Raw genomic sequence first — 67,292 nt, 5'->3', positions numbered from 1 at the left:
TAATAAATGTAAATCATTTGATGTTTTGTTGTAAATGTAACGTTATCAATCGATAAAGAAAATAATGATACAAAATAATTTTTTAAATTAAATTTTTGATTTGCTATATTGTTATCGACTCAAACAATCAACTTTAATACAAAATAAAATTTAAAATAAATATATTGTATTATTACAATGTTATCAACTCAAAAACACAATACCTGTTACTGAATAAGAATGATAGAGAGTATTGTTCAAAGTAAATGATTACACTAACTTATTATTATTCCTACTATGTGTGTGTGTATATGATCGAGTCATATTGGATTATCAATCAAAAAAATAAAAAACATGTAATTTGACCCATATAATAACGAGTTTTGATCAAAATGAATTGGGTCTAACTTTAATACTAAAAAACTCTAATCTGAATTCATTAGATTCGTTTAGGTCAGTTCGAATTTGTGGATTATCCATTCTCACTTATACCCTTAGATATGAGAAATAAAATAATTAAGAATATTTTGGATAAAAATATTTTTTAAGAAATTATTATTAATAATAAAAATGTTATCTTACTTAAATTGAATTTTATTTTATATAAATGGTAAAAAAATATTTGTATCATTTAATGCAAAAATGGAAATGAAAATAGTTTGCGTTGTTAAATTATGAATAAAAAAATCAAATGAAAATGAAAACTTTTAAACTAATTAATGTTAGGCATGGGACGAGGTGTGACGGAGTTACAAATTAGAAATGAGACATTTTGTCATTTTCACTTCCAATAATTTATTTATTAATCTATTAAAATTTTATTTATAAAATTATAAATATTATAAATATAATAATTTTTTTATTTACAACATAATTATAAAATAATTAAATATATTTATTATTTCACATTTTAAAATTAAAAGATTTAAATTTAAGATAATTTAAATTATTTTTTAATTTAAAATTAAATCTTTATGTTGTAAAAAAAAAAGCTTACATTTTTATAAATTTGTATAAACAAAATGGGTTAGATTTTTGAACTTAATTGGCTAAGTGGAATGAAATATGACAAAACAATGAGACCATAAGGGGTAAGAAGTGACCGTTTCACATGATAGGACATATGATATCACATCTTTTAACTTTTTATTAATCTATAGGAAATAATTAAAATATTATTTATAAAATTATAAATGTAATTAAATTTTGTTTACAATATAGTCATAAAATAATTAAATATATTTATCATTTCAAATTTTAAAAACACGAAATATTTAAATTCAAGATAAGTTAATTTCTTTTTAAAATTTTAAAATAAAATTTTCATGCTGTAGAAAAACATTACATTTTTATAAATATTTTAAGTAAAATAAGAAGTATATATAAGATTATATCTGACTCGATTAATTGTATTATTCTTTCTATATTTTTTTAAATCAAATAATTAATTATATTATTTCAATATAAAAAAATTATAAACGAATATATTTTTTAAAATAAGTAAAAACTAGAATGCAAATGCGTTTTTTTTTAAAAAAAAAAAACAAGAGTCCGTATATATCTTCTACTTAAAATCTAAATCCTTAGGCAACACCAAAAAAAAAAAAAAGTCTAAATCCTTAGGCTTGGATAAGTTGAACTAATTAATAAGGACAGACAAAAACATGGAACTGAAACATCAACGTCAGTTAAAAATGTCTGAAATTAAAAGCATATATAATAGTATATGTAGTGGGCGGTCCATATTGATGATTGTTACGTAGCTAGGTTCTGTTCTCAAAGATTAAATTCCAACTGGACCAAGGAAAAAGCACTGGTTGACAAGCACTTTGCTTAGTTTGCTATGCTAGCTACTTTACTTGACCAAATAGCTAAGCTGAAAATGACGCTAACCAAGCTTTGCATTTACGTCTCATGCCTCACCCACATTATACTTTCATCTGCTTCCATTTACTTATTAATTACATGTACATTAAATCATTAATAGACTGCGCCAAAGATCACCGAACCCCATATTACTTACAATATAGCTGCAACAATATTATTATAGTAAACAACAAATTAAAGCAGAGAAGAAAAATTAATACAAGGGATAACAGGTATATTATTATATGATAGAATGAGGTTGAGAGGTTCTAGAGAAAATTTTCTGCCCTGGTGCAAGGATAGCCAGGGGATCAAAAGTGGCCTTTCGCTCCAAAAATCTGGGCCATTGATTCCCAAAGTGTTTGATCCAATCCTCCCGTGAGTGGTAGTGAGGAAAGTATAGCTTGAAATCAAGGCCTCTGCGGGTGCAGAACTCTATAATCTCATTGTTTTGCGCCACCAAGAGCTCCGCTGGTGGGCCCTTTGGGGGTGCTGGACTGAATCGGAGCAACGCTACTATGTAGAAGATATCGCTGTCCGGCACCACCACAGAGTGACGACTATCCCACCTGTTTTATTTAAAATAAATAAATACACCTTATAATTCTTCTTTTCTGTCCAAATCATTATTTAGCTACACCTACACAACACAGCAGGAATATAATAGTATCCGTTCAATTAATACATAAATTTCATGTTCATTTAATGCATCAGGTCGATTCAGGGCCAGTGGCTCTGATGGGGGACCCTCGATTCTCCCAGAACCAAATTCCACCTCCACCAAAAGCACCATCAAACTTTAAATGTCCTAAATAGAACCCATCCAAATTCCGGAATCACTGTAATAATCCTCTTTGGCGAACAAATATCCTTGTCGATTCTCAATCGGTAACACTGACCGCGATAGCTACATTGCTTGGAATGGAATCAATAGATATTTCAATTGAGAATTTCCCACATCTCTCACTTCCCATTTTACCCTTCTTTTCAATTTTATTTAACTTTCTCCACCTGCATGATTCTGCATACACAGTTGGTGCAGAAAGATTATTTAATCGGTTCATCTAATTAATAACAGAGTCAGAGACCACATTTTTCTTCTATAAAAAAACTGAAGGATTATTCACAAGCCGGCCCCACCGTATCTTTGTCCCATGCAGAAGTACATCCGTACAAGTTCCTAGCTTGCTTGCCTTGCTTATTCGCTAACCTAACAGAGCTGCATCAACCCGTAAGGGGATGCACATACGGGAAAAACGTATGCATGGAGAGAAGAAAAATGAGTGTTATAGCGTACGGACGATCACAGAGTATGAAGGTACAACCATATATATATATATATTATATATATATATATAATGAGCAGGTTACGATTTTGGATGGACGATCAAAATATGGTACAGATGATGGCATAGCTACCTCTACGGGTCCCAGTTTGATATTTGGTACTCAACCCTCAAAACAAGCTCAGTCGTCACATATGTATCGTGGGAAAGAACAAAGAAGGGGCTTGGGTTATTCATTTGCGTGGCCAACAATGACATGATGGGACCTGGTTCATATCCTTTCTCACGTGTCATGCATATTGCATAGGGACCCTTGATTTTTTCTTCCTTTTGCTTCCCTCATCAATCCATCCTACGAGAATGTTGCTCCCCTTCCCAAGTCCCCACACCCAATCCATGGTAAATATATTATATGTTTAAACATTAATTGAAATTGAAAATTTTAACAGAGAGCAATGCCTTCGTAGTAGTATAGACGATGAAGGGAAGTGATCGAGTACTGAGTACTTACTTGTTTCGCAGGAGCGGGTAGACTAAAATGGGGCCATCGACCCCGTCCTTGAGAATCTTCTTGAAGACCTCACGATCAAAATCAAGGATGTGGGAGTTGGAGACGAACAGATTGAGCCAAGGGTGAGGTGCATCCCAGGTGCCGTTTGCTTTTGCTTGCTCCTCCACACGCTTTACACGTAGCAAGAACTCCATGTACGTCACATCCACCTCGAACTTGAGACCCTCAATGAATCGTAACCGTCCAAGCATTCGACCCACATCCTGCAGCGGAGTTGGTGTTAGAAGAAGAACATTGCAATTTGCAAGACGATGGAGGGCCTTTTCGTCATGATAATAGTTTTGAGATTCCGGAAAAGGATGGGTTTACTGTGGGGACCGTAACGTCAGCGAGATCTGTACGATGAGCGGTAGTGATGTTACATTACGTTACCATTTTAGCCACAATGGGATCCCTAGCTATTAAGAAAGTGACGCATATTGGGACAATAACAATGATAAGGCAGCAACAGGTTCAATTTGATCTAGGCTAAGGCTATTGGAATTTGAAGTTGCGAGACAAATTTTTATGATATCATATACAGTATAAAGAAAAAGAGGCGGACAACACACATGCTCTCCGGATCTTCCACGTCAGTGGCTAGCTATATTGACTTTTTTACCCGGGACCCACTTAGCAACCACCTAGGTCAAAACAAAACTCATTAACTTACCGTATCAACACGGGAAGGAAGATCCGTTTTACGATAGTGAAGAGCGACCTCCAAGCAATACAAAACAGGGCCAGCACTGGAAGGAATACGAAGCGGGTCGAACAGCTGTTCCGGGCCCAACGGCACCGTGGGCCATCCATTGGCCCGGTCCTCATTGTTCACGAAAACGAAGCCTTCCACGTAATCAAAACATTTCTCTAATTGCACCAGCGACTCTGCATCCCCGGCATAGTCCTCAAATTCAGAGTAAACCACTCTTATCCACCTCACCTAATTATAAAAACATAATCAATAATTGGTTGAAAATTGGAATAAAAACTAGTACTAGTAGTAATTGTTTTGTCTCAAGTCTCAACCATATCTGGAGCTTCTTGAAGAAGGATTCTGGCCCTTGTAATAATACCGAACTGTCCCAAACCACCAAGCGCTCCGAAGAAAAGCTCAGAGTTTTGCGTTTGGGAGCAGCACAGCGTTTCGCCTTTTCCGGTTACAACCTCCAATTCCGTTACGTTGGATGTCTGAGGACCGTAACGGAATGTTTGACCGCTGACGCCAGCGTAGGAGAGCGTCCCGCCAACCGTTAAACTGAGATAATCCGTCCAGGACCTCGGGGCGAGTGCGAACTCCGAAACGCAGCGTTTAAGGAGGTCTTCCCATAATGCCCCTCCCGAAACGTCCACGCAGGGCGCGCCTTCTACCCAGAGAATCTGGAAAGGCTCCTTCTCCTTCATGGAGCGCATGTCCAGAACCAGGCCCTGCTCCGCCATGGCCTGCCCGTTCACGGAGTGGCCGTTGCCGCGCGCCGCCACCGTCAGACTAGGCGAGGCAGCTGCCAATTGGACGACTCGGGCGACGTGGGCGGCGGCGGAGGGCCTGATGAGGGCGAAGGGTTTGGCGGAGTTGATGCCGCCGAAGTCCTTGTTGGCTATTCCGGCGTCGGGGTGTTGGGTTGATTCGGCGTCGAGGTAAGCTAGCATGGTGGTTTTTGGTATGGGAAGTTCGCACTTAGCACTTAGCAGAGAGTGAGTGTCAGGTGAAGTTTCGCTCTAAATATTAATACTTAATAGCGGCAGCGCCTCATTTGGTGGACTCATTAGAATTACGACGTCATCGCCTCTTTCAATATTCCGTTGACGCTATCATCCCTTCCGCATCAATTGTCTGCCACTTGTGCAATCTTTCCATTTCCATCATTATTAGTACTACCAAAATAATTAAATAAACTCACTTCCTACCTCCTCAATATTGGGGGAACAAAACTTGTAAAATCCAACCAAACTTATAATTTATTAAACACAAATCTTTTCAACATTCTCTTACACTAAAAGGAAAATATATGTGATTATTAAAATAAATAAACATAAAAATATCTTATATATATATATATATATACAAAAATATTATATCATTTTTATATATTATTATAGGTTATATTATTCGTCCTATAATATATATATATATATATATATATATATTAAATCAAATTCTTTTCAATAAAATAAAATTATAAATACAACAACAAATTTCATTATAAATATTTTTAAAATTAATATAATTTCTAATTAAATAAAATATTAAATTATTTTTTTATTCTATTATATTAAATAATAATAGGAGAAAAGTATCTCATAATTTAATTAAGAATCATATTCCACTCAAAAATTTCTTCTTTATTATTATGAATATGATTCACTATCATTGATAATTTGATTCAATAATTATATCATCAAATTAGTGACAATAGAATCAATTAAGAGTATGCAATCACATAGGATCAAGGATTAACAAATTCATTAGAATATTGGATAAAAAATATTTAACAAGTTGTTACAAACCATAATGTAGAAGTAAATCAATATAGTTAAATATCATACCTCTCACCAAGATTCTTTCCACATATTATTTTTTGAATTTTCACTAATCTTTCGTCTCAAACCTTGCTTAAACACAACCCAAAAATTTCAAATACTACGTGAAATATAACTAGGATTATGACCAATATCAAAATCCATAAAATCCCGTTAAAAGTTTTATTTAGCTTTTGAAGGTAATTGACACCATAACATCACGACTAAATAAAACCTCCACTCTTATTTTCCAAGCTTTGCTAAATTAAAGGAATGAAAGCTCACAGTGTGTTTATCCCAAGATATCTATCTAATGCCTTTCCCCTTAGTACCCCACCAATAAGAATTGAGTATCCTTTCAATCTTTTCACAATTAGATTTTGGGATCAAATAAGCACTCATCACATAAGTGAGAATAGATTGAAGGACAAACTTGATCAATACCTCACTTCCCGCCTTGGAAAGAAATATTCCACTCATATATAGAATTTATCTTCTTCAAAATTCTTTCTTTGACAAATTTGAAAGTCTCCCTCCTGTTCCTCTCAATCATACAAGGCATACCCTAGTATTTTCCAGAACCCAACACATAATGCATACCCAATTTTGAAGAGAAAATATTTTTCTTAACATCAAGTGTGTTAGGACTAAAAAATACTTTAGATTTGTTGAAATTTATAGCTTGTCCTGATGCCTTCTCATCACTTGGAAAATTTGATGAAGAGTTTCTATTTCATTTTCATTAGCCCTGCAAAATAAAAAAAATCATCATCTGCAGACAACAAATAAAAGATCTTGGGAGCTCCTTTGCAAATGGATATTCCATAGATATGGTCGTCTCTTTCAGCTTTATGAATTAAAACACTCAGACCTTCAGAACAAAGTAGAAATAGACAAGGAGATATAGTGGATCTCCTTGTCTAAGACCTCTCCCAGGTTGAATTGGCCCCTCCAATTCAGAATTAACACTCACTGCATCACTAATAGATTCCACGCATGACATATAAGCTAATTCACCTCTTGTTCTTACCGAAAATCTGCCGTAGAGGTGATCTGCCGAGTAAGATTGGTGAGCCTCCTTCATGGGTACGCTTGTTGCTCCAAGATGGGGGTGGTACCTGCAAAAGAGACTCCGATGCTAAAGTTAGTGTTTGTGGGTGTATGAGTCTCGTATAAGTAATGCACGTACCTTTGTGTGTATTAGGGTTTTGTTGGGCCTTGGGCCCGAGATCAATTATGATCTGATTAGGATGACGAGCTAACGTCACACAGCGCGTCTGAGGTCGTCCTGCGCTGTGGTGCCGAGCTCGGAGCTCGGCTTCGCAGTACGAATAATACACTAGTCCCCCGAGCTCCGAAGACCGTAGGTCGAGGAGTTAAGACTGAGCTCATCAGGGGGCAGTGACTTTTCGCGTATGCTTTCCTGTCAAGATGCCATGTGTTGCAACTGTCGCCTCGTTCTCGAGAACGTGCAAGCGGCGTGGTAACAAGATTGTATTTTTATCTGTTTGATGACGTTGCCTCTTTGGGCCGATGTGGTATTCTGATGTCCATGTTTCATGGCCGAGCTGAGGAACTCGGCAGTGATGAGTTTACTTCTTGGTCAGGCTGGTAAACCTTTGATTGAGTCAATAGATTGGTGAGGGACAAGTCGGCAACTTGGCTGGCCAGTACACTTGCCCCCCAAGCACTGAGTGATGTAAGAGCGAAGGGGCTTCTGAGGAGCTCCTAAATTTGTTGTTTGAAGGTTCGAGCTCGACCTTGGTTAAGAAAATGTGATCTCAAGGTTTGGACTCGACCTTGGCATATCAAGGTTCGAACTCGACCTTAGTTAAGAAAATATGATCTCAAGGTTCGGACTCGACCTTGACATATCAAGGTTCGAACTCGACCTTGGTTAAGAAAATATAGTCTCAAGGTTCGGACTCGACCTTGGCATAACAAGGTTCGAATTCAACCTTGATTAAGAAAATATGATCTCAAGGTTCGGACTCGACCTTGGCATATCAAGGTTCGATCTCGACCTTGGTTAAGAAAATATGATGTCAAGGTTCGGACTCGACCTTGGAATATCAAGGTTCGAACTCGACCTTGGTTAAGAAAATATGATCTCAAGGTTCGGACTCGACCTTGGCATATCAAGGTTCAAACTCAACCTTGGTTAAGAAAATATGATCTCAAGGTTCGGACTCGACCTTGGCATATCAAGGTTCAAACTCGACCTTGGTTAAGAAAATGTAGTCTCAAGGTTCGGACTCGACCTTGGCATAACAAGGTTCGAATTCGACCTTGGTTAAGAAAATATGATCTCAAGGTTTGGACTCGACCTTGGCATATCAAGGTTCGAACTCGACCTTGGTTAAGAAAATATGATCTCAAGGTTCGGACTCGACCTTGGCATAACAAGGTTCGAATTCAACCTTGGTTAAGAAAATATGATCTCAAGGTTCGGAGTCGACCTTGGTTAAGAAAATATGATCTCAAGGTTCGGACTCGACCTTGGTTAAGAAAATATGATCTCAAGGTTTGGACTCGACCTTGGCATATTAAGGTTCGAACTCGACCTTGGTTAAGAAAATGTAATCTCAAGGTCCGGACTCGACCTTGGCAAGTCGTCATGGTTAATGTGCCAATACCGAAAATGTATGGGAAAAAAGGCTGAGGAGGAAAAAAGAGTACATCACCTGAATTTACAAGTTAAGAGAAATAAAATTTGAGGTGGGTGGAATTTCAAGTTCCAAATTTTCCTTTGGAGGGGTCTGTTCTTGCTTCTCCCCGTAATCGCCAAACACGGTCACCAACTTTAAATGTTCGTGGCCTGACCTTGGTCTTTCTTTCCTTGTGGTTTGTCGCGAATTGCCTTGCGGAACTCGGCATGCTCCTCCATCTGGATGTACCCAGCAGCACGAGCTCGGAGCTCGTCCATGTCAGGAGGAGGTCGTCGACAAAGGCTATCGACGAAAGGTCCTGGCTTCAATGCCATGAGCATGGAGTGTAGTGCGACCTCGGGATTCAAATTTTGGATCTTTACCGAGATGGCGGCGAATCGTTCCGTGAACGTCCGGAGTGGCTCGTCGTCACTCTGTCTGAGACTGGCCAGGTCAGCTGATGTTATGTGATGAGGTCGGCTCGTCGCATATTATGCTGTGAACCGTCTGACCAGGGTGCCGAAGCTGTCAATTGACTCGGCAGGTAGCTGGGTGTACCAGTTGAGCGTGACCCCTTTTGAGCGAGGTCGGAAAAACCCTACACAATATAGCATCATTGTTAGTGTAGAGGTTTACTTGTGTCGTATATAGGTCGATGTGCTCGTCAGGGTTCGTCGTGCCATCATAGCGATCAAGGTGGAGAGGCTTCCAACCCTGAGGGAGTGGTGTCTCCATGATGCCATCCACAAAGGGATGACGGCGGAAGGTTGCTTGACCCCCTGTGACATGAGTTGGGGCTTTGCTGACTTCATGGACCGACTTGTTCGTCGGAACATGAGACCGGTGCGCGGCAGGTCGTGGAGTCAGTTTCCTAGCCGTAGTTCGGGGCTGAGAGACTGAGTGCCCTTCTTCCTCGTGGAGGTTGCTCTGTAGAGGGGGTTGATCCGAGTGACGCCGAGGGAGTTGAGCGCGAATCCGCTCGTTCTTGGCGCGCAGTGCCGCTAGGTCAGCTTCATTAGCGGTACGCATTGCCGCTAGGTCAGTTTCGTGCTGGGCACGCATGTTTCGCAGATCGGCGTCGTGTTGCTGCCGCATCTGTTCGACCTGGTCAATCAGTCTCCTCGATGTGGCTTCGTTGTCCATGGTAGTTGAGTGATTTGCGTCGTCTGTTGCGCGTCTGCTATGGCTTCTGGTGAATACCATAAACGTGGCCGATAAGAGCTGTCTTGATCGGCCCCACGGTGGGCGCCAAATGTTCTTACCGAAAATCTGCCGTAGAGGTGATCCGCCGAGTAAGATTGGTGAGCCTCCTTCACGGGTACGCTTGTTGCTCCAAGATGGGGGTGGTACCTGCAAAAAAGACTCCGATGCTAAAGTTAGTGTTTGTGGGTGTATGAGTCTCGTATAAGTAATGCACGTATCTTTGTGTGTATTAGGGTTTTGTTGGGCCTTGGGCCCGAGATCAGTTATGATCTGATTAGGATGACGAGCTAACGTCACACAGCGCGTGTCCAAAGTCGTCCTGTACTGTGGTGCCGAGCTCTGAGCTCGGCTTCGCAGTACGAATATCATTAAAACCCATCTTCAACATATATAATGGCTCTCAAATATTTCTAATTCACTCGGTCATAAGATTTATTTATTTCCACTTTGAGATCCAAGTCACCAACTTTACATTCTTTTTTTTTTTTACTATTCATATAGTGGCGATAATTTTCGAGCACTAATATTTTTCTTATGCAGCAAAGCATGTGGTGCTTTCGATAGAACTAAATTTGGTTTTTATAAACAAGGCCTCGTATGCGTTGATTTTTGTGAATGAAAAAAAATTAGTGTGAAATAACACATGTGTAACCGGCTGGATTTTCAAACGGAAATTAATCACTGATAAAATCATTGATACTTTTGTATCAATTATGTAGTAAACTGAAAAAGAAAAAACAAATAGTGTGAACGCAGTCTCATACACTTGATGTGACCTTCTATCGTGCATTTAGAGAATAATTATATTTCTTTGTATTTATTGAAATAACTAACATGAAAAGTTTGAGTTAAATTTTATAACAAAATAGAGAGTTGTATTTATACGTACTGTTTTTTTTTAATAGTTCAACAAAGAGAAATATGCAAACAAACAAAAATGGGAGAAAAATGTGAGATAAATAGTAGGCGTGATGGGGAGAAATAAAAAAAAAAGTAATATTACGAAAAGTTATTAATTAAATAATATAACTAGCAAGATATTATCATCCATTATATAATGTATAAAAATTATTGGTAATGTTTTTTCACACTCCCTTTGAGAGTTAAATAGGTATAAAGAAGAAAAAGATAAAAACGAAAAACAAAAGAAAAAAAATAAATGTAAAAGAAAATAGGTAATAAAAGAATTAAAAACCTAATACTTTATTTTTTTTAAAATGAAATTAGGAGAACAAAACTACCTCTTATTTTACCCGATTTTAATAAATTTTTCTTGTAAAAAATATGCATGTTAAAAAAACTAAACTAGGAGAAAGAATATATTAACTTATTTTAAATTCAGAATGCTTAAATTAGTATCAGGTTCCTTTGTTAATTGCTAGTGAACAAGTACGAGATTTCATCCTATAACAAATAAAATAATTTAAAAAAAAGGATAAAGAGTACTTCATAAACATATTATTCCATGTCTAATTTCTTATTAACTGGCTAACTGACTATCGTTGATAAATCGACCGTGTCTATTTTTTTCTTGATCCAAAATCGACGGTGTCTATTGTAACGACCCGCCCTAGGTCGTCACATTAATAACCAACTAAAATAAAATAATATAAAATAAAGAAAATAGAGCAAAAGCCAGCTACGCTAAAGTGTAAAAAATTGTTTAATAATATCAAACATAATTATATCAGAGTCATTCTTAGTAAAATTATACAGTAATCCAATAGTAACATCATGAAATATAAGTTAGACACCCTAGGTGCTGGTCAAGCTCTACGTCTAGTCACTTCTCAAAGCAGCTACCCCAAAAGACTCCTTGCTATCCCAATGCCTCACACCTGATCTGCTCCCCCACATAGTGAGATCATCACAGTCCAAACCACATGGAAACATAAGGGTTAGCACATATAAAACCAACCATAGTATATCATAATAAAATATCATTAAACAGATATTTATCCACATTATTTATCCATGCCAAAAAGTCATTTCCATTCTAAATTTAAACCAATATATTGTATACACATCCATGTCAATGCATACATATTTTATGATAATAAGAAAATCCATAACCAACGTATACAATCCATACCATATGTATACATATTCCACATCCAAAACAAAGTCACACCACTGTATAATTCATGATGTAACCAACACATCCAAACCAAATGTTGGCCTCAACACCATCCAAACCAAGTGTCAAATACGGTGAAACAGGTGATCAACCCATGTCCCACTCCGAACCTCTCATGGAAAATATACAGTTGGATTGCGTCGTCACGTAACCCTGGTGATCATGGCCACTTCATCCATCGGTATGACTCGGCCTTGCCCCCATACCGGTAGCAAATAGAATACTTAAAGGAGTACTTCAGAATCCACCTAATATCTGAAGTGGTTTATTATACAACCTTTGAAAAAGTTCCATATTGGAATCCTCACCATGGGATTCCCAATTTTTATATTTTCCAAAGATTATATCCTGATCTCACCAAGAGATCTAATCCATACCATAACCTTACTCGTTTAAGTCCTATTTACTTTTCCAAACCACATACACATAGCATATTCCATAATTAAACATAACCATAACCATGCCAATTTGTCAATATAATAATATAAATATTTAAATATCCAAAACAACCATCAATTGATCCAAATTATACTATATGAAATGAAAATCTCCACATAAAATAGCATATTAAAATTATACTATTCCTATCATGCTCATATATACTAGATTAATTTTATAAGCACTACCCTTACTTGTATAAACCTGAACTGAAACTCGGGCAGAACCTCCTCCTCTCTCTTGCTTAAACAAGAACCGAAACTCGGGCAGAACCTCCACCTCTCTCCTTAAACAAGGACCGAAACTCGGGCAGAATCTCCTCTTCTCCCTCCTCTTTTCTCTCCCCTGGCAGAACCTCCTCTACTAGATTCCTCTTTCTCTCTCCTCTTTTCTTTTCTTTCTCTCTCTCTCTCTTCTCTTTCTCTCTCTCTAAGATTTTCACTTCCCTCAGTATATTTTTTTTTCACCCCTGGCCCCTATTTATAGGCATTCTGGGGCACCCGGAACGGCCGTACTGAATTCGGAACGGCCCGTTCCGAATCCTTTAAATGTACGCAAATTTTTGAACTGGAACGGCCGTTCTAAAATCGGAACGGTTCGTTCCCAAAAAGCAGAACGGCCTGTTCCAGAATCGGAACGGCCCGTTCCGAGACTCGGCTAGAACGGCCCGTTCTCCCTCCGGAACGGCCCGTTCTGGGCCCGTTCTCACTAAAAAAGGTTAGTATAATTTTTTAAGCTTGGAACGGCCCGTTTTGCTTTGGGAACGGCCCGTTCCAAGTTACCAAAACACCCCTTAAATTTTTTTAAAATTGCGAAAATGCCATCAGTAATAAAATTACAAGAATACCCCTATACCTTTATAAAATTTACGAAAATGCCATTGATAATTAATAATAAAAAAATGGGTATTACAATTCTCTCCAACAACAAAAATTTTCGTCCTCGAAAATTCACTTACTCTAAAAGAGATATGGGTATTGATCCTTCATCCTTTCCTCCAACTCCCAAGTAGCTTCATTAGTAATCTCATCCCAAATAACTTTCACCAAATTGATAGATTTACCTCGCAACTGTTTAACTTTCTTATCTGCCACTGAAACTGGCTGTTTCTCAAAAGTTAAATTCTCCTTAACTTGTACTGCCTCTGATTCCAATACATGACTTGGATCGTGAATATATTTCCTCAGTTGTGAAACATGGAACACATCATGCAGATTAGAAAGGAATGGAGGTAATGCAATCTGATATGCCACTGGTCCAATCCTCTTGAGAATTTGATACGGCCCCATAAACTTAAGGTTCAACTTCTTAGCTTTGATAGCTCTTCCCACACCTGTGGTAGGAGTTACCTTCAAAAATACATGTTCTCCCTCTGAAAACTCCAAAGGTTTCCTCCTCTTGTCTGCATAAGACTTTTGCCGACTCTGAGCAGCTTTCATTCTTTCCTGAATTTGTTTCACCTTTTCAGTAGTTTGTAAGATGATCTCTGGTCCCACCATCACTGATTCTCCCTCTTTAAACCAACACAAAGGTGTTCGACATTTCCTCCCATACAGAGCCTCAAATGGTGCCATTCCTATACTTGCATGAAAATTGTTATTATAAGTGAACTCGACCAAAGGCAACAGCTCTTCCCAATTCCCTAGATGATCCAAAATACAAGCCCTCAACAAGTCCTCCAAAGATTGGATAGTCCTCTCAGACTGCCCATCAGTTTGTGGGTGATAAGCAGAACTGAGCCTCAACTTAGTCCCTAACACTTGATGCAAACTTTGCCAAAATCGGGATGTAAAACGAGGATCCCTATCAGAGATGATACTGGAGGGCACACCATGTAATCTAACAATCTCCTTAATATACAATTGAGTTAACTTTTCCAAGGACCACTTTATATTCATTGGAAGGAAATGAGCACACTTAGTTAATCTATCCACGATCACCCAAATAGAATCACAATTCTTAGCAGATCTTGGTAATCCAACAACAAAATCCATGGTTATACTATCCCATTTCCATTCTGGCACTTCCATCATTTGTAACAAACCTCCTGGTTTTTTATGTTCTACTTTAGCTTTTTGACACACAATGCAAGATGCAACATACTCAGCTATCTCCCTCTTCATACCATTCCACCAAAACATTTTCTTCAAATCTTGATACATTTTTGTCATACCCGGATGTACACTCAACTTACTTTTATGACCTTCCTCAAGTATCAACTTCTTCAACTCTTTATCTTGTGGAATACAAATTCTACCCTTGTATCTTAAAACTCCATCCATATCTTGTTCAAATCCTTCAGCTTTCTTAGAACCCAACAACTCTCTAACCTTATTCAATCCCGTATCCTGAACTTGTCTTTGTTTCACCATCTCCAAGAAATCACTAGTAATGGTAGTCATACCACAACTAATAAAATCTGAGGCAATCACAACATTAAGATTCATATCCCTGAATTTCTCTACTAACTCCATCTCTTTAACCATCATGTAAGACATATGAAGAGATTTTCTACTCAAAGCATCTGCCACCACATTTGCTTTACCTGGATGGTACATTAACTGAAAGTCATAATCTTTCAAAAACTCAATCCACCTCCTTTGCCTCATATTTAACTCTTTCTGATCAAACAAATATTTCAAACTCTTATGATCACTAAACACATCAAACTTTGCTCCATAGAGATAATGTCTCCAAATCTTCAAAGTAAAAACCACCGCAGCCAACTCTAGATCATGCGTAGGATAATTTCGTTCATGAGTCTTTAACTGCCTAGATGCATAAGCCACAACCTGTCTATCTTGCATAAGAACACATCCTAAACCTTGATGAGATGCATCACAATAAACCTCAAAAGATTTATTAGGATCTGGCAGAATCAACACTGGAGACGAAGTCAACTTTTCCTTTAACTCTTGAAAACTCCTTTCACACTCCTCCGTCCATATAAAAGGATGATCCTTCCTGGTCAGCTGTGTCAAAGGCATAACCATTTTAGAAAATCCTTCTATGAATCTTCTATAATAGCCAGCCAATCCCACAAAACCTCTAATTTCAGTAACTGATTTTGGACGCTCCCACCTCAAAATCGCTTCCACCTTAGTAGGATCAACTGCAATTCCTTGTGCAGAAATCACATGACCCAAGAACTTAACTTCAAATAACCAAAACTCACATTTTGACAACTTTGCAAATAACTGTTTCTCCTTCAATACTTGCAAAACTATCCTCAGATGTTCTTTATGTTCCTCCATAGATCTAGAATAAACCAGAATATCATCAATAAACACCACCACAAACTTATCCAGAAAGGGTCTGAAAATCCTGTTCATATAATCCATGAAAATAGCTGGAGCATTCGTCACTCCAAAAGGCATGACAACATACTCATAATGGCCATACCGAGTCCTGAAAGCAGTCTTTGGTATGTCCCCTTCCTTTACCCGAATCTGGTGATATCCAGATCTCAAATCAATCTTGGAGAAAATAGTAGCTCCCCTTAACTGATCCATCAAATCATCTATTCTTGGCAATGGATATTTATTCTTGATTGTCAATTTATTTAACTGCCTGTAATCCACACATAACCTCACAGCACCATCCTTCTTCATTACCAATAACACTGGTGCTCCCCACGGAGATACACTAGGTCTGATCATCTGCTTCTCCAAAAGTTCTTCAACCTGCTTCTTCAATTCAGATAGCTCCGCTGGTGCCATTCTATAAGGAGAAATGGACACTGGTCCCGCCCCTGGTATAAGATCAATACTAAACTCTAACTCTCGCTTTGGTGGTAATCCCGGAACATCATCCGGAAAAACCTCTGGAAATTCTCTAACAACATCAATACTATTCAACAACTTTTCATTCTCTACACTAATAAAAGATAAGATCATAAACCCAAGAGCTCCATCCTTCAACAATCCATCCACCTGTCTATTAGAAATAAATCTCTCTTGTTCATCAGTAGGAAAGATTAATTTCTTCTCTGAACAATCTATCAAAATCCTATTGGCAGAAAGCCAATCCATCCCTAAAATCACATCCAAATCGGATAGAGGTAAACAAAACAAATTCACTTTATAACAACGCCCTTCCACCTCCACTGGACATCTCAAACAAACCTCAGAAGTCAAAATAGACCCTGAAGCTGGGGTAGAAACAACTAGATCCACACACAAGGAACTCACAACTAAATTTAACCTTGCCACGCATTCATAAGAAATAAAAGAATGTGAAGCACCAGAATCAAATAAAATAGAAATATCATTACCATCAGCTTTGCCCTTTCCTTTTACCAGCTCAGATGTCGTTTCAGCTTCAGCACCTGTTAAAGCAAAGACACGACCTGCTGCAGTAGGTCGATCCACTTTTTGGTTTTCTCTAGCTGGAGGATTTCTGACAATGCAATCTTTAGCCATCTGACCCACTTTGCCACATTTGAAACACGTATAGTTCTTTGTAGGACAGTCCTTCATCATATGTGGGCCTCCACAGATGTAACATCTAATACTCTGAACAGCTCCTGTAGTAGTAGTCCTCATTGATTTCTTATTAGCATTTTCAATTTGAAACTGAGATGGTCTCTTTTGAGGATGTTTCCTCCTCCCAAATTCAGATGATCCCTCTGGACCCTTTACCACTCTATTTCCTCCTTCAAATCTCTCAACTGTTTTTGCCTTTTCAACAAGAACTGGGAATTCCACAATCCCCATAGGAACAATAGTCTTTTTCAGCTCATATCTTAAACCTTCACTGAACTTCCTGCATCTCCAGGCTTCAGTGATAACTTGAGAATAGTACCTAGCCAAGTGTTCAAACTTGACCACATACTCTTGAACGGACATATTCCCTTGTTGTAGTCTCAAAAATTCAGCTTCCTTAGCATATCTGGCGCTATCTGGAAAATATTTCTCTAGGAATACCTTTTTGAAGTTTTCCCAATTTATCGCCTCCCCTCTAGCTTCCATCATAGCTTGAGCACCTTTCCACCAGAAACTAGCCTCACCCACCAACATATAAACAACATAAACTAGCTTCCTTTCCTCAGGACAATGCATCACCATAAAGATTTTCTCCATCTCCTCAATCCATTGATCAACAACTTCAGGTCCATTAACACCTGTAAATTGAGGAGGATTCCCTTTTCTGAACTCTGACAAGCCTCTATACTCATCAGGTATCTCAGTCCTAACTGCTTCAGCTGCAGCCCGGTTGGTCTCCATCTGAGTCAACAAAGTATTCTGTTGTCCAATAGCAGCAGCAATTAGCTCCATAGCCTGAGCAATCTGCCGCTCATCCACGCCTGAAGAAGGATTAGAATGGTTTCCCCTACCAACCATCCTAATAAAGATAAAAGATCAAGGAACCCATAAGTTTACACCAAAACACATAAGAAATTTCTTTTCAAAAATTCCATTTCCACACAATAGAAACATAACAAGACCATTTCCCACAAACCCTAAAGAGACTCGACCAGCTCTGATACCAAAATTGTAACGACCCACCCTAGGTCGTCACATTAATAACCAGCCAAAATAAAATAATATAAAATAAAGAAAATAGAGCAAAAGCCAGCTACGCTAGAGTGTAAAAAATGTTTCATAATATCAAACATAATTATATCAGAGTCATTCTTAGTAAAATTATACAGTAATCCAATAACATCATGAAATATAAGTTAGACACCCTAGGTGCTAGTCAAGCTCTACGTCTAGCCACTTCTCAAAGCAGCTACCCCAAAAGACTCCTTGCTATCCCAAGGCCTCACACCTGATCTGCTCCCCCACATAGTGAGATCATCACAGTCCAAACCACATGGAAACATAAGGGTTAGCACATATAAAACCATCCATAGTATATCATAATAAAATATCATTAAACAGATATTTATCCACATTATTTATCCATGCCAAAAAGTCATTTCCATTCTAAATTTAAACCAATATATTGTATACACATCCATGTCAATGCATACATATTTTATGATAATAAGAAAATCCATAACCAACGTATACAATCCATACCATATGTATACATATTCCACATCCAAAACAAAGTCACACCACTGTATAATCCATGATGTAACCAACACATCCAAACCAAATGTTGGCCTCGACACCATCCAAACCAAGTGTCAAATACGGTGAAACAGGTGATCAACCCATGTCCCACTCCGAACCTCTCATGGAAAATATACAGTTGGATTGCGTTGTCACGTAAACCTGGTGATCATGGCCACTTCATCCATCGGTATGACTCGGCCTTGCCCCCATACCGGTAGCAAATAGAATACTTAAAGGAGTACTTCAGAATCCACCTAACATCTGAAGTGGTTTATTATACAACCTTTGAAAAAGTTCCATATTGGAATCCTCACCATGGGATTCCCAATTTTTATATTTTCCAAAGATTATATCCTGATCTCACCAAGAGATCTAATCCATACCATAACCTTACTCGTTTAAGTCCTATTTACTTTTCCAAACCACATACACATAGCATATTCCATAATTAAACATAACCATAACCATGCCAATTTGTCAATATAATAATAATATAAATATTTAAATATCCAAAACAACCATCAATTGATCCAAATTATACTATATGAAATGAAAATCTCCATATAAAATAGCATATTAAAATTATACTATTCCTATCATGCTCATATATACTAGATTAATTTTATAAGCACTACCCTTACTTGTATAAACCTGAACTGAAACTCGGGCAGAACCTCCTCTCTCTCTCTTGCTTAAACAAGAACCGAAACTCAGGCAGAACCTCCACCTCTCTCCTTAAACAAGGACCGAAACTCGGGCAGAATCTCTTCTTCTCCCTCCTCTTTTCTCTCCCCTGGCAGAACCTCCTCTATTGGATTCCTCTTTCTCTCTCCTCTTTTCTTTTCTTTCTCTCTCTCTCTCCCTTCTCTTTCTCTCTCTCTCTCTCTTCTCTTTCTCTCTCTCTAAGATTTTCACTTCCCTCAGTATATTTTTTTTTCACCCCCTGGCCCCTATTTATAGGCATTCTAGGGCACCCGGAACGGCTGTACTGAATTCGGAACGGCCCGTTCCGAATCCTTTAAATGTACGCAAATTTTTGAACTGGAACGGCCGTTCTAAAATCGGAACGGCCCGTTCCCAAAAAGCAGAACGGCCCGTTCCCAAAAAGCAGAACGGCCCGTTCCAGAATCGGAACGGCCCGTTCCGAGACTCAGCCAGAACGGCCCGTTCTCCCTCCGGAACGGCCCATTCTCCCTCCGGAACGGCCCGTTCTCACTAAAAAAAGTTAGTATAATTTTTTAAGCTTGGAACGACCCGTTTTGCTTTTGGAACGGCCCGTTCCAAGTTACCAAAACACCCCTTAAATTTTTTTAAAATTACGAAAATGCCATCAGTAATAAAATTACAAGAATACCCCTATACCTTATAAAATTTACGAAAATGCCATTGATAATTAATAATAAAAAAATGGGTATTACAATTACAAAAGTTATAATAGATATTTTATGAGAATGCAAACGCCAATGATGTAAATTTATTCACTAAAGAAGCCATGTGTGTTGAGATCTTTTTTAAAAAAATATTATTTGCTTATAAAATATTAATTTTGTACCATTTAAACGACTTTTGGATTTAATAAGGTAGCTTGTATTTTTTTTTTCCCTTCTGAATTGAGAATGTGTGTGTGTGTTTTTTTGTTATATAAGCTAAGGTAGCTTATTGAAATAAAAATAAATGATATAATACAGGTCAAGGGATTTGTTGGTTTGGACGAAAAGAAACGATGTCACTCAATTATTATTAAACCGAGTACAATTTTTTTTTTCTTCTTTTCACTAGGATCCGGTATACTTCTAATACAGTTCATGAATTAAATCAAAATTATTCTCAATAAATCTATAAGAAGTGATCCCATTTTTTCTTCATCAGGTTTGGTTAGAGACCAAAAAGTCTTGATCCACGTTGATAGAAACTGTGACTTTAAATGTTGATAATTGATATAATTGTTTTTTTATATGCAAAATTGTTTATTCTTATGATTTAATTGATTAAATATTATTAAAATCATATAAATGATTGTCTAACTTTTATTTAATTGATTAAATAAAAATTTATTTCATCTATACTATTAATCTATACTAATAAAAAAAAATTATCTCATTTTGGTGTTGATTTTTATTTTTTATATTTTATCCTCAATAACATACATAACCATAACATCTAATAAGTATGCAATAATGTTAATTATTAAGATAAATTTATTATTATTTTTAATGAAGACATATTATTTTTTTACTAATCTATACTTATTATAAAAAAAATTATGATATATAATTATTTTTTGTCTTCACCTTTTAAAATCTTTCGGATGTTAAAAAAATACAACTTTTCATCCTTTCTAAATAATCACTCACAATCATTTAATATTTTATCTGTGTAATTATTATAGATACGAAATACTTCGGTTCCTCTAGTCTATATATAAATAAAATTTTCTATTTTACCTATTATAAAGGGGATAACATGGTATGTAACTATTTTTTGTCTCCATTTTTTAGTGGAACATTATATCCCTCAAATGTTAATAAAATATAACTTCTTATCTTCTATGAATAATTACTCACAACCATTTAATATCCTATTTGTGTAATTATTAGAGACACAAAATATTTCAATCCCTTTATCTATACATATTATAAAGGGAATGCTCTATTTTCATATACACAATTTTTGGACTATTTTACCCTCAAAACTTATAAATATTGAAAATTAACTAAATCCAAAATTTTGATGTTTGAGAATTAGACGCAATACTAGTTGATTCAACAAACATTAGTAATTTTAAACACCTTTAAACAAATATAAAGACATGACGTGTTTTGACCTCATTATCTATAATAAAGGGAATTGTCTCATTTGGTATACACATTTTTTTAGACTCTTTTACTCTTAAATTTTTAAATAATAAATAATAATATTAAAAATTAATCATTCTTTCAAAAATAAGACTCAAACTTAAGACTTTTAAGATTGAAAACCAAATGTAACACTAATTGATCTATCAAATATTATTAAATTTTAAATACTTATATTAAATAAAAATGTAGAAACATGAAATACTTCGACCCCATTAATATTAATAAAGAGAATGTTTTTTTTAATGTACACATTCTATTGACTATTTTGTCCATTAATTAGACTCTCTCATATAATTATTTATTTATTTATTTGTAATATTTTTTATCTACTTTTTTGTTAATTTGTTTTTTAAATATCTTACACCATTTAAATAACTAAAAACTATTTACACCTTTTAACTATTAACTATGCACACATATTTAACATTAATTATTTTGTTTTTAAATTTCTTTTTACAAAAAATACACGAAGTTACGAATTGTTTTTTTTTTATGCTAGTCAAATTGTAAAAACAATTATATATATATATTAAAAATTTTATTTTATTTATTTATCTCAAACTAAGCACCTTTATTTTTATTTTACTTTTCATCTATTTTTATTCACTTTTTTTTAAAAATATTTTTATCTACTATACTTCTCTTCTAGTTTCTTCCATTTTACCAACGGATCACAAGGATATAATTCAATAAAAAAAAATCAATGGTACTTTTAAATAAAAATAACAAAATGAATGTAATCTGTATTACTTGTTTTTAACTTTTTGATGGAATTAAGTTGTGTAAGTTAAAAAAATATTAACGTGTAATGTTGCTTTATTTATTAAATTATTTTTCTTACAAAATAAACATTTATTATGTTGTATTCTGTTGAAACATTTAACTAATGTCATCTAGATAAGAAATTAGGTCACGGTCCAATTACTAGTATCAAGCTGTAATCAATTACCGTGTCAATTATTGATATCCTGTTACACTCTGTGTAATCAATTATCAATCAAACCCATGTTGCTTGGCCGGATGCATATTTTTAAAATAATTTACTTTTTATAAATTTGTTATCATAGTGTTTAATAAACTTATTTTTAATTATTTAATTAGGCAATAAAAGATATCACACGCGCCTCGCAATAAAAAATTTTGACAGAAAATTAATCGAAGAAAAAAGTCAAGAGAGAAAATATAATCAAATGAAAATATATCATTAGTAGATAATAAGCGCGAGAGTTTACTCCTTCCAGACTACATTATAATTAAAATTAGATAAAATTAAAATTAATTAATAAAAAAATTATGAAATTATGATATCAAAATAATATACAGAAGATCTTAAATTTAAATTCTAATATTATCAATGTATTTTTTGATGAATAAAAAAATTTAGATCTATCATATGATTTTATTTTTGTTTATATTTAATTTTGGAGGAAATATAAGTATATAATTCAAATTATATATATATATATATTATAAATAAAGAGGTTCATATATTCTAATAGCAAGTTTTGATAAATTTAACTTAATAATTTATTTTTTACATCAAATTTTAACGATTTTATTGTGAATTTAAAAGTTCTTAATATATAGATTAAATTTACAAATTTTTAAAAATTAAGAAATTATTTAATACTTTATTATATATATTCAAATTAACGTATAAAATGATTTTATGTTGACAATTTAAATTAATAAAATTTATGTTGACAATTTAAATTAATATTTAAAATTTGTAAAATTATTAAAACATTAACAATTTTTAATTATAATTTAATGTAAAATATAAGTTATTAATTAAATTAAATAGTATATGTGTGTGTATAGAAATCCTCTTTCCAAATAATAAGAAAAATTACCTTGTAAAAAGTGTGTGTGGAGAAATCCTCTTTCCAAATAATAAGAAAAATTACCTTGTAAAAAGAATTGAATTTATAATTGATTAATCAAAAATAAAGAAAAACAACATACATATCCTCAACGAATTATTCATTCCAAGAAATATTTATTTAAATAATTTATTTTATATAAAAAAAGTGTGGTAAGGAAGAGACGTAAAGATCTTCTCCGATTTGTATTTTCTTTTCTCCATTTCTATAATTTGGAGTATATAAATTACATTAAATGTCTATATTAACAAATATTTATATCCTTTATACATCTAAAACTATAATAATTAAAAAAAGATGGAGAATATGAAATGGAGAGGATAGAAATTCATAATTGAGAAATAATGAGAGGGGTAAGGGTATGTATAAGGTGAGGAAAGAGGGAGAAGGGGGTGGGGAAGTTAAAAAGGGGAGTAGTTTAGTGTTTTTAGTTTAGTTTTAAAAAAGAGTTGGAGGGGGTGTGAATAGTAAAATGGGATTGTTAGTATATCTGTCGATGATCTATGTTTAGGGCCCACAGTTTATGTCAATTTCTTCATATATCTGTGGACTGTATCGGCCAAGTAAGACCCAGATGCCCTTCCCCGGGGCCTGGATTCATATAAATGAAATGAAGAAATACAAAAAATGAGAAAAGGGAATAAATATGCAAAGAAACAGTGATTACCCAAAAACAAAAATAAAATAGAATGAAATACCTTTCCACACAAAAATTCCATCTTTTTTTTTGGTGACAAATGTAAAGAAAGAAAACAAAGAAAAATCAAACTAAAAGCATCCTAAACAAAACAAACCAACCCTACAACTGGGATAGGGAATTCTCGATGCATGCGCAATTAATAACAATTGAAGAGTAATTTCTGTTTCTTCAATGATTATTAAGGAAGTGTTTGACGTCAAATCCTTCTTTGCCAACCAATTCGCACATGAATTTTTTTCTCAAGACACGTGAGTGAGGGAGCAACTCCATGATCTACCCAATATCTCTCCGATGAGAGTAATCTCATTTGCATAACGATGTTGATGGTTGGTTCCCTCTTGAACAAACTGAACCAGATAAAGAAATTCTGACCGACACTGGACATGAGAGAACCTCCTCTCCCAACATAACTCAAACCCATTTACAAGAATTATAATCTTTGCATGAATATTGTTCGAAATGCCAAGACTTCCAAAAAATCCAAATAAAAATGCATGAACCTCTTCTCCATCATTTATTAAGGGTAATCTACGGATTTTTTTTATTACCCCAAATTATCCAGAAATGAATTTTCTTAGGTTCAGAACAACGTAAAATATGTCGATAGTAAATTTTCTTCTGTCACATAAAAATCTTATTATACAAAAGAGTTATCCTTGATAATAATATAAAATTTAATTTATCAAATATACTTGCTTAATGCCCTTCTTAAAAAAATTGAATTATAAATTCAGAATCGATAACACAATTCAAAATAGATTTGTCTTTAGTTACCTATTGTATTTCCTAAGATGCCATTATTTAATCACAAGTATGAGAATTTGCTAAAATCTTTAATAGCCACTCCTTTATTTTCATCATTGTTCTCATATGTGTTAAGAGTATCTTTGGATGAGGTATTTAAATGGGATAATTTATTTATTTGAAGAATTTCAAATTTCTTAAGATAAAATGTTTTGTTTAGATGAAGAATTTATAAAAAAATTTGAAATTCAAATATTTATGAAATTTCTTAAAATAGTAGAATTTCAAATTATCCTAAAAAAGTAAGAATTTAAAATTTCTCATATTTATTATTCTTATTTCACTTTTTTTTTTATCTTATCTCTTATCTTTTCACTCTTTTAATTATTGAATATTTAAAAATATTTTTAAAATTATTAAATATTATATAATATTAATTTTTAAAATTATTAAATATTTTAAATTGGTTATATTTACTTTTATAAAATTTAATTTAAAATTTTTAACATATGAATATATTTTTAAAACTAATTTTATCATGGTAAAATCAAATTATTATATTCAAACTAAAAATTTAAAATTTTAAAATTAACTTGTCCAAACAAAATATTTTTAAAATGATAAAATTAAAAGTGTCTTTTTTTTTTAAAACCATCTAAGTGTTGCAATTTGATGCTTTTAACTTTTCAAGAGAATCGTGTATATAGAGCACATGTCAAGCTTATAACCATAACCATGTTAATGTCATTTAACGCATATATTAACCAATATTACACATATAATATAGACCAAAGCACACACAAAAGCAGACAAGTAGGAATGAGAAAGAAAAATAGCATGGAAGTATATTCAAAATGGAATTGGACTACAAAATAATGTTTAGGGATTTCATTAATGGTATCACGGATTTGATGGAAAAAATCACATGATAGAGTATTGTTCAGGAGTAGACCATGTATACCTATTTTTCCTCATAGAATAGGCTATACCTAAACAAAGAAAATGGTCCTTACACATGATACGCATGTAGTTAAAGCCCCTTTTAATCCATGTTGGAATAGAAAAGCTAATGCTTTCTCGGCTTTTTTACATAACAAGGGTGTTTTTTTTAATATATTTTTTATATTTTTAAATTTTCAAAATGGGTAACTTAAAAAAAAACTATGGAACTAGGGTAAGTTATGTTTGTAAAATATGACTTTCTCTTCAAAAGTTGTGTTATTCAAACACAACTTCTATTTTTTTTAAAAATAAATAAAACCAAAAGCCATTTTAAAACACGACTTCTAATTTTAAAAAAATATATAAAAACAAAAATTATGTTTTAAAACACAACTATTTTTTTTTAAATAATACATTAAAAATATTATTTTAGCATAAAAATATTAATTTAACATAAAAAACTAAAAATAGGTTTGGTTTGACCCTTTTTTTTTTCATTTTTTTTTCATTTTCAATGAAAATAAGAAATAGGTGTGAAAATACGTTTGCTTAACATTTAGGAAATGTTTTATGAGAAAACATTTTCAAATGAAGCTCATTTTTGAAAATGCGGGTAAGTTATTTTCAATGTTTTCTTCGATTTAAGTTTAAAAATGAAAATAACAAAAATGTGGTGACATGTCCGTAATTAACACGAAAAAATTGTGGACATCCTTTGTCACCTTGTGGATTTCTTCTATTTGTAATGCACCAAGTCACCAAAGTTCAAATCTGTTCTCCCTTTAGTGTCCTTGATGAGATCTACTTCAATGATCCGGTGAGTATAAAGATAACTAAAAATCTAGGATTATTATTTGATATAAATAAATATATACTTTTATATATAATATTTTGTTGATCAATAAAGATATGTATACTTTTTAATTAATCAAAATTTGTAAAGATTCCTAATTTATACACGTAACGACTTATAACTGACAGTAATAACTAAATATGTATTATATCTCATTCATGTGAAAGTGAAACAATTATACAATCATGTATTATAAATGCAGTAGTTTAGTAAAATTAAATTATACAACCTATAATTTGTTAGTCAAATAACTTTTATACAAAATACTACATTGTAGTAGTATCTAAAAATATAAACAACCTTGTCATCCTCTTGATAGCTATCTCAACTACAACACCTTATGCCTATCTCTGTTTTGTTCTCACATCATATATAATCATTGCAATCCAAATCATATGAAAAATACGCAAGAATAAGTTAGAGTTTAAAAAGACAACATATAAACAACATGAAACATCAACAACATTAATATGTCAACACGTCTTCCCTATAAACAGTTTCAACATATAACATCACAATACAACCAACATATATAAATATGAACAACTCAATCTATAACACCATATCAACTTGAACAACATTATATTAACATCACAAATTTTTCATCACAACAACACAATATATACTACATAACAACTACATTGTATCGTCACACATTTCAATTAGGAGATCTCCTATAACACAAAGTGAGAAATTTAAGTAACTTGACCCTATCGGACCAACAATATAGGATGATCTTTTTTGCTTGTTAAATCAATAACAAATTAGATATCAATTCATAATACAACAACTTAGTTTATCGGATGTCACCACTTAATGTATAGTTTTTAACAAATTTTGCTTTTATCCTCTTTCCTTTCACCAAAGTATAAGTGCAACAAAGTTTTTACATGCATAACTTGCATGGTCAATAGCTAGCTTCCACCTTTAAACGAATTGAAAAACAAATATATATGTATAACTTTGCTTAATTTAATCAATTAAAGAGTCTGAAAAACAAATATTAGATAGATGATGTTAGTGGTAGCTACAAATCGATTGATCTTTTCATACCCCAAAGAGAGATAAAGGAAAAATAAAATAAAATAAAAGAGCAGCATGGCTAGCTAATTGGACGAGAAAGAATTTATGTTGAAGCAAAAGCATCTTTTTGATTGCTTCTACTTTAGTGCTGAACCATATAGGAACATTCAGAGGAAGCTATGCACGAGAGGCTTTGTCAATTTAGAACCTATTCATAATCAATTATTTGGTTCAGGGCTTGAAACTGAAGAAAGAAACATGTATAGCAGGTGTGAAAATAGAATGAATTATGAAAGTGGCTCATTCATTTGGCATGATAGGTTGAATGGTAAAGAGAGTGCAAAACATTAAATAATTGAAGATACTTAATTAGAAGTTGATATATGATAGAGGATGCTGGTATAAATTAGGAATGCTTCACACGAGTATCTGTCATCTATCTTAGTACTTGGAAGTATCAAGTTTATCTTTCTTTCGAGGACACATCGCTTCAGTCGTTCTAAGAATTTATTTTTTTCCAGCTTGAATCAATTACTACTCCAAAGTGGCTCTCAAATATTTAGGATTTTAAAAATGTAATGATAAAATAATTAGTAAAATACTAAATTACTAGCAAGCCTACTGTTAAGAAACTACTTAGGTCGTACTAATAGTGAAGTGAGTAGTATGCATGTGATCAAAGGTTTTAATCTTGGTGTGATTATTGTGTAAAAAAGTAAAAAAAAAAAAAAAAAGCCTACAAGAGTTTCCTTTTTCTTACTCGGAATCTGATTCTATCAAACGATAGAGGTAGTTACCCTTTCTCTCTGATTACTTTACTGTAGTCCTATAGTTAGCTGTAGCAACTAGCATTTACTTTTTATAATTATATCTATTATATGAAACCACCCTACTTAGTTAACTCATTTATTCAATTTCTTGAACTTTCTTTGTTCTCTCCCTACTCAGTTAACTCATTTATCCTATTGCATCTTAATTATCTCTCTCTCTCTCTCTATTATTATTTTAGAGAATGCATACTTTAACTCCCACGTTTCACCATATTTGTAGGCTACACTATTTCTTGCAATGATGCAAAATGCATACTTTAACTCCCACGTTTCACCATATTTGTAGGCTGCACTATTTCTTGCAATGATGCAATGGGGAGAGCCACAAGATGGGTGAAGAGCATGTTTGGGATTAAAAGAGAGAAAGAGCAGAAACAAAAGTCAAAGTGTGGAGAGGCCAAAAACATATAATGGTGTTGTTCTCAGAGTAGTATTAATTCTAGAGTCTTGTGTCACAATCAAGGAACTATGCCCCCCAACATTTCACAACCAGAGGCTACTTGGTCACAATCCTTCTACACAGAAGGGGAGAAGGAACAAAACAAGCACGCTTTCGCAGTTGCTGCCGCCACAGCAGCAGTCGCTGATGCTGTTGTGGCGACAGCACGGGCTGTGATGACAGTTGTTAGGCTCACCAGCCAAGGAAGGGGTGGCACCATGTTTGGTGTTAGACCTGAAATTTGGGCTGCCATCAAGGTTCAAACAGTGTTTAGAGGATATCTGGTGAGTTTGTAAGTTTTGCTTATTTATGCCCAAAAATTATAGGCCTTTTGCTTAAATAGTAAGGGGTTTGTTTGACTTGAAATGATGCTCTATTTGTTTTTGGTGCACTGTGTGGAGTGTGGAATTATTGACATTGGTTTTTGAATAGGCAAGGAAGGCATTGAGGGCCTTAAAGGGATTGGTGAAGTTGCAGGCACTTGTCAGAGGGTATTTAGTGAGGAAGCAAGCAACAACAACCCTCCATAGTATGCAGGCTCTTGTCAGAGCTCAAGCTACAATTAGGCCGCACAAATCACACAGCTTCATGAGCACAAAGAATGAAGCATATAGATCTCAAAATAGATCAAGAAGATCCATGGTATTAGAGAGATCTCAGATTGTGGCCACTTTTCTCATTATATTATGCATAGTGGCTATGGACATCAGATATTCTAAGCTAATTATTGTATTAAAATCTTTGCAGGAGAGGTTTGATGGTATACTGAGAGTGAATATGCAGCTCCACACCACAGTAGAAGGGTATCATCTTCTTTTGATGCCACAAACAACAACAAATGTGTTGATGGGTGCCCCAAAATAGTGGAAGTGGTCACTGGCAGGCCTAAGTCAAGGTCTAGAAGGACAATATCAGATTTTGGTGATGAACCATCGTTTCATGCACTTTCTTCTCCCTTACTAATTCCATATAGAACGCCGACACGTTTGTCTATACCAGACCAAAGGAATTTTCAGGACCCTGCATGTAGGTTATCTACGGCACAAAGCACTCCACGTTTCACAAACTCTTGTAGTTGTGGCTCAGTTGCACCTGTGACACCAAAGAGTGTGTGCACTGATAACTTGTTCCTCGGGCAATATGGGAATTTTCCAAATTACATGGCTAGTACTCAGTCTTTTGAGGCCAAAATGAGGTCTTATAGTGCTCCAAAGCAACAACCAAAACAAGGTGCATGGAGGAGGCTTTCCCTCAAAGAAATGGAGTCTAGGAATAGCTTGAGTGGGGTTAGAATGCAAAGGTCTTGCTCACAAGTTCAACAAGTCATTAATTTCAAGAATGTTGTGATGGGGAAGCTTCAGAAATCCACAGAATCTGTTAGGGAGACAGATAGAAATTACTTCTACTAGAGGAGGATGTGACTGTTGAAACTTGGGACAGATTCGAAAAGATATTTAACTCCTTATTTTTCAATGTTTATAAACTCTATTTATAAGCCCCAAGATTGGAAATTTGCTTTTTGTTAGATATTTGTTTTTGAACTGCACGTGACCCCTTTATTTGTTGCACGTGGCATCTTTATTTGGTTTATCTTTATTGTTTTTGTTGATTGAATAAGTCTTTATTATTCCTAAACTTTAGGAGAAATCATTTCAGTTTTATCTTAGTTAGTTTTTTTGTTAATGCAAGTATTATAAATGTATGACAATTGGCAGTCGAATAAAACATATTTCCTACGATCTTATTCTTTAATTCCAACTTATATACTCTTCCTCCTTCAATATTTTATTATCTCTGTTTTTTCCTGCTATCTTCATTCCTTAAAAACAACAATTGGTATCGTGAGCCCTTTTCTTACGGACCTGTGAAAATGGATGCCGAATCAAATTTCTCACAAGTTGCACCTCCAGTCTTTGATGGAGACAACTACGATCTCTGGGCTGTCAAAATGGAGGCTTACCTGGAGGCTCTAGATCTTTGGAAAGCTGTAGAAGCAGAGTATGAAGTTCTTCCGCTGCCGAATAATCCTATCGTGGCCCAGATCAAAATGCACAAGGAGAGAAAAACTAGAAAAGCAAAGGCAAAAACATGTCTATTTGCTGGTGTTTCTCAAGCCATCTTCACAAGAATTAAGACTCTTAAATCAGCAAAAGAAATTTGGGACTATCTAAAGGAAGAGTATGCTGGAGATGAAAGAATAAGAAGCATGAAAGTGCTTAATTTAATGAGGGAATTTGAGTTGCAAAGGATGAAAGAGTATGAGAAAATCAAAGAATACTCAGACAAATTGTTGGGTATTGCCAACAAGATAAGGTTGTTGGGCAGCAATTTTCCTGATTCCATAATTGTTGAGAAAATTCTGGTAACAGTGTCAGAAAAGTATGAAGCATCTACTGCTTCGTTGGAGAACACAAGGGACTTGTCTAAAATCACATTTGCAGAAGTGCTACATGCCTTCCAAGCCCAAGAGCAACGAAGTTTGATGAGGGAAGATCATGCTGTTGAAGGTGCTCTTCTAGTCAAAAGCCAACAAGCCAAAAACTACAAGAAGAATTATCCAGCCAGCAGTTACGATAAAGGAAAAGGTGGAAAGAAAAGTTACCCACCTTGTCAGCATTGTGGCAAAATGGGTCACGCTCCATTCAGATGCTGGCAAAGACCTGATGCTAAATGCAACAAGTGCAATCAAATGGGACATGAAGCAATCATATGCAAGAGCAAAAATCAGCAGCAAGAGGAAGAAGCTAAGGCTGCTGATCAGAAGGAGGAGGACCAACTATTTGTAGCTACTTGTTTCTTGAGTAGTGAATCAAGTGAAAGCTGGCTGATAGATAGCGGTTGTACCAACCACATGACCTTTAACAAGGCTCTTTTCAGAGATTTGAGGCCAACTAATGTCACTAAAGTCAGAATAGGTAATGGTGATCATATCTCAGTCAAAGGAAAGGGGACAATTGCAATCACAAGCTGTACTGGCACAAAGTTCATTCATGATATTTTTCTCGTTCCTGAAATTGACCAGAACTTATTAAGTGTTGGTCAACTGATTGAAAAAGGATTTAAAGTTGTTTTTGAAGATAAATATTGCTTGATTAAAGATGCAGCTGGTCAAGATATGTTTAAGGTAAAAATGAAAGGAAAAAGCTTTGCTCTAAATCCATTGGAGGAGGAGCAGGTTGTTTTTTCTTTGAAGGAGAATGTCACAGAAATCTGGCACAAGAGACTCGGGCACTATCATCATCAAGGACTACTACAAATGAGTGAAAAAGGGCTAGCACTTGATATTCCGGTGCTTGAGGATCAAACTTCAAACTGCAAAGCTTGTCAATTTGGCAAGCAAAACAGAAAAACTTTTTCAAAAACAGCATGGAGAGCATCAAGGAAGCTGCAATTAATTCACACAGATGTTGCAGGGCCTCAAAGAACACCTTCATTGAAAGGTAATCTTTATTATGTTCTCTTCATTGATGACTTTACTAGAATATGTTGGATTTTTTTCTTCAAGAACAAATCAGAGGTGGCTGGAATCTTTTGGAAGTTCAAAGCCAAGGTTGAGAACGAAATTGGTTTCAAAATTCAGATTTTGAGGTCAGACAATGGCACTGAGTACACATCTAAAAAATTCAATCAATTTTGTGAGGATTCCGGCATCGAACATCAACTAACCGCTCCCTATACCCCACAACAAAATGGGGTTAGTGAGAGGAGAAACCGATACATCTTGGAGATGACGAGATGCATGCTATATGAGAAGAATTTACCAAAAGAATTTTGGGCAGAGGCAGCAAGTACAAATACTTCTCTTCAGAATAGACTTCCCACCAAAGCATTGAACGATCAAACACCATTTGAGGTTTGGCATGGTTACAAACCATCTATGAAATTTCTTAAAATATTTGGTTGTTTGTGCTTTACTCATGTTCCACAGAGCAAGCGAGATAAGCTGGATAAAAGAGCATCACAGGGTATCTTTATAGGCTACAGTACAGTCAGCAAAGCCTATAAAATCTTTTAGTCGCAAACCGGGAAAATAATTATTAGCAGGGATGTTCACTTTCTGGAAGATGAAGAATGGAATTGGGATGATAAAAGGAAGACAAATCTGGTTTCTACAGATGTGAAGTTCAAGTCTTTAGCCTCAAACACAAGACAAATTGAAGATGAAAGCTGACAAAATGAATTACTAGATGATGATCCAGTAAGAGGTACCAGATTGCTATCCGAAATTTATGAAAGATGCAATATTTCTGTGTGTGAACCTGCAGATTATGAAGAAGCAAAGAAAAGTCCAAATTGGAGGGCTGCAATGAAGGAGGAATTGTCAATGATCGAGAAAAACCAAACCTGGATTCTTGTGGAAAAACCTCATGGTAGAAAAATAATTGGGGTCAAGTGGGTGTATAGAACTAAATTAAATGCTGACGGTTCTATCAACAAACACAAGGCAAGACTCGTAGTGAAAGGTTATGCACATATTTTTGGTGTAGACTACTCAGATACGTTTGCACCAGTTGCTCGATTAGACACCATTAGGCTGTTACTTGCTATAGCTGCTCAAAGGAATTGGAAGGTTTATCAACTTGATGTTAAATAAGCTTTTTTAAATGGTTTTTTGCAAGAAGAAATATATGTTGAACAACCCCAAGGCTTTGTGAAGGAAGGAGAAGAAGATAAGGTTTATTTACTTAAAAAGGCTCTTTATGGGCTGAAACAAGCCCCAAGATCCTGGTACAGTAGAATTGATGATCATTTGTTGAACTTGGGATTTTTCAAAAGCTTAGCTGAATCAACACTGTATGTTAAGCATGACAGAGCTGACATTCTTATCATCTCACTCTATGTTGATGACCTCTTTGTAACAGGAAGCAACACAAGGCTTGTAGAGAAGCTTAAGAAAGAAATGATGGAGGTGTTTGAGATGACAGACCTTGGTTTAATGACCTTCTTTCTTGGCATGGAGATCAAACAAGGAGAACATGAAGTCTTCATTTGTCAAAAGAAATATGCCAAGGAGATTTTGAAGAAGTTTAAACTTGAAGAATGCAAAGAAATGAACACCCTAATGAATCAAAAGGAAAAGCTATGCAAGGAAGATGGAACTGAGAAGATAGATCAAGCATATTTCAGAAGCATGGTTGGGTGTTTGATGTATCTTACAGCAACTCGGCCTGACATCTTAAATGCTGTAAGCATTTTATCCCAGTTTATGCATTGCCCAAGTGAAATGCATTTCAAGGCTGCAAAAAGGGTGATTAGATATGTCAAAGGCACTTGCAATTTTGGCATCAAGTTCAAGTGGACTGAATAATTTAAGTTAACAGGTTTCTCAGATAGTGATTGGGGTGGTTCAATTGATGATATGAAGAGTACTTTAGGGTACTGTTTTAGCTTTGGATCGAGTGTTTTCTCATGGAGCTCGAAGAAACAAGAAATTGTTGCACAGTCTACAGCAGAAGCTGAGTTTGTTGCTGCTACAGCTGCTGTTAACCAAGCCTTGTGGTTGAGAAAAATTTTAATTGATCTTAACATGGAGCAGAAGGAAAGTACATAAGTTTTTGTTGACAACCAAGCTGCAATAGCTATTTCCCATAATCCTGTCTTTCATGGGAAAACCAAGCATTTCAACATTAAGTTGTTCTTCTTAAGAGAGGTACAGAAAGATGGAGCTATTGTTCTTGTTTATTGCAAAACTGAAGACTAGGTTGCAGATTTGTTCACCAAACCACTTCGGTCAACAAGTTCGAGTTCTTAAGACAGAAGATTGGAGTTTGCAGTTCCAAAATCGAGGAGGAGTGTTAGATATTTGTTTTTGAACTGCACGTGACCCCTTTATTTGTTGCACATGGCATCTTTATTTGGTTTATCTTTATTGTTTCTGTTGATTGAATAAGTCTTTACTGTTCCTAAACTTTAGGAGAAAGCATTTCAGTTTTTACTGTTCCTAAACTTTAGGAGAAAGCATTTCAGTTTTATCTTAGTCAATTTTTTTGTTACTGTAAGTATTATAAATGTATGGCAATTGGCAGTCGAATAAAACAGATTTCCTACGATCTTATTCTTTAATTCCAACTTATATACTCTTCCTCCTTCAATATTTTATTATCTCTGTTTTTTGCTGCTGTCTTCATTCCTTAAAAACAACACTTTTTTTTTGTATTATTATATAATAGAGCCTCTTTTGTTGGTGATAACGAAACCTTAACTACTCAACTGTTATAGGCTTGGAGCTGATAAAAATAATTTATAAACAAGATTCACACTAAAGGAAAAATATTTGAGGATGGGAGAAACTAAACACAATAAGTTTCCTATAAGAGGAGATGAAAGTTCTTTATACGAGATGTCATAACATGATCAAATATATTTGTGTTCTATAATATAAACAAAAAGCAAAAGGTGATTCCCCCCTTCTTTTTTTTATAGATGTTTGAGCTAATTAAGGACTAATACTTTTCTTTTGGGTGTAAAGTGAAAGCTTAATTAATAAAGTGAGGACTAATGGTATTCTCACCTTTCTCTTTGATAATATTATTTTATTTTATTTTATTTATTTATTTACTTTTATAAAAAAATTGGTGAATTGATTCTTTTATTTATTTTTTTATAATTTTTTTTGATGAATTAATTCGGGTTCATTTGTTCTCAAGACTCAAGAAATAATTATAAATATTTATAAATTATTCATTAACAAAATTTTTACATTGAAAATAATAATAAAACTTACATCTTTATGAGATGATTATCAAATGAATTAACATCTATCGGCTTATTTATTCAATTTTCTCTTTCATAACACTATTTTTATAACATCGATTTCTTTTTTCTCTCCATGTCAATGTCCATGTTAAACGAAGTGTTGTAAAAAAATGGTGAGTTCATACGTGACATGTTTGTAAACAAAAAGTGTACCTCTAAAAGTGAAACAAAATCAAGTTACACAAGGCTTTTGAGCTAAGTAAATTTTTCTGTCAAATCATTGAGAGCATGAATGACTTAAATCAAAGCTATGTTGATTGTGTATAGTCATTGAAGTCGCGCAAAATTAGAGTTCGCATTTTCAACAGTTAGGAACTAACGATTGGGGAGTTCGATTACCCAACAAAAAGAAAAAGATTGAAGATTTCATTTACTGTGAAAAAAATTTAAGCTTTGTTTGGGAATGAAGAAGAATTGAGAGGAATGACAGAGAATAAGTGAGAATTGATTTTATAAAAAATAAGTAAAATATAATACAAAATTTGTAGAGTAAAATTAAGTGAGAAATAAATAAAAATTAGTATTTTAAAAATGTATTTTAGATAGTTAATTTTTTATGTAAAAATATATTATTTAAATAATTATATTTTTATTTTTTATTAACTAACTATTTAGATAATAATGTAGAGATAATCTTGTCTACGTATTTTTTTTAAGAAAAATTTAACAAAAATCTGTCTTTAAAAAAGTGAAATTAAATTCTCATAGATCCTACACAGTTTTTTTTTATTTTAAAATTTACTTAAATCATCTCCTTCAAATACACATTCTTTTTTAATTTCTTGCTTTCTTCTTCCTTTCCTACTAAATGACCTCTCCAAACAGACCATTAGTGTCAAAGGACAATGTTGACTTCGGGCCATGCATTGTCTGTCATCATATACGTTTACTGCTATGAACAATTTTTTAGTTTTGAATTTTGAAGAAGGGCTGTGTTTTTTTCAATTGCTTCTTGTTGTTGATGCTTGCCCCTTTGGCCTATGGTCGTTTCAAAACTTGTGTTGTTGTTTGCATGTTTTTATCTCTTTTAACCTTTTCACCAGTAACTTTTTCTACACTTAGGCTAAGGGTCTAATAAAATATGATTAGGCTGAAGTGTGTACTACTGATTAACTCTAGGCTGTAACAAAAAATTTAAATGTATTCATAAAAAAATTAGATGTATTTAGATAAGAACACTTCGTGTGTCTTTTGTCCATTAAGCGTAAAGAGGTTTGAAACTTTTTTTGATAAAGTTTATTTTATTTATATATCTTTTTACCTTTGAATTCTTCGTTTTCTTTATAGGACTGAGATTCGAAACTTGTTTCAGAAAGTTTGTTTATCTTTTAAAAAATAATTATTCTTTTCACAAAGTTTTTAAGGGAGTTAATAGAAAATGATTATGTTTATATATATATATATAATTTTTTTTTTCGAAGAGAAGCAGGAATTTGAATCAAGAGACTACGCTCTTTTTATTTTTTTTATGGAACAAAGCAAAAAAAAACAGATATAAGTACAAGGCCCAAATAGTATGGTTGGTGCTCTTGAAATGAGCCCATATAAATGGGCCGAATGCCTAGCAATTTGAAGCCCAAATTCCCAGAGATTGGTAGATCCCAAAGTATGTTAACAAATCATAACATAGAAGATTCTTGTTCTTGGCTTAGAAAATAGAACCTTGAATAGAGTTTGTGACTGTATCATTAAAAAAGAGGGCCAATATGTCTAAGCTCCTAAAAGAAAACTCAAATCATGCTTTGTTCAAGACTAGCCCCCAAGTCAATTGATAGCTAAAACCACTCCCCAATAAAAAAATGTAGACACAAGTTCTGTGAGCAGAGCAGATTGTAGAGAATTTAAATTGTTTAAAAGTTTAAGTGAGATCTAGTGACACATTCAAACAAAAGGTCATGAGAGTCTGTAGTGTCCATGTTAAATCTTTCTCAGCCTTTGGACAATATCTAGTGTAGTACACATGTAATTATTTCTGATAAATAACTTGTACCGGAGGTAAAATGTCATTAATATAAATTTTAAGAATATAACAAATTTCATGTTTGGTTTCTGCACTAGTAAGCCAAAGTCTTTACCAATCAGAATTTGGAGGGGAAGGAGACAGAAAGATGACAAAGATGGAATATTTCTCACCTGTCTTTCTCTAATAATGGTAAATTCTAAATCAAGTTCAAGTAGAATATGATTGCCATTTGGAATAAAAGTGGGCTACTAAACATATTGAATGTGATTACCCATAAAAATAAAAGGATACACGGATAATTGGATATAGTTCTAAAGCAATTGCAATTCTGACAAATAGATAAAAAAAACTGCGAGGTTAAATGAATTATAACTCTAATTCATGAACCAGAAATTGTGGGCTCGTAATGGCACTATCAAATAATGAATCTGTGATATATAATTTATACATTAAAATGTTGTCACCAGGAATTTAAACTGAAAAATCAATATATATATATATATATATATATATATATATATATATATATATATATATATATATATAAAATAAACAATGTGTATGAGTTAAACTACAAACCGATCCATTCAGTCCCATCAATAAAGCTAAGTGAAAGAAAAGGTGCAGCTTCCTCGTCTGTGAGTTCTCTTGACCATGATACTCTCCCTGCAAAGTTTGCTCCAGGTCCTGTGCATTTGTACTGTCCGTAGAATACAGTTCTGGTGGTGGACCCAATAAGATACAAAATATTAACATAACAACAAATTAAACTATCTATTAGCATAAGCCCACCCGCATGCCAATAAATGATGTGAGAAGAGAGATAGACACAAGAAAAATGTTAAACAAATTTGTTCCAGAAGTATATCTCCATCATTAATAAGCTAAGGAATTGGACACTTGTGTGAAAAATATTTTCTAAAATCCAGAAATAAAGTAAAATTTTGGTAAAATCAAATGCTAAATGAGCAAAGCATACATATAATTATATGTGTGAGGAAATAGAACATACATTTCACGGTTAGGATCACCCCAGTTATACCAGCCTTTGGGAATAATAATGTTGTCCATATATGTGTAAGCAAAGACCACGCGAGAAAAGGGTCTCCAAGCCCTTCCAAGGTACAGTGCCCCAGATCCCGTGACCTTACAGTTCACAAATGAGAACCCCGTGTCTTGCCACATACCACTCCTTCCTTGAGCTGTAACTGCCCCTATCTTCTGTGCTATGGCATGCACGTGACATCCCTATAGTATAGTGTCACAAACATAATGATCATATTTCGGTCCAACATATATTGCAAACTATATAAGAGTTTAATGTCTGTAATCCAATCACAAATCAGAATAGGTATGAGTTGTAACTTAATTATGTTAAAAGTCAATACATGCATATACCATTTACTCATATAATAATTTGTAAAAGTAAAACAACTCATTTATTGCTCACATTTGTTAAATAATGAATGTAGTACAAAATTGGTTAGGTTATATGCTGATGTGGCCTGAATTAAAACTATGGCATTCCATGTTAGAGGTAGTAATTGTTATTATGGAGAGAAGATCTCACCTCAAACAGCGAGAGAGAGTTGCCAAATATGAAATCAACAGAGCCTTCAATGTAACAATCCTTGTAGTAATGTCTGCCTAAATGATCATAAAGTGTATCTTGTGCTCCTAAGAATTTGCAGCCTACAAATGCTGCTGTGTCTGCTGAAATCCTTAATGCCACAGCTTGCACCCCAACTTCTCCTGGTGCAGGAACAGGAGTTGTGTTCTACATTCACAAGTCACAGCATATATTTGTAAAAGTAAAACACAAAACACACACAAAGCTAAATTGGGATTGAAATAGAGGGAAGGGTTTTTTACTTGGAACGTGATGTTCTTGGCAATGAAATAAGGTGAATTCACTGCAAAAGTTGCTGAATCATGGGTTCCCATTGGTTTCCCATTTGGACCAAGAGTTTTAGCAGTGTCACCCCATTTAACAATGGTTTCATCTGCACCAGCTCCTTCTATTGTTATGAAGGATTTCGAAGCAGGAATGTTAACTTTCTCCCTGGACATACACACAAATGCAATGGGGGAAATTAGAGGCTTCCATTCAAACGCAATTCACAATTCACTACAATAATAATTAATAGACAGAAGAAAAATTGCATAATGTAACATGGAGATATAAGACCAATTCTGAGAATTTGAATGATTGAATCTGAAGGAAAAAGACATTAGAAGAAACAAAAGTTTCAAACGCTATCGTTTTCCATCATCACAGCAAGTGTAAACTAAAAGAAAAAAACAGAAATAGAAATAGAAAAACACAATCCTGAATGCAGACAAACAGCAAAATCCACGTCTTACAAGAACCAATCCACAATTTGAAAAGGGCACAAAGAAAAAGGACCATAATGTGGCAGAATTCTATTAAAGTACATCAAAAATAGTACTAGTACTCACGTGTAGACCCCTGCATGGACTTTTATGACCACTCTCACGAGATTGCTGAATGGAAGGGAATCAATGGCTTCTTGAATTGAGGTAAAATCCCCACCATCAGGATTCTTATCAACGTGCAAAGCGTAAGAAGCCACAAGATTATTTTTAGCTGCCTTAAAAACCGAGTGTTTGAGGTTACCAACAAAATCCACCCATTTCATGAATTGCTGTTCAGAATACTGCACTCTAGTCATGTTGGTGGATAACCCATTACCTGCAGAGCTTGGTCTAATTCCCTTGGTATGACAATGTATTCTATTGGGATTTTGCAGAAGAAGAAGAAGAACTGCTAACATGCTTAGCATGTAATGCAAGTTTGACATTGAAAGAAATCAACAAATAGAGATTGAAAGGAGAAAAAGAAAGAAATGTGAAATGAGATTGAGAAAAAAATGATGTTAGTAAACATAATATAACACTAATGAGGAATGGTATTTGAAGTGGCCAAGAATTTGGTTTGTGCTATGGATTTATATCCTAGTTAAGCTACTTAGTTTTAGGTGTGAAGAGATCCAGTGTAGCTGAATCAGAGAAACAATGACAGAGAAGGATATGTCACGGGTGATTCTACTGACATCCATGTAGAAAAAGGGAAAGAGAGAGAAACAATCTCAACCACAGGACAGGTTACACTTCTTTCGAATAAAAACATTGTCTCAAAGAGACATTTAGTCAGTGGTCATCTTCCCTTTGTTGTTTGTTTGGTGTTGCCCGTGAGCCTCTTTCTGTTTGTGCATGATTAAGGAATTATTCTGATTGAGATAATATAATGGGTTGAATTGTACTTATATGCATTATCAGATAATTTAATTCATACAATAAATTATAAAAACTAAGAAAGAGAATCATTATCACAACTCTTTGCATAAATAACATTTCATGTGAAAAATATACAATCTGAGGCCAGCTTTTCTTGCTTATGCATTCTGAATAAGTGAATTGATAAGAGTTTTGCAAACTATGCTCTAAGGACACCGGTTAAGAAATTAATATATAAAGAGTTTCTTTGAAAATTAAAATAAAATTATATGAAAGAATGTGCATATATGTATATTAGCTAAAAAAAAATTCTTTTAATTCTTTAACCTTTAAAGATACCGGTTAATATTTTCCTTATTGATAATACCTACTCCCGAATCATGGCCGTCCAATTTTTGGGCCTTCATTAATGTAAATAGATTCTTCTTGTTGTTTAGCAGATTACGGTTATTTGACCACTTGGTAATGGTTCAGATTTTCTCATTTCTAAATTCAATGTAAGAAATTCTCTGGGTACCCAAAAGGCCAAAAAGGACCAGGCACTTCGGCTAAAACAACAACGGTGAGGCCGAAGTCAGAACTCTAGTGATGTAAAAGAACCTGCACCAGGACAAAACTACAATTTATGCATGCTTTATTTTCGTCATTATCTTTTTACCTTCTGCGACCATCCCCTCTAGTTGAGAAAATTTCTCTTAAATTCATTTAAGATATGGAAAAAATTACTCTTTATAACAAGTCTAATGTTTTGTTCTCTAATATTTTAAATAGAACGAGTCAAAATTTATAGCGTTTTGTAATCTTCAAATAAAAACTCATGCACAAAACTTACAGTAACTTCTACGATTAAGAAGATAATCATCAAAGTATCTCGATCAATTTTCTGAAATCTAATTATTTGAAGAAATACTTAAAATTTGAGTATGTGTGAGAGTAATTTTCTTAATATTCAATGAATTGTATTTTTTTTTAAAATCTTGATGAGTGTAAAAATATAAAGATCAAGTTGAAAAAGTTGATAAAGCTGACTTGAGAAAAAAAGAAAAATGATCTTAAAACATAAACTTTTAGTAACTGTTTTCCAAACATAAATTATTACTGTAAAAACTATATGATTATAATAATTGGACGTTCCCTTACTATGTGGCTATCCAACTATGAATCATACAACATTTTCGGTCATTCAAAATATTGACTACCATACTTATATAATCCACTTGAACCACTGTGTCCAGTCCATAATCTATTTGATAGCCATCAACTTCACAATTATACATATAATCTTAATTCAACTTTTAAATTGAATCGAATCGGTCTATTTTATAAAAATAGATCGATTAACTAACCTATTTTCTTATAAAGTGAATTAGTTTAATTTTTTAAAAATATAAATTAAATTTTTAAAAAATAAATTAATTTGATGCGACTACCTATTTTATATTTATGAGTTATTTTTTTTAATAAAATCGAATCAATCCATTTTGATAGATCGAGTAACTAAATTAGTTTTACAAAGTACATTGATTCAAGTATTTTTTTTTAAATAGATCAAATTTTTTAATATCAATCAAGTTGTATTACTTAACAAAAATATCTCTCATGTGTATTGACAACTTACACTCCCTACCTTAATTTACTACACAATAAAAACTTGTATCCATTTTCATTGTGTTGAGTAAACAATAAAAATGTGTTTCCGGCGAGAATGATTTTTGTAAAAAAAAATAAAAAAAAAGAAGTAATTAATTCCTAAACATCTCTGGTGATTGGTGGAAACTGAACCTGAATCCTCATCCAGTTTTATTTGAAGGTGTCTATCTAAAAATGTCAAAATCCAAAAGTAATTTTTTCCTGGAAAATTGTAGCACATTATATTACAATATCATACTGAACACAAACGTATTCAATTAGACGAAATCTGCTTGTTAAGTACAGACGTAATCTCACCACCTACTTATGCCATTAACACTCGAAGGTAATAAGGATAATGTCAATGAAACTAGCAATAATTCCCTGTTCATAATAGCTACGGTAGGGATCAGGTGTACAAAAAATTGGAAAGTATACAGGGGGGTGACCTTTAATGACTACCGGGTAGGTTGACTCCTATAACTTAATTTATGTACAATTTTAACCACTAGGATTTGACACTACTTATGTACAACAATAATCAATTAAGAAATTTATTTCCAAACCTTGATGGCCCCATCTCTACCACTTGAAAGTAAGAGTCTCTGGTTTAACTTGATAGAAGCCAAAGAAACAATAGAGTCACGGTGGCAACCAGCAGAATCAGTGGCAGCAGCTGCTAGAATTGCCTTTGCTGTCAGCTTGATTGTAAGAGGACGTCTTTTTGTTTCCTGTTTATAAGAGTAAAAGATAAATTTTAGCTGCCTATATTTCCAGAGATACAAGCAATATCCAAGAGCATTTATAAGGCACCATGAATTCAACCCATAAAACCTTCAGTGATAACAGATACTTAGCCATTACAAACACATTGTTTTGTAATAGCTAAATCTCTGTTATCCCTGACACAAGAAATAAGCTGATTGAGAACATCCCCCTTCGAACATTATGCACACAAGAAATAAGAAGCTTGTATACACACTCTATGGAAACATAAATTACCTGTACAACTTGCACCCCAAAACTAGATTTTGTTTCATAAAAATCATCATTTCCTACACCTTTTAAGTTTGGTCCACAAATACAGTAACTTTTGTCAGGACTGCAACAAAGAATACATATTAATTCAATCAGACCATTCTTGCAAGAAAAACATGTAACAAGATTAAAAGTTCAACAAAAAACCTGTAATGATCCCACCGACGTATCTTTAAATCAGTGCCTCCAGTCAATAAATCACCCCCAGGCAAGGGAAGTAATGAACGAATACCACGAAGACGAGGAGGAGGTTCATTTAGCTCATCAACTCTATATTTGCGATTAACATTTTGTCTTACATCTGATTGAGAATGTGGCTTACTTAAAGGTCTGGCCAAGGCCCAAGGCAGATCAGACATTTCGGCATCACTGTTATAATTGGCCATCCTTAGGACCTGCGAGAAGATTTGTTAATTGTACAAGACAATAATCAGAATACTATAGATATGAAACATTGAAACATAAGATTCAATTCAACAAGGTTAAATGTGATTCAACATGGTTATAGCACTCTGGGTACAGGTTCATGCACTAAGCTTACACAACTGATAAAAACAAACGATGGTAACCTAACCATATTTTCTATGGATAAATAGAAATTTGAATTTGAACCTCGCTGGAATATTTGTTAGTACTGCATTTTGTTCTAGAACGTATTGCTTTTATTATCTACAAGCAGATTAAAAACAGAAACCCATACCTGGTGGCAGATAGCATTCTCTGCATTCCAAAGAGAAACTTCATTGCAACCAGCAGCCACATAAACAAGGGGCCTATCGGCTGAAGACAGAGAAGCATTTGAAGGAGAAAGAAAGAGACACATCTTTTCTATAGGGCAAGCAAGAGAATACTGCCAAGAATTCACAGGTACAAGAAACCTCAGATCCCAAAGTGTAATAACCCCCCGGGATGACCCTGATACAAACCAATTACTACAAGGCCCTGATGCCAGACAAGAAGCATAGCCCTCCTCAGGAGTAGCTTTTAGAGTCCAGGTATTGGAATTTGACCTAGTGTCCAACAGATGAATGCCACAGTTCTGGGTGCCATACATAATGGTATAATTATCCACAGGGCAATTCAAAAGGCTGAGTATGGCACCTTCCTTGATATCCTTCTTTGTGATATTAGCAATACCAGAATATTTCTCAACAACGTTTCCTAGACCTCTAGAGATATGATCAACAGAAAACATATGAATAAATCCATCAGATGCTCCAATTATAACTTGTGTAGAACCTGGAAGCATTGTTGCACACAGCACACGGCTTCCCTCCAGGTGATAAGTTAGCTTTGACCTGAATGAAATGTCCTTTTCCAGCTTTCTGGAATCCCAAATCTTGACGGTAGAATCATCAGATGCACTCACAAAGAAGCTATGATCAGCAGAAGTAGCTATGTCATTGACAGCTGAACGGTGCTCAAGGAGGTGTGCAACCAACACCCCACGAGGCCTCCAACCAGAATCAGGAATGGTTGCTCGATCAGAAGATGAAAATCCTGATAGATCAGTTTGGGCATTTGCATCTTCTGGTGCGATTGAAGTACCTTTAATATTAGAAGATAATCCCACATCTTGAAATGTGCTATTAAAAATGGTTGACTCATTTTCCAGGGCATCTGGTTCATGAACCACTTGATGGAACTGTTTAGAACCATTGCTGATGCTAAAAGAACCTGAAAGAAGCTTTGGTGCTGGAACTGAACTAGCCAAATTAAAGGACTCACTAAGTGGATTAACCAAAGGCATTGCAGATGAACTAACACCTAAAGAATTCATTTGGAGTGGAGGATCGGATGCTGCAGGAGGGATTCCCATTCCTTGCCTGTCCACATTGAAGGAGTACAAAGGTATGCCTTCTGCTGGCTTTTCATATGTCAAACTGTTCAGACCACTAAAATGTGGTGACATAAATCCTGAAAACTGTAACTTCTCCGGGCATTGGGTATCACGATGTACTGTAGTACTGCTATCATTATGCATAAATGCCCCCATATCTCTCAATTTTGCCTCAGCTTTGTCACAGTCAGTTAGTCCTGGCAGTTGGAAGGTGCCAACAGTTTGTTGAACCCCAAGACCTTGTTGCTTGTCAGTCCAGTTCTTCAATGAGTCCAACTCATCAGTTCCTTTTTTCAGTAAATCCTTTTCCCATAGTCTAGATTGTGAAGAATTATACCATATTTTTCTTTGCCTTTCTAACATGTCCGAACTCATGGAATTCTCCAAGACTTCATAGAAAACCTGTCCTGAGACAGGAGGTTTTAAACAAGACATAAGAGCCTTCTCTGAAGCAAGAGACACAGGTTGCCTGTGGAGGAAAGGCTGTATAACAGGAGCAAGGAAGACATAAGAATCTACTGCACCCAAGCTCTCACTGCTAGCTGCAATAAAAGAGACAACTGATCTCCGTACCCATTCACTAGGATAACACAACAAAGGAAAGGCACGGTCTATCATTTGAAGTAATATCCTCTTCCGGAAGAACCCACTTTTGCAAAGAATAGTCAAACATTCTAAAGCTTTGACAGTGACAGCTTCTATCATGTCACTTAAAGCTTGTTCAATGTAAGGTAATAAATATTCTTCTACACTTCTTTGGCCCACAAAAAAGCAGACATAAACTATCTTTTCATAGAATACGGTCCTTAATTGCTCATCCTGATCATTTAAGAAAGCAGGAAGGATAGGTAAGAGAGAGTCATTACTCTGTCTCACACCAAAGAAGCAGCACAGTTTACCAATATCTTGTAGAAGTGCTCTCCTTATATTTGGGGTTTGCTTTGGACCCATAACAAGTTCTTGGACAACCTCCGCAATGGATTTCCTCAGCTGCAGAAGTTGGGCATCACCATTTATCCTCTTCATTCTTCTAGAGGTCCGAGTAGATGATGTCAATGGCTTCTGTTGTGAATTCAATTCATCTAGGACACCTGCCTCACTTAGGCTTATTGAACGTATCAAGAATCCATGAGCAGTCAGAGCCAGCTTAGCTATATTGCTGGCATAACATATCCTGACACTTTCCTCTGGATCATCAGGAAGCATTGAAAGCATTGGAAGAATATACTCAGGAAATATCTTTGCATCACTGGGAGGAAAATCTCGCACCAAGGGAAGAATGTCACACAAAGTCTCTAAAGCAGCACAACGCACAATTGCTGCTGGATCTGAAAGCATTGCAATCACGTATGGGATAACACGCTGCAAACGATCTTCATCATCAATATATAGGGCAGAAGCCTTCAACAAGAGTACAGCTTCCCTCCTCAGGTGAGGCAACTTGACATTGCGTATGCAGGAGCAGAGCAAAGAAGTTATCAAAACCATGCCTTCACATCTCATTCTATCCTTCGGTAAGGGTAAAAAGGGCATTCCAAATGTATCTGATTGACTATCATACTGAGACATCAATGAATTTAAATCATTCATATTAATACTTTTCAGAAAGGGATGGTCATTTCCTCGAAATGCACTGGAGATAGTTTGAAGCAGTTTACCAGTTTGCAACTTTTTAAGATTTTCAGTAAAGGTAGAATTATGTGCATTTCCTGTTACATGCGATGGATTATTAACTTTTTTAGCATCCCTCAGTAGGCTATTTATATCACCAAGAAGTTCATAGTGATCATGGACTAAGCCTTTGTCTATGTTCTGTCTCCTCATCAATGAATCCCCCATGAAACTCACACTTTCTTTAGCAACCACTTCTTCCAAAAATTCCCCAGAATTAACACCTGCCTCATCAGATGACTTCTTGTTCATCATTTGTTTAAGTATCTCTGGGAAAACACTTTGGCATAGTAAAATCTACATGGATTGGTCAAAGCAATAGGGTAAAATAAGTCTTTTAGAAAGCATCAAATCATTAATGATCTAAAATATTTCAGCAAAGTCATATACCCTCATATCAGAATGAAGAGGACTCCAACATTGGTAAAAGTTATGCAGAAATGGTGAAAAATAGGTTGGAATTACAACTTCAGCATATTCCTTCAGATATCTTTCAGCAGAAAATCGAGACTCTGGTTCTAACTGAACCATGTGCAATATCATCTTACGGATTCCAAGATCAGGTATCTGCATCCCATAGAGAATACAATATTTAAAATATTAAAGACCAAGTCTTGAACATCAGTTGGGGTATCCCTACTGATGTAACTACAGGAGGACCAAACAAGACTAACGCATGCGCACAAGGTAAAAAATACTTTTTCAAGATGTTGACATGGATCATATTGTCCTCTGCGATAAGCAAGAAGTTGAGACAGTTCAAATAGTGGCTGCCCCTCAAGGAAAAGTTCAGCAATGACACACCTGAAGATGTAAAATGATTTTTTGAAACTTGGAAAATAAATAACAAAAGCACAACAAGAAAACAGTATTAAGGTGATATAACTACTACTAAACCACATTAATTACTGCTTCCACAAAATAGATGCAGAGAGTTCAGGTTGTTCAACATAAGTTTTTATAAAAATCAAATCAATAGCAGATTGAAACATCACCACTACCTCACCATAATTACAGCAGTATAATGCCTTGCAGATCAATTCTTTTCTCCATTGCTAAGTCAGTTAATTAAATTCCATGCGCTTAAATATTCCTATTGCAGCCTGAAATATGGATGGTTGAAAAACTAAAACATCTTCATGATTAAGATACTTGTAGCAAAGAATGCTCACCCGACAGCAAATATATCCATATAGGATTTTAAGGGAGTTTCTTGTGCCACCTGCAGCTCCTCTCCATGCTCATAAAATCTCTAACATGCCACAGCCCCAAAATAAAGGAAAGAAAGAAATAGAGTTAATAACATAATCGTATTTGGCATGAACAAGTAGCAACCAACAAGAAAACACATAATTAGCGGCACACTACAAGGATTAACATTTATCCTCACTAATTGCATTTTTCTTTTAACACAAAAGACCATAAAAAATAATTTGTGCAATAAAGGTCAAAAGATACCTGTAATTGTACAATAATTTTGCAAAAATGGTCAAAAATGTCAAATCTACAAAAAAGAAAGTCTAAAAATTTACCCTCTAAGATCATGACAGATTGTGTGTTCAACTCAGTGGTCAGTTTCAATTCACAATCACAGATTTGTCTAATTTATAAGCCTGTGACGAAAATCAACCCATCAAGGTCGCTTGCTGAATTCATAATTGAATTAAGCCTCTAAACAGCGGATTACCTGGTAAGCACTCCACTTGCATCTTTTTTTATAAAAAAATAAATTAATTAAAAAAAGGAATCAGAGAAAAATACACAACAACATCATATTTAATACTTTCACAACACAACGTGTAGATCTAGTTTCTAACTCAATTGTAGAAAAAAAATGCATCTTGATTGAGCCAACAACTGAAAAAAGAAAATACAAACAATAATAAACCAAATAGATATAAAAGGGAAAAGAAAACCTCAGGTGCAAGATAACAGAGTCTTCGGCCAACAGTGTCAAAGAAATAGGAGAAATCAGAGGGGTCATCATATGGAATGTAAGTGGGTTTGAAAGATGCAAAATCAGCAAGGTAAAGCCAATTGGAAGACGTAATCAGCACATTCTCACACTTGATATCACCTTAAACAAAATGCAAATTTACACAGATAACATCAATGCATTGACAATCAAACTGCGAAAAAAAAATTTATACCATCATCAGCTAATAGATCCTTCTCCCTTTGAAGGGTGGGGTTCAGGACTTACCGTGACACACTCCTTTCTGGTGGCTCTGTTTTACAGCTTCAAGCAACTGTATATTACCCCAAACAAAAGATTAATAGAAAAAAATAAAATAAAAATCAAAAGCTAACTAAATCCATAGGGAAGTGAATGAACGAAGAATACCTGAAAAGCCAACCATTTCTTCTCAACAAAACTGAGAAAAGGACGAGTGCTTAACCTATCATGCAGATTATGAAAGAAATGCTGCCTCAAAAGATACGCTGCTTTATCTGTTTCTAGCCAAAACTGCAACACGAGACTCGCACACACTCAGTTCCACACAATTGAGTGTATGTTGGATCAACATTTGCAACATTGATTTTAAAGCGATGTACTATGTGTTAAACATTTATAGTAAAAGTCAGTATAACTTCAAAGCTATCTAAAGTTGCTTCAAGTAAAAAATCAATCATAAGGATCAATTACTTATCGTAGAACAAAACATGTAAACATTAAATCCTAAAGTGAATCTAGATAATCTAAGGTGACGCAATTGTGGAAATGAAGGAATAAATGAATTAATTGAAAAGAGAGGGGAAACGATGGAGACCTGAAAGGGCCAAACGTGAGGGTGAGGGATGGAGCTGAAGATTCCTTTGATCTGAGAGAGACTGCGTTCGTAGTGAGAGAGATCGAGGAAATCGCCACGCTTGAAATAGACCTTGACGAGGACCAAACCCTCGTCGTGTTTGCACTGAATCGACTTCAAGAAGCGACCGCGACCTAGCACCTCCTTCAGAACCAGATTGTACGTCGACGGCAGATCGTGCAGGTAATACTCCGAAGCCGAAACCTGCGTCGTGCGCGCGATTTTGTTCCCCATCGCCGCCGCGGAACCTAACTTCTCATTGCGTTTTGGGATTCTGAGTTCAATCAATAAATACGTTTCGGCTCTCTTTGCGTGCGCTTCTCGATTACCGCTTCCTTCATGTCACATGCATCATGCATCATGCATCATGCATCATGCATGCACGCGAGTGGAGTGCAAGCATGTAATGTAATTGCTTACGTTTACGTCCATAGCCCATGGGACACAAGATTCACACCACCATAATAAATAAATAAATTAAATTACTAGTGATTTGTAAAATTATCATTGCTCTATTATAATTTGGTTCAATTTGATGCAAACTAACTTGTACTTCAAAAATGTCATTCATAGTAAACTAGTAAATTTCGCACTAAAATTATTATCATTTTAAGATTATCTCCATTATCTTAAGATAGAATGTTTTTGAGGATTTATTAATTGGCTCACAATTCTAAAACATGGAATAGTTTGACATTTTATCGAATAAAACTTAGACGTGATATTATAGAAATATTATAGAAATTGTTGATATTTACCCTATTTAAATATTAATATAATTACCTCTTCGGCACAAACATGGAATGGTTTGATAATCGTATCATATGTTTTTGATACGAGAATCAAAGTACGCAATATTCAAAGTAAAGTTAAGAGATAGTATATTGGAGTTTTCCCTCAAAATTATGAGAAATTATATACAGGTCACAAATTGTATACATCTTGCAGAGAAGAGAAAACCTAAAGTTTGATCTCAAAGAGGATTTGGTGCATGTCACATGAATTAAGGTAATCATTGAGTCAGACTGGTAATTCTTGTAACAGGTAAGAATCATACCTCCATGAAAAATAAACCAATAATGAATCTACTATGTAGCTAACTGATCATATGGCTGATTCAATAAGCTGATGAAGATGCAATTGCAGGACTCAATTTTCCCGATTTTTTCACCCCAAATAAGCAACAACTCTAATTTAACAGGCTGAATCTCAAAAGTTCTTGTGAACAACAATGGAAGGCCTAGACCCTCCAAGGAAACTCTTTCTTTTGGTTATTGTTGATGCAAAAGACCTTCTTGAAGCTTTCTTGGATATTGTAGCCTTTGGAGTGTACGATGTTCTGTGTCTATCTAAGACTCTCCCAAAACTTCTGCATGATTTCATTCTCTTTCTATAAGATGTATCTTTCTTAGGAAGATCTTCTATGCTCTGCACCCTAGCTAAAGAAGTGAAAGACTGTGTCTTCCCTTGAAAGAACATAGATAATCCATTTCTGCACAGGTCAATATATAAACTGCTTAATTAACACAACAACTAATATATACCAATTCTAAACATTGATGATATGAGTGTCATGTGTGTATGTGTCTAGTAAAAGGAAATTGAATAAAAAAAAAAAGAAAAAGGCATTGCTTACTTTATAGGGAGATCGTTCACGAGGTCTGATAATTCATATAAAGGTCCATTTGAATGTGCTGATGAAGAAGGTGTTGAAGAGGACGCGTCGTCGGTTAACTCTGACGAAGAACACACAGAATCCATTGAGTCTTCTGAGACGAGTCCAATAGATGATGAATCATTGCTGTCTTCCTTAATCACCCAGTTGGTGTTTCCAGCTCCATCACCATCCATGATTCTCTTCACGTTCATCTCTAGAAAAAAATTATGTGTCTTGCTCATTCTATGTTAAGAAGAAATTTGTTTGTAAAGATTGTCTTCTATAAAACACAGTTCTGTCGGATGGAACTATTATGAATATTAAATTTCTTCTTCCGAAAATCTAGATACCTCGGTGAATCATATGATATAAAGTGTATGGAGCAGTTATGTTCTACTGTTAAAAGGTTGGGTCTTATATATATAAGATACCAAAGGAAGATTTGGATAACATTAACCAATTTTATTGTTTTCTATATTGTTCAGTTATTTTTTTATTTATTTGTCACTATCAGATCACGTTATATATGGTGTAAAATTCATAACTTGTACGAGACAGCAGGGATAGAGGATAAGGTTTAAATTTGAAGACATCCAATCCACGTTGTGACTCACTCACCATCTAAACTTGTTTATTATTTTTGGAAGTGGAAACTGAGGTCCACATCTCCCCAACTTTGCTTCATAAAGCCACTACAGTTATGTATATTCCCACATTTTGATGCGACATATCACGCCTATATAAATCTAAACATGAAAAATAAAGTAATAAAAAAAACTCTGAACTGTAAAATTAAGATTAGTATTATCTATTCGTGGTAGAAACGTTATTTACAGAATGTTTCCTGTAACAAGTTGAACATTTTTAGGATAAGATAAAAGTAGCCCCGTACACAGTTTCAGTTTCTAGGGAAGGTTGAATTTCTTTTTATTATTTTAGATATAAATTGATAGGGAATAATCAAGGTATTTTCAATTGACGGTTTAAATTTTTAAAATAGTCTATTCGTAACGCGGTGCTAAAACTTTTATAACTAAAATGATTTATAATTTAATATTTACAGAATTCATTCTTCTGCATAAGTTTTTAATGTTTTATTTGGTTGAATAGAAAAAAAGAAATTGAAAGAAAAACAAGAGAAAAAATGACTTTTTAAAGATAAATTATTTTTTTTCTTTCCATTTTCTTTTCATTCAAGGTTTTTTTTCTTCTTTCCTATCAATATATTTTTCCATTCATCCAAGCGGGCCATAAAATCTATATCGAATTGACGAGTGATTTAAAAGTCATTTTTGTGTTGGTTGTAATATGTTGATTGCTAAGACATTCCACCCACGTGGACTAACCTCATAGATGGATTGGAATGCGCCGGCATCATCCAAACATTAATCTTGCATCTTTCTCTATCACGTGGAATATTTTTTATTTTTTTATTATGAAATATGTTAATAATATTTTCTAATTTATCCAATGAAAATTTGCATGGACCTCGTTTAGAAATGAAAATTATATATATATATATATATATATATTAAAGGAGTCCATTTTGATAAGAAAAAAAAAATTATCTTGGGTTGGATTATCACTTCCTGACAATAACTAAGCAAGATCCAACTTATTTATAAATTCAAATCTTAAAATCAGATGATATAAATTTTAAAATGGATTCGAATTATATTTTAAGTAATTATAATTCGACATTCATTCTTTTTAAATATATAAATTCTTAAAATAATTATGTATTAATAATAGATTTTTTTTTAATAAGAAATACTTTATATAATATTATATTATATCATAAGAAACTATATATTTTATAATATATATGATAAAATAATCTTAATATAAATTTTGTATATCTTTTATTTTATTATTTAACTATACATATGTTAGTATTGATATATTGAATTTAAATATCAAATTCATCCAATTCCATTTTATATATTTTAAATTTCGATTGAGTTGAGTTTGAATTTAAATAAATAATCTGATAAATTTTTCGAACAAGACTAAATTCATCCCAACCCATAACAATATAACATATATATTTAAAACTTTACTTTAGATTAATGTTAATTATTTAAATTAATAACAATATAACAAATATAAAAATATATTTTAAAATTTAATTTACATTGTTATTTTAAATTAATAACATTACATTTTTAATAAAATATAAAATAATTTATATCTATTTTAAAATATTTAAATTTTTATATAAAAAAATTTAATTATATTATTCTAATTAACCCAATTAATTTAAAATTGAGTTGAATTGAATTAAAATTTATATATATATATATATATATATATAATTCAACTCAATCCATTAAATATTAATCGGATCAAATTCCTGAAACAACCTTCTTAAACCCATATTTTAAATGGTAGTTGCGAGTAGACACATTCACTACCGTTGAATATTTTAATTGAAAAAAATGAAATACAATATTGACTTTGCAAAATACTAATTGTGCCCCCGACTGATTGGATTATGACGCTATTTCAATTCACCGATTCAATGGAATGTTTGGTCTCTCATGATCTCATCACTTGTAAACAACAAACCATTGATCCCATCCATTGAGATTCTCTATCCCTTCCAAAAGTGCGCATAAAAGAGAAGACATTAACTAAAAATCTTGACCCCATTCATTAAGGATCAATGCACTCTGAACTGATTTTCTTGAAAATTAACGCTGTGCTTCTAATCAACATAATCGGAAAACTTAACCCTATTTATTAAATACTTGTCTCGTCTATAATGACGTAGTGTAAGCTTCATATTTAAAGAATATCAAACAAAATGATCAAGCCCTTAAATACAAACAAGAGAACTATTATACATATGTTTTCAGAAAACTGTAATGAAGTCACCAAGTTTAGGACTCATACCAGTATACTCATCTAATATAATAGATAAGAGAAATTTCCCTGCTCTGTCACCAAGAGTTATGATTGACTAGTACAAATTTTATCACTTTAAATTATAAGAATTATCTGGGAAAATTTATAGGAGGTTCCAAGCTACCTACCAAAATCCCAAGATCTAGATCTTTATCTTCAAACTTTTTTATGAAAGGATGACCCTGAAAGTACAATGAGATTTTAGAACAATCATCAAGTAGGATTAATTGGACTCTTCGTTCATTTACTATCGTCATTTCTTAAATTTGATCCTTTTATTTTATTAATTTTTTTAATTCCCTACTATTTTAATTGTATAATTTTGTCCATTCGTTAATTTAACATCCAATATTTAAGGAAATACTAATGTTACACTATAATACACGGCCATGTCAGCAGTTTACTTTCAAATTAGCATTTTCATTAAATATTGGATGTCAAGTTAATGAATTAATAAAAAATTGTACAAATAAAAGAGTGAGATCAAATTTGCAAGAAAAAGAAAGGAAATACTATATTTGAATGACGATAGTAATAAAACCAAAAGAACAATTAAACCTAACAAAATCTAAAATATACAATAAAACATTATGTTACTAACCAGAAGCTCCAAAGATGTTGATCTATCCCGAGGATCCTTTTGGATGCTGTAATTAAACCCAATTTAGAAACAAAACAAATGTTAAAGAAGTCAAACAGTATCTGTCAAAAAAAAAAAAAAGTTAAACAGTAGCTACAGCAGAAGACTAGCCAATAGAAAAACAACAGGTATAAACTAAAGGCGCAAACATTAGGTTTCAAAACAAAACTACTCAAACTTACAAGAGATAATCAATGTGACATGTTTATTTGAACATGTTAAAATTTAATCTCCAAATTTCTCTAATAAATATGAAGCTAAAAAGCACCCGGGCACCGTAGTCATCAAAACAAAAAACATCTTGTAATGCAGTGCCATGGTGGAAACACTTCAGTGCCGTATTTCAGTTTTCTAGTTTTGTTGATATTGAAACTAAGGAAGTAAAAAGAAATAAACTATTACCAGGATGCGACAAATGAACAAAACTCCGGTGAGAATTGATCCGATGGAGCAGAAGGTGGGGGTTTTTCCACAATTGCTTGCAAAAGCTCATAAAAACTAGGGCAGCCTTGCTGATCTTCAGATTGTATATAAGGAAAACGTCCTATGGCACACTCGAGCACTACCATGCCTAAACTCCAGATGTCACAGCTATAATCATAAGTACTCCCTTTAATTCTTTCTGGCTAAAAATGGAAACCAACAAAATAAACCAGTATCAAGCATAACATTCACCATATGGTTATAGATGCAAGGTCTAGAGAAAAAGAGGGGAGGGGATTGATAAGAAATGCCAAGCAGTTTCTGGTAATATGGAACAAGATTAAATAAAGGAAAGTTACGTACCGACATGTAATTGTAAGTTCCAACAAATGTATCTCTTTGGCCCATTGAGCTTGCTAGCATAGCACTGACACCAAAATCAGTAATCTTCACCTCGCCTTTGTGATTAACTAACAAATTGGATGGCTTAATGTCCCTATGTATTACATGTCTTTCATTATGCAAGTAAACAAGACCTTGCAATACCTGAAATATGCATGTGAATATTTAAAAAGGAAGCAAAACATGGCTTCCAACTATTGCCACTTGCAAGGACTAGAATCTGCCAATTTCAACAAGAAATGGATGTATGGTCTAGCATACCTGCTTACAAACCACAGCAAGATATGGCTCCAAAATTGTTTTAACTTGTTTGATTACATCTGCTAGAGAACCACGATCCATGTATTCTAACACAAGAGATATAACTCCATTGTGATAGAATGAGTGATAGCACACTACGACATGTGGACACTGTGACACTTGATTTATTTTCAGTTCCTGAACAATCTGTTTTCGAATATCCTCTTGTATATTCATTTGAATAACCTGCAACATAAGTCCAAAGATGTTTCCCAATCATACAAAAGTTAAATGTTGAAAATTATTTTCAAAACAAAAAGCTTTGTTTCAAAAGGCAATATTTAACAGTAGCATCAGATTACAATGGTAAACTGTTTCATCAAAAGTGTTGAAACTTGAAACAAAATTAAACTTGGGATACAGTCTTCAATATGCTTGGAAAGATATTCTACATCACATTTATAGAAAACAATTTAAATGAGATTTACTAAACTCCAACTCCCTGTAATGATGCTCTATATTGAGAAAAAAACATCTATAGTATTTCCCCCATGTTCTCATATCTTAAGACATTCACAACCATTTAGTAAAAGCAACAGTTAAAACCAATATTGTGGCATCCATTTGCATGACTTCATGTTATGGAAAGAAAAGTTTGTTGTGAATACCGTTGATATTTAGGATAGGAAAAATTATCTTGCAGTTTATCTTGTAAGTTATCTTTTAGATTAGTTTGTCATTTATATAAAAGATAAACCAAAAGATAAGCTATTTTATCTTTTATTTTTTATTACCACGGACAAAAGATAGCATTTTATTTGTGTATATATATATGGGTACACATGTAACCCTTGAGATCGAATAAAAACTGTTTCTTCTCTTTCAACTTACATCAACCTAAAACAAGACATGAGATGAAAAATATACACAGCAATCTATCAAAAGAATAATCGTACTGGCAAATCTACCGAAAAGAAGCAATTAAAAATACTAATATATGACAACCTTTAAAGCAAACAATTTTCCAACCCACTTATGGCGAACAAGTTGCACCACACCACCACTTCCCTTTCCAATTACTTTGATGGTCTCAAGGTCGTCTAGCGAGAAGTCAAATTCCAATTCCTTACCATCAGAAGGCTGTTCAAAGAGGCAAATTGTAAGCCTTAGATGCTTGAAACCAGGGGAAAAAGGGGGAGAAAAAAAGACAAAAATGAACATGTGAATAATGCATGCAGAATGGTGTACAGTGTACACAAAGAGGAAGCAAGTAAAGGGAAACATAAGATAATCAACATTGAACATCTTCATTGATTGAAGGTATGTAAATTACATAGTCTAAAAAACGAAATGAATGTGAATTACAAATCAATGGGAATGTATAGTGATAAAGCTACCTGTGATTCTTTTTCTTCAGACATAAGACGCAGCCCTTTCTGATTCAAGAGTAGATCTCCATCATGGAATGTTCCACTTGCAGTCCTAATCATAATTTGACAATAACCAAATCAATCAATTTCATTGAAATAACAAAAGAAAATGAGCTTGTAAAAAAAATGGAAGGAGAAATCAAAATGTGAATTCTTCAAAAACAATTTCCTCGAAATGACTTGGTTTCCAAAAATCTAAGCTATTGCGTAATAAAGTATAGTTGAATCATTTGATCCATGTCCACCCTAGAACATTCTAGACACTAGCAATGCCCAAAGCAGAAAGAACCGATGAATTGTGAGAATGAGAGTAAAAATGAAAAAATTTATATATAAATTGAAGGAATAGAGCAAAGAAGATGAAACAGATTAGTAGAAAAAGGAGGAGAAGGAATAATTACAAGAAAGAGGTAATGGGAGTTTCTTGAGCAGGAACCGCAAGCTTCAATTGCTTCAATGGCGTCTTGGTCTTCATTTTCGTTGTTCAGTGATTTCACTGCTCTTCTCTTTTCTTCTGCTCTAACACCCACAATTGATTGATTCTTTTCTATTTCCTCTTAAGACATTCAATTCAACTCTAAATCCAAGTAGATATTAGTCAATTGAAGATCAAATTAATTACTTTAGGCAAAAAATTCCTTGACATTTAAATTCTTTGTTCTAACCAAGAACCCTAATTCTTTAATTGTTTCCAACCAAAACAAACAATGAACACAGAAATTTTGTAAGATCTCACAATTACTACGTTCTATTCCTAGGATCTCAACAACTATGCTGAAATTTTCTAAGGTCCCACTCAACCAATTTTCCAATAGAAAGGTTGGGTGAAATTTTTAATACATAATTACTTTCTCCATATCTACATGCTTAACATCACTTTATACTACATAGGGTGGGGTTTCTATGATTCTATCCTATCCAAGATTGTAAAATTCACATCATATAATTGTATGTTTCTTATTGTTGATCTAAGAAAATTTCAGCAACATTGACCTTAAGTTCTCCAAGGACACAACCTAACGTTGGTGATATTATCACCCAAATTATGTGTGTACCTAAGAATAATTGGAAATACAACCCAATGATATTATTAGATCAAAAATTGAAACACGGCAATAAAGTAACTGTTGCGTATGTCCAAACCTAGACTATCGATTTTGGTGGATAATTCAAAAACTTATATATCAACAGAAAACTTAAGGTAAAGAGTCTGCATTACTTCGATAAAGAGTCTGCATTATTTGCATCCACAAACACCATCTATATGTCCAACTATAATATGACCTGAACAATGTAATTTGATAACATGTAACTGCTGTCCACACAAAAGTTGCATATTCGTATATTGAAAGGTACTATATCTTTTTCTTCCACCCAAAGAAAGAGAGAATTACTCATCCGTGCACATAGGCGTGTATAGACAGTATAGTGGCACCAAAATAAAAGGTGAAAATGAAATGTTCTTGTAGGCCAAAACTAGTGGAAAAGGATGAGATGGAAAATTAGGACCATGAAGGTATCCAAAATTCTTCCTATTTTAAAGTATATCAACTTTATTATTCTAATAAAACAGACTTGGATGTAGAGTTCATAATTATGCTAGCAGAATGATATAAATGCAAAATGCCAAGAGATTTTAGCGAGAAAATGATTCCCTGCAGCAGCAGCAACAGACTGCTCTTTTGGATGATTCATCAAGTAGAAAAGAGCAGTCAATGTACTGGGTATATCCAGTTGTACTGAACTCAATTCCAGGGATAATATATATAGTGGGCTTATCAAATTCAAAGGTAACTTATCAAACACCTTATAAGCATAAACCATAAATGCACCCCGAAGATCAATGATCAATCCTTCTCCAGAAATAGTTGTTTGGAGGATTTTTCACAACTATAATAACTTGTCAATTTTTTTCCTCAAACACATGAACCGTGCAGCAATACAAAATAGACAAATAGAAAAAGAAAATTCGCAACAAGATGATTCAATATGCAAAATCATATCTAAGATCTCTAACCTTCGATTTGAGCTCTTTCACTGAAATTTGAGAGATTGGCTTAAAGCTTTGAGTTAGGATTTGAAAACTCACCAAAAGTAATTCACATGGAGGACGAAAAGTGAATCTCCTTCGACATTTGCATTGGGTTTAGAACAGAACGATGAGAAGTAGTGGCGAGTATGAGAGAAGTAGGTCGCGAGAGCCGAGAATAACGGGGAAACGTCTCTCTTCTATTTGCTGTCCAAGAAAGGAAAGTGTAGCAGACTACGAGTCAAACTCACTTACAAGACAAAATTTTCCCGCTCAACCACTTTCATATTTTTCTCATTTCAAATTTCAACCTAACATGTGCCTCACCATTACGGTGTAAAATTCATATTTAAATTAATTTTTATAACACTAACGGAGTTATATGCATAGGAATTTATTATAATAAATTATAATTTATAAGTTGTAAATATATAATAATAAAACTAATTAAATAACATTAGTTGTATAATATTTTTAAAGTATTTAATTTTTTTAAAATAAAAAGAATATTTAACTTTTTCTAGAAAAACTATCTCTTGCATAAATAAAGTGGTACATCCGGTTACAATTCTATGTACAAACATCAAATCTTAATTTTTAGTTAAAGAGTATAAATGTTGAATTAATAATTTGTTATTTAAAGTATTTAATTAACTGACATGTATAATATTACTTAAAAATAATATTTGATTATAAAAAAAAAGTTATATTTTTAGTCTTTTTATAATTTTTAGTATACAAGGTTTTTAGAATTAAATCTTGATGTTGTTGTAATTTTGATAGACCAAGACAATGATAATGTTTAATTTGCAACGTTGGTCCCTAATTTTCTAATTTCATAATTTTAATCTCTTGACTAACATTACAAATTTAATGACTAGTGAATAAACATTCAATGAAGGGATTAAAATTATAAATTTTATAAAAAAAAAAATATAGAGTAAAATTACAAAAATAAAAATCAAGGATCAAAATTATATATTAAATATTATAAGAGAAACAAAAGTGAAATTTAAATATTAAAAAATTATGTTCAAAGGTTTTGATATGATAGTAACTTTAACACAAAGATTATTATTGTTCTTGTTATTGATAATAAGCTTAATATCAACTACTTTCTTGATTTTAAATAGGTTTAAATATCTTTTTATCCTATAATTTGGAAATTTTGTTTTTATTTTAACCACATAAATTTATTTTGTTTATTTTAGATCATATAATTGAGAATTTTATTTTGTATTTCCCGTAAAAAAAAAATTGGTTATTTTAATCTATGAAATATGTGTATATAGATAGTACGTGGATGATGATATAATAATAATTTTACAAGGATTAGAAAATAAAATACTAAAATTATATCAATTAAGAAGACCAAAATAAATATATGGTGACTTTAAAGGCAAAATATCATGTTATATGAACTAAAAAAATATTTAAATAAATTAAAATAAGAGGAAAAATAAAATAAAATCCATTGTTGATCATCAATGTTGCAAATCTTGTGTTTTCTCTTTCAACCATTCCAATCACAGAAGTCTCTCCACGTGGAGGAAGTCAACCTATAATTCAAATTTAAGTTAAACGAAATTCCAAAATCACGAGTGTTTGTTTTTTTAATGTGATTTGTGGTTTCTGTCAATCATAAGGAATGAGGATAAGAAATATAACAGAAAAGCAACATATTTGCATTCGTCATTTAGTGGTAACAACATGAACAACACACTATGTTCTCTAATGCGACGACACATTGATTATAATTAATGACAATAATATCAAAGAAAATATGACATGGAGGTGTATTTAAATGTAAGGGAAGAGAAAATAACGAAGTATTGCACAAGTGAAGGCAAAGTCAAATGACGAGAGGTGGTGGAGAAAGATTCATGGCTGGTAGTAGTAATGGTGAGTTGGTTGATTTGAAGTTTGGTTTGTGTGGTTGAGATAGTAGAAATGGTGAGTTTACGACAATAGTAGTAAATGGCGACTTTTAATTTTCTTTATTCTTATTTTAATGTCTTAAATAATTCTTTTAGTTCTTATAATTTGATATTTTATTTTTCCGATTTCTATAAAATTATTTTAAAAATTTTAGTCCCTACAATTTAGTATTTTATTTTTTAATTTTTATAATTATTGTTATCATTTCAATTTTTAAAAGATATGCATACATAAATATGACAGATGATACAATAACATAATATTTTATTTACCACATCATCATATTTAACAAGACTTTTTTAGTGACAGAATAAAAAACACGTAACAAAAAATAAGAGATTAAAATAATTGAATTAATTTTATAAGAACTAAAAAAAATTAATGATCATATATTATTAATTTTAAAAAAAAATACATTGTGGACTTATTATAAACCAATAATGACAATGTAAAAAAACACATAATAACAATAAGAGATTAAAATAATTAAATTAATTTTATAAAAGATAAAAAATAAAAAAAAGTTTAATGATAATATACTATCGATCTAAAAAAATTATATTATTAATTAATTATAAATAATTGTTTGTATGATTTTTAAAATATTTTTTAAAAAAGAATAATTTTATCATTCATGAATTTATAATGAGATGATAATATAAAACTATTTTACACTTAAATTTGAATGCACAAAAATTTAAACAAGTAAAAATTATAACAACTAGAATCTCATCATATCCTAAAAAGAGTAACTGTGATTCACTCATGAATGACAAGTACAAAGGACGTATCAGGAAATCAACAATCCACAAGCTTATTAGAAGTCCTAAGTCCGACGAATAACAATGGGAGCTCCAAATTGTGGCTTAAGAGTAATACAATTACTTGGAGCATGAGCATAAGAGGGTGAGAGCTGGAAAGAGAAACGTTGAAGAATCATAGCCAGAGCCATCTTTGCTTCTATGAATGCAAAGTTTTGGCCAGGACAGATTCTTGGTCCCCAACCAAACGGATAGAAAGCAATTTGATCCTTTGAAGCTTTCGAAACCCCTTCAGTAAACCTAACTGGGTTGAACTCTTCAGGCTTCTCCCAATAGTTGCCATCATAATGAAGAAGTAGCAAGGGTATGCAAACCTCAACCCCAGCTGGGATGGACATGTTACCTACCCTTGTCTCACACCAATTGTATTTGTGAAAGGCTGTTATAGGAGGATATAATCTCAAAACTTCATACAATATCATTGACACCTGCATGTTGTCAAATTTTGGATTCAAATTATACCCTTTAATTTGGTTTGAAATTCATTTTGCATTAGAACAATAGAAAATTCATTTATACCCTTTAATTGATTGTGAAATTAAACTTACTATCTTGAGGTGATTTATGCCTTCAAAATCGGGTTCACTTTTGTCAAAAATCTCCAACACTTCCTCTCTTGCCTTTTCTTGCCAATCAGGATGCATAGATAAAACAATCATAGTCCATGCAAGCGTGTTGGCTGTGGTCGCTTGGCCAGCAAAGTAAAACAACTTGCATTCCTCAATCACGTCCTCTGTTGTTAGAGAATTATTTTGATCTCTACATTGTAGTAGTATGCTTAATAAGTCGTGCTCTTTCAATTTACCCTCCTTCATTACTTGCTCTTTCTTTTGAATAATATCCCTCAACATAGCTTTGATTTGGACATCTACGTTGTACCTACGCTTGTTCTTCCTAGTTGGTAAGAATCTAGTTTCACAATACAATCATACAAGGTGGATTTAATCCAAGCGTGCAAATAACAAAATGAATCTTCTAAATTAACAAGTAACACAATAGTTGATTTATTGTACCTGAAACCTGGGATATAGATGTTGTTCATGGCTTCGTTCACCAACATTACTTGCTCCTTTTGTAGTTCGAAAATTTGCTTTCCCTCTTGGTAGCTACTTCCAAAGGCTGTTCGAGCTATGACATCACCGGCAAGAATGTCGAATTCTGCACTAACATCTAATTCAAATGATCCACTTGGTTCTACTAGCTTTCCCCACCGCTCCATCATGTTGTGACAACTGGTTGAAAATGCTGGCACCATTGCCTATATGATTTGACCTTATACTATGTTATCATATTGTTGGTTTGAAAATAATACTAGTTATACTATCATTAAAATTTTCTTGATTTGCATAACTTTCAGGTTGAGACCGAGTTGATGACCAATCTGGTTCTGAAAATACTAATATAGAATGTCACGTACCTTCAACTTCTCAAGCTGGAAAGCTGATGTTACCACCTTTCTGCGTTTAGTCCATGTTTCGCCTTCTAATGTTGTCAATCCTAATGTTAGAAGTTTGACGAAGGGGGTACGTGGTGGCTTGACAAAGTGGCCATTCTTATTTGTTAAAACTAATCGTGCAAGCTCTGCGTCTGCTACTATCAGTCTTGCTCTTCTTCCAAACCAATACAATGAAACATTTCCTACACATATAAAGCGTTACACAACTTACAATGTTTATATATACTTTGATTGACCTTTCATCATGAAAACAACGGGCTGCATGCAGATTCATTCCCCCTTGTATAGTTCTTTAACATGACTTGGTATTTCAATATCATGATATACACGTGTAGTGTTTGATTTAGATTTTATTTTCTTCTTTAAATTACATGTTAAATTAAGTACATTTTTTTAAAAGTTCTTAACAAATTAAATAACTTATTTTTTGTTTGATTACAGGTTAAATCAAACAGTACGCATGTCATGAGTGTTTGATTTAGATTTTATTTTCTCCTTAAAGTTACAAGTTAAATTAAGTACATTTTTCAAAAGTTCTTAACAAATTAAATAATTATTTTTTATAAAAAAATATAAAGGCATTTAAAAGAAAGTAAATGATGAGATTTTTGAAAAAAAGAAAAAATCTTTTTTTTTTTCTTTCTTGCTCTATTCTCTTTCTTTTATCACTTTTATTAAGCTCTTTTTTTTCTCTCTTTCTACTAAATTGTTTCAAGTTATAAAAAAAAGCTATATTTTTGGAGTTTTTATTTTAATTAGTAAGGATATGAAAAAGTTCAGCATGAGTAAACTTAAGGTGTGTTTGAGTAAATTTTTTTAGAAGTACTTCTAAGAGAAAAATAAAAAAAAAATGAAATGAGTTTCTACATAAATTAAAATTAACTTACATGTAATCTAATTTGTAAAAACATTTTCATGTTAACTTTTCTAAAATATTATTAATTTTAATTGATACATAAACTAATTTTTATTTATTCAAAATTTACTTCCATTTTTTAATTATTTTTTTATAAAGTATTTTTGATATATCTTACTAATAAACAAAGATAGTTATTAACAACTCCTATTTAGAGTGTGATAACATAACACAGAAAATTATTTAAAAATAAATAATAATTTTTAAATAAGTAACAATGTTTATGAATTAAAAAAAATAATATTTTTTAACTTGAGTCTTTCCAACTAACAATAGAACATACAAATCACTTCCATAGATAATAAAAGAAAAAAATAATGCATCATCAACTTTTTATCATCCACAAATAAAAATTTAATCATTCATCATTGTTATATATTTCTCATGCATGATTATGTAATTTCTTTACTTTTAATTAGTATGAATTACTTATAACATCTTATCATTGAAACAAAAATTTTAAAAATGTAATGAGTTACTTAAAAAATAATGTGATAAAATGAATTTCATTTTAAGTAAATTAATAAATTACTTATAAGACTCATCATTCATTCAAGATGTTATAAAAGTTTAGTAAATATTTTCGATGCTTCTGGGAATAAGACTTGAAATAACCATTAAGTTTAGTTTGAATGCTTATGAGAATAAGACTTTTGAAATAACCAATACCATAACAAAGTAACAAAAAGTTTACCATGTTGCTGAACCATTTTGTGAACGAAAGGGATGACTCGAGTGATGATTTGGTGGTTGAGGGAGATGGCCTTTGACGATGCCTTCAAATCATAGTTCTTCATGACTGAGATGTCCCCATCAAATAGCTTGTAGGAAGAGCCTCTGATCCCTTGCTGCCTTAATAATTTCTCAGTACTTTTGGGTCTCCACCAAATGTTATTCACAAATTTAATCATAATATAGAGAACCAGGAAGGCAAAAGAGGATGTCATAGTTTTGAAGATGAAATCCTCCATGTTTGTAGACTAGAAGAGAGGAAACAAGAAATTGGTAACCATAAGAAGGAAATGAAGAACAGAGAGTGAGACTGAGTTTTAAACTACAGATGGAAAAGATACCTTCTCGAGGGTGTATGGAACAGTTAGATGTAATGTAATCAAGGTGTCCAATCAAAAGGAATATACGTCTTCCAGCATTAACTGCAAAGATAAGTGTCTTCAACCCAATAAAAATTATAAATACTGTATAAATTAGTTTGTGCAAAAAGAAACTACTGTGATAGTAAATTAAATAAAAAGAAAGAAGAAATTAGTAATAAAAAAATTGCATACTAATAATGCAAACAAATACTCTAATATTGATAAAATTAATGTTCATGATTTTCTTAAAATAGTGAATTTAAGTCTATCTCAACCTTACAAAACCGGCTTGCAAGATGAGAATTGTTTTCCACTTATATACTATTTAATTGACTTGGCAATACACCCCTCACGTTCAACACTATTGGGTTTGGTACGTGGATAAATGGTAGATGACTCTTTTTTCTAATGATCTAAGATTGACAGGACTTGAATATACTCCTTCATACTCATGGTGCATGTATCAATAGTGGGTGACCCATTTTTAAGAATTTGGCGAGACTTGAATACACTCCCTCATACCCATGGTGCATGTATCAATGGTGGGTGGCCCATTTTTAAGAATTTAGGATAGATCTAACACCATCTTAGAATAGTGGATTTAAGCCTAACTCAACCCTACAAAACCGGCTTGTAAGGTGAGAGTTACTTTCCACTTATATACTATTTAATTGTCTAATCTCTAGTCGATGTAGAACTTGAATTTTTCCCAATACACCCCCTCACGTCCAGCACTATTGGGCTTGATACGTTGATAAATGATAGGTGACCCTTTTTTTAATGATCTAGGATTGGCAGGACTTGAATACACCCTCTCATGCCCATGGTGCATGTATCAATGAATGGTGGGTGGCCTATTTTTTTTTTAAGAATCTAGAATAGATCTAATACCATCTTAGAATAGTGGATTTAAGTCTAACTCAACCCTACAAAACTGACTTATAAGGTGAGGGTTACTTTTCACTTATATACTATTTAATTGTCTAATCTCTAATCGATGTGGAACTTTCTTAGAATAGTAGATTTAAACCTAACTCAACCCTACAAAACCGGCTTGTAAGGTGAGGGTTGCTTTCCACTTATATACTATTTAATTGCCTAATCTCTAGTCGATGTGAGACTTGAGTTTTTCCCAATACACCCCTCACGTCCAACACTATTGGGCTTGGTATGTAGATAAATGGTAGATGATCCTTTTTTTAATGATCTAGGATTGACGGGACTTGAATACACCCCTCATGTCCATGGTGCATGTATTAATGAATGGTAGGTGACTCTTTTTTTAATGATTGGCGGGACTTGAATACACCCTCTCATGCCCATGGTGTATGTATCAATGAATGGTAGGTGACCCCTTTTTTAATGATTGGCGGGACTTGAATACACTCCCTCATGCCCATGGTGTATGTA

General features: G+C 33.5%; 7 protein-coding genes across 12 annotated transcripts; 1 reads left to right on the top strand and 6 right to left on the bottom strand.

Annotated features, from left to right (window-relative positions):
* Nucleotides 1-1,979: 1,979 nt before the first annotated feature.
* LOC109816117 (cytokinin dehydrogenase 7) lies at nucleotides 1,980-5,575 on the bottom strand. Its single transcript, XM_020380991.3, has 4 exons — nucleotides 4,711-5,575; nucleotides 4,355-4,624; nucleotides 3,643-3,905; nucleotides 1,980-2,414 (listed from the first exon to the last, which is right to left on the bottom strand). The coding sequence occupies exons 1-4, from the start codon at nucleotides 5,329-5,331 to the stop codon at nucleotides 2,087-2,089; spliced, it is 1,482 nt and encodes a 493-aa protein (XP_020236580.1). The 5' UTR covers nucleotides 5,332-5,575; the 3' UTR covers nucleotides 1,980-2,086.
* Nucleotides 5,576-27,747: 22,172 nt separating this feature from the next.
* LOC109816098 (protein IQ-domain 26-like) lies at nucleotides 27,748-29,867 on the top strand. Its single transcript, XM_083077470.1, has 3 exons — nucleotides 27,748-29,248; nucleotides 29,397-29,606; nucleotides 29,712-29,867. Exons 1-3 carry the CDS (start codon nucleotides 28,994-28,996, stop codon nucleotides 29,826-29,828), a joined length of 582 nt encoding a protein of 193 aa, XP_082933596.1. The 5' UTR covers nucleotides 27,748-28,993; the 3' UTR covers nucleotides 29,829-29,867.
* Nucleotides 29,868-37,929: 8,062 nt separating this feature from the next.
* On the bottom strand, nucleotides 37,930-42,303 carry LOC109816122 (putative pectinesterase 53). The gene is made up of 5 exons (XM_020381000.3): nucleotides 40,144-42,303; nucleotides 39,556-39,745; nucleotides 39,254-39,460; nucleotides 38,696-38,931; nucleotides 37,930-38,402 (listed from the first exon to the last, which is right to left on the bottom strand). The coding sequence occupies exons 1-5, from the start codon at nucleotides 40,503-40,505 to the stop codon at nucleotides 38,255-38,257; spliced, it is 1,143 nt and encodes a 380-aa protein (XP_020236589.2). The 5' UTR covers nucleotides 40,506-42,303; the 3' UTR covers nucleotides 37,930-38,254.
* A 457-nt stretch (nucleotides 42,304-42,760) lies between these two features.
* LOC109816105 (serine/threonine-protein kinase VPS15) lies at nucleotides 42,761-50,643 on the bottom strand. 5 transcript variants are annotated; one of them, XM_020380974.3, is made up of 11 exons: nucleotides 49,891-50,643; nucleotides 49,464-49,586; nucleotides 49,323-49,368; nucleotides 49,036-49,196; nucleotides 48,292-48,371; nucleotides 47,818-47,923; nucleotides 47,510-47,686; nucleotides 44,309-47,416; nucleotides 43,756-44,003; nucleotides 43,573-43,672; nucleotides 42,761-43,301 (listed from the first exon to the last, which is right to left on the bottom strand). In XM_020380974.3, the coding sequence occupies exons 1-11, from the start codon at nucleotides 50,161-50,163 to the stop codon at nucleotides 43,125-43,127; spliced, it is 4,599 nt and encodes a 1,532-aa protein (XP_020236563.2). In that variant the 5' UTR covers nucleotides 50,164-50,643; the 3' UTR covers nucleotides 42,761-43,124. The 5 variants fall into 5 exon arrangements, with proteins under 5 accessions (XP_020236563.2, XP_029130759.2, XP_020236564.2 ...); XM_029274926.2 differs by lacking the exons at nucleotides 49,036-49,196; nucleotides 49,323-49,368; nucleotides 49,464-49,586; nucleotides 49,891-50,643 and adding an exon at nucleotides 48,121-48,222 and having other exon boundaries at nucleotides 48,292-48,322; XM_020380975.3 differs by lacking the exons at nucleotides 49,036-49,196; nucleotides 49,323-49,368; nucleotides 49,464-49,586; nucleotides 49,891-50,643 and having other exon boundaries at nucleotides 48,121-48,294.
* A 143-nt stretch (nucleotides 50,644-50,786) lies between these two features.
* On the bottom strand, nucleotides 50,787-52,065 carry LOC109816107 (uncharacterized). The gene is made up of 2 exons (XM_020380979.3): nucleotides 51,566-52,065; nucleotides 50,787-51,421 (listed from the first exon to the last, which is right to left on the bottom strand). Exons 1-2 carry the CDS (start codon nucleotides 51,826-51,828, stop codon nucleotides 51,139-51,141), a joined length of 546 nt encoding a protein of 181 aa, XP_020236568.1. The 5' UTR covers nucleotides 51,829-52,065; the 3' UTR covers nucleotides 50,787-51,138.
* A 2,307-nt stretch (nucleotides 52,066-54,372) lies between these two features.
* MKK6 (MAP kinase kinase 6) lies at nucleotides 54,373-59,918 on the bottom strand. Of its 2 annotated transcripts, none has more exons than XM_020380977.3 (9): nucleotides 59,718-59,918; nucleotides 58,030-58,205; nucleotides 57,596-57,680; nucleotides 57,204-57,338; nucleotides 56,220-56,444; nucleotides 55,920-56,102; nucleotides 55,536-55,759; nucleotides 55,095-55,140; nucleotides 54,373-54,675 (listed from the first exon to the last, which is right to left on the bottom strand). In XM_020380977.3, the coding sequence occupies exons 2-9, from the start codon at nucleotides 58,101-58,103 to the stop codon at nucleotides 54,583-54,585; spliced, it is 1,065 nt and encodes a 354-aa protein (XP_020236566.1). In that variant the 5' UTR covers nucleotides 58,104-58,205; nucleotides 59,718-59,918; the 3' UTR covers nucleotides 54,373-54,582. The 2 variants fall into 2 exon arrangements, with proteins under 2 accessions (XP_020236566.1, XP_082933594.1); XM_083077468.1 differs by lacking the exon at nucleotides 59,718-59,918 and adding an exon at nucleotides 58,848-59,659.
* Nucleotides 59,919-62,270: 2,352 nt separating this feature from the next.
* Nucleotides 62,271-66,116, bottom strand: LOC109816128 (cytochrome P450 CYP72A616). The gene is made up of 5 exons (XM_020381008.3): nucleotides 65,483-66,116; nucleotides 63,834-64,054; nucleotides 63,430-63,674; nucleotides 62,965-63,325; nucleotides 62,271-62,844 (listed from the first exon to the last, which is right to left on the bottom strand). Exons 1-5 carry the CDS (start codon nucleotides 65,757-65,759, stop codon nucleotides 62,422-62,424), a joined length of 1,527 nt encoding a protein of 508 aa, XP_020236597.1. The 5' UTR covers nucleotides 65,760-66,116; the 3' UTR covers nucleotides 62,271-62,421.
* Between the last annotated feature and the right edge of the window lie 1,176 nt (nucleotides 66,117-67,292).

This window comes from Cajanus cajan, chromosome 6 (assembly GCF_000230855.2).
Source record: "Cajanus cajan strain Asha chromosome 6, NIPB_CcT2T_4, whole genome shotgun sequence".
Taxonomy (NCBI): domain Eukaryota; kingdom Viridiplantae; phylum Streptophyta; class Magnoliopsida; order Fabales; family Fabaceae; genus Cajanus; species Cajanus cajan.
This window is presented reverse-complemented; position numbering and strand designations above follow the sequence as displayed.

Excerpts from the sequence above, each read along its gene's own strand:
- LOC109816098 (XM_083077470.1), top strand. The coding sequence starts at position 28,994 with ATGCCCCCCAACATTTCACAACCAGAGGCTACTTGGTCACAATCCTTC. Across the intron at positions 29,249-29,396 it reads CAGTGTTTAGAGGATATCTG|GCAAGGAAGGCATTGAGGGC; the intron begins GTGAGTTTGTAA and ends GTTTTTGAATAG. Across the intron at positions 29,607-29,711 it reads ATAGATCAAGAAGATCCATG|GAGAGGTTTGATGGTATACT; the intron begins GTATTAGAGAGA and ends AAATCTTTGCAG.
- LOC109816107 (XM_020380979.3), bottom strand. The coding sequence starts at position 51,828 with ATGAGCAAGACACATAATTTTTTTCTAGAGATGAACGTGAAGAGAATC. Across the intron at positions 51,422-51,565 it reads GTGAACGATCTCCCTATAAA|AAATGGATTATCTATGTTCT; the intron begins GTAAGCAATGCC and ends TGACCTGTGCAG.
- LOC109816117 (XM_020380991.3), bottom strand. The coding sequence starts at position 5,331 with ATGCTAGCTTACCTCGACGCCGAATCAACCCAACACCCCGACGCCGGA. Across the intron at positions 4,625-4,710 it reads TTCAAGAAGCTCCAGATATG|GTGAGGTGGATAAGAGTGGT; the intron begins GTTGAGACTTGA and ends TTTTATAATTAG. Across the intron at positions 2,415-3,642 it reads TACCCGCTCCTGCGAAACAA|GTGGGATAGTCGTCACTCTG; the intron begins GTAAGTACTCAG and ends TAAATAAAACAG.
- LOC109816122 (XM_020381000.3), bottom strand. The coding sequence starts at position 40,505 with ATGTCAAACTTGCATTACATGCTAAGCATGTTAGCAGTTCTTCTTCTT. Across the intron at positions 39,461-39,555 it reads CCAAGAACATCACGTTCCAA|AACACAACTCCTGTTCCTGC; the intron begins GTAAAAAACCCT and ends TTGTGAATGTAG. Across the intron at positions 38,932-39,253 it reads ACTCTCTCTCGCTGTTTGAG|GGATGTCACGTGCATGCCAT; the intron begins GTGAGATCTTCT and ends ACTATACTATAG.
- LOC109816105 (XM_020380974.3), bottom strand. The coding sequence starts at position 50,163 with ATGGGGAACAAAATCGCGCGCACGACGCAGGTTTCGGCTTCGGAGTAT. Across the intron at positions 47,924-48,291 it reads ATGGATATATTTGCTGTCGG|GTGTGTCATTGCTGAACTTT; the intron begins GTGAGCATTCTT and ends TTACATCTTCAG. Across the intron at positions 47,687-47,817 it reads CATGTCAACATCTTGAAAAA|ATACCTGATCTTGGAATCCG; the intron begins GTATTTTTTACC and ends TATGGGATGCAG.
- MKK6 (XM_020380977.3), bottom strand. The coding sequence starts at position 58,103 with ATGAAGACCAAGACGCCATTGAAGCAATTGAAGCTTGCGGTTCCTGCT. Across the intron at positions 56,103-56,219 it reads TTGCTGTGGTTTGTAAGCAG|GTATTGCAAGGTCTTGTTTA; the intron begins GTATGCTAGACC and ends TGCATATTTCAG. Across the intron at positions 55,141-55,535 it reads TGTTCATTTGTCGCATCCTG|CATCCAAAAGGATCCTCGGG; the intron begins GTAATAGTTTAT and ends GTTTAATTACAG.
- LOC109816128 (XM_020381008.3), bottom strand. The coding sequence starts at position 65,759 with ATGGAGGATTTCATCTTCAAAACTATGACATCCTCTTTTGCCTTCCTG. Across the intron at positions 64,055-65,482 it reads CAAAATGGTTCAGCAACATG|GAAATGTTTCATTGTATTGG; the intron begins GTAAACTTTTTG and ends TTATATGTGTAG. Across the intron at positions 63,326-63,429 it reads ATCTATATCCCAGGTTTCAG|ATTCTTACCAACTAGGAAGA; the intron begins GTACAATAAATC and ends TTGTGAAACTAG.